The following is a 60,948-nucleotide window of genomic DNA, read 5'->3' on the forward strand; positions in this document are numbered from 1 at the left end:
TTTAAACATCTTTTAAATTCACAAACCACTCCTAAGAGCCTTTCTCTTCTAAAAGGAAATTACTTGGAACAAATATGACATCGATTTTCCATCTCCCTTGATTAGTCTCATTTGGTCTGATTTTTATTATTTAAGGCTTACCGACAACGAGAATATACAGTTAGAGATGGTTCTAATTAGATTTTGTGACCTTTAAGAAAAGAGAAGGAGGGTCTGGGCCTGACGATGTCTGAAACTGCCAAAGAACAGAGCGGGGATTTATGACTCTCTCCCTCCAGCTCGCATATGATGCTTGGACAAATAGCTGCGAGTCGGCACGAGGAGGCAGCATGAAGGCACGATGGGGAGAGGCGCTGCGGGGGGAGGTGGGGGAGCCCCGGCGTCGCTGCGGAGGTGCTGGCGACGGCGAAGTGCGATTTGTGTGGTAACTTTGATCAACAGATGGTCAAGGAAGGAACATTGGCGTCAAACAGTTCTGGCTTGTGACTTGGTCCATTAACAGCAAGTGGACTGTGTCGGAAAGATGAGGTCATGAGCACATATAGGAAGCATAGGGGCTCTTTTATAAGCCCTAATGAAGGGGGCGTATTATGAAGGTGACCCACATGGCTTGGACAATGGGATATTTGCTGAAGGGGCAACTTGTTAGCCTGAGATATTGGGGGGAGAATATGCACTTTTCCATGCCTGCCTCCCATAAGAGTTTCAGCTTTGGAATGCTTCGACCAGACGCAGAGAGAGATAAACATGTGGTCTGTCCAGTATCCAATCTTTCCTGAGCAAGGCGTTCAGTGGAGTCCAGCCCTGGGCCCTGACAAACAGTAAACAGGAGCCAACACAAATTTGAAAGGCTTTACTCTTTAGACGGACCTGCTTTTTCTAGCGTCTGGAAAGAAGACCAGGTGATTCCACATTAATGCCTGTAGTGTACCATGGGCCCCAAAAATAGTGTCCGCAAACTTATGTATGTTTAAAATGGGCCATCATTTCCGTGGCCCCATCCACACTCCCACCTTTGACACACAGACACCCCGATGGCGATGGAACGGACATTTATAAAAATGTAAATGGAAAACAGACAGGGCTTTCCGGCGGACGTTTTTTTAATTTTTCTTTGGTGTGATTCAGGAGGTGAGAAGCCGGCAACGCATGAGGCTGAAGCTGAGGCCAAAGCAACGATTTTAGGGGAACCTGATACATATGGTGATTCCGCTATATTGGAAACAGGAAAGAAGTCTGTCAAAGAGACCATGTTATTGAACCAGTGCAGACGCTCTGACAAGCCACACAGGGTTGCAAACGGGTAGCTGTACTTCAGAGATGCGATAACAAAGAAGACCCAACTCTAAATAACAAAGAAGACCCAACTCCAAAGAAGACTGTGCTGAACTTTTTGCATTTGGGAAAGATAGACACGCATCACCCCGAATGGCAATAATTACCCCCAAGGCTGGCACCTACCAGCCGTGTGCCGGGCATAAGCCCGCAGAGCCCAACACCGAGTCCCAGTTAAAGATGGCAACAGGGAAGCTGTGCACCCTGCCCAAGACCCCTCAGCTGGAATGTGCCAGAGCCCAGGGCTGAGCATGATGATCTGGGAGGCTCCAAGCCACCCCCGATGGCAATTCCTGCTCTGCAGAGCACGTTGCTGGCAACTTCTTCATCCGTCATCTCAAAAGTGGCCCTGGCTGCAGAACCAGGTCATTGGAAGGCAAAGTGGCTGGGGCTGAGGTCTGTTGCCACTCTCACCGGCTGGGGTGATTTGGGGCAAGTTATTTAAATTTAACCTCTCTGAGACTGTTTCTCCATCTGCAGGTAGGATGAGGAACGAGAACGAGTGAGAGGTCTGCTGTGAAGATGAAGGGCTTAGCATATCCGAGCCTGTGGGTGCAGGGCACAAAGGAAGTTGTCACGAAACGTTCGCTGCTTAGAGCCAGTCTGCGCACTGTCCCGTCTCCCCTCTCCTCATGTAGGAGGCTGGGTCAGGGCCTCACCCACAAAAGGGTCTCTCCCAATTCCACCTGGTGTCTGTCTGCTTACCTTGCGGTTCCCACTTCCAACAGGCACCCGTTGAACTGGGGGAAATTCTTTCTAGCACAGCACCGGCCACCTGCAGTCCCCCAGTCTTTATTTGATGGACTCCTTTTACCACCACATGGCAAGCTAACAAAGAGAGACACTGGCGGTTCAAGGAGGGTTGGGTCAGTTCTTGCTCAGTTGTTGCCTGGGCCTGTTTGGTTGATTCTCCAATGGTGGGAAGAGATGAGAGGGCAAATCAGGGGTCCCACGAGGCCCCCAGAGTGTCCTTGCTTTCTCCCTGCAGAAAGCACAACCCAGAGCTAATCGGCCCCGTTGGGTTCTCTTGGGTCTTGGAAGAGGTGCTGCTGGATGACGTCAGCAAGGAGCTGGGCGAGCTGAGCCACGAGGCTGCCCCTGTCACCATGGCACCGCAAGCGGAGCACGGCAGGTGGTGGCAGATCATCAGTAAAGCAAGTCTTGCCCGCAGCTGCAATGACTTTCTTTTATGCTATCACTTTCTTTTAATTATTCTGTCCTGACAACTTCAAAAGTTGCTCCATAAGCTGGCGGACAATTTACGCCTCGTGCTAGCTCCTGGCAATGGCTGGCGAAGGCCTCTAGCGCCCCCCACCCCTGCCATCTGTGAGTGTAGATGGGAGTGCGGAAACTGCTGTGCCCTGCCCCCAGCTCCCAAAGATGTATTTGGGATGACTACAGGAGACCACCTTGTTGACCCTGCCTCATGTCATGAGATGCAAATGGCAAAGAATTGTGTCCACTCGCTTTCCGGTCATGAAAGTGGACCTCAAAACATGGAAAGACCTCACTGGCTCTTTCCCTTCGTCCCCTCCTCCTTTTTTGTTCCCTTCCTTTTCCTCTTAATATAATCAAGATCTGAAAATTCTCTGTTGTGGAAAAAGGCAAGCACCCAGAACATTCTGAGATGCTGCTGCTCCCTGCCATGTGACAGCCCCGAGCATCCCCGGCCAGGAGAGAAGAGAGGCGGGAGCAGGCTCCAGATGGCAAAGGGGTACCTGTGTCTCTGCAGCCACTCCAGGAAGACGCCAACCGCCTGATGAGATGGCAAGAAAAATGGCTATGGAACGTCGGCGTGGAAACACACACAACTGCAGTATGGACTCGCCACGGGGGAGCTGGAGGACCCCCTGACCATGGGAGCCAGTTGCCCTTGGCCCCAAGAAGCCCCTCTGCCCACAGAAGATCTCAGGTGAAAGGGTGCCCTGGGAAATCTCAGTCTACCTTAAGGTCACACTAGCTCCATGGGACCAGGACATTTATAGAGCTGTAAAAGGGACCATTTTTGCTAATGCCATGAAATTATACTCCAAGTTGAATCACAGTGGCCCACGGCAGGCACAGAAGTAATTTTCTTCGAATGCGAAGTCTGGCTTTTAGCAGAGTTGGAGGTGGCCTTGGTTAATGTTGATGGGGCCCCTTTTTGTGTATAATTTAAGTGATCCAAACGGGAGCAGCAACTTTGTAAATGTGTACCTCTAAAGAAGTCACCCCGGAGGAATAAATGAAGCAGGTGCCACACAAGCATCTAATGGGAATGAGAGCATAGGAGGAGTACTGGACAAGGAGCTCTAAGAAAGCCAGGCCTGGGACCATCCATTGCTTCACACGTGGCCGCTGTGTTTCTTGGGCATTGCCAGGTCCTATGCTGGGCACTGAGGAATAAAGAGGAGGAGACTGTTGTCCAGGAGTCCACAACATCGGGGCAGATGGGGCCATGAGCAGGTCCTTCCAGTTGCGTGGTGACAGTGGTGTTGAGCACTTTCTCCCTGCTGGGCATGGTCTTGAGTGGTTTTCCTGGTATCACCTCCTTTATCTACCTCAATTGCTCTGGAAGGAAAGTAATCCTTTATCCCTACTTTACAGAAGGGAAGCTAGAAAGTAAATATGGCTTGCCCGAGGCTTCACATCCATGAAGTCCTGAGCTAACCCAGATAGATGCCATCATGTCACTGCAGGAGTAGATGTCATGGACCCAATCCCGAGCTAATCCTCCGCCCCAGATCAGTCCACCACTGGCTGCTGAAGAAACCCCCATATGCCTGTCAGTTGGCACTGCTGCAGAGTTTAAGTCTCAGCCTTGCTCTTTGCCTGGACCTGAGCAACTCCTTCTTGGCCATTCCTCAGTCCCCTACTCTCAGTTCCCCAACTTGAGTTCCCCACTCTTAGCCTCTGCCACCCCCACCCCACCACCACCACCCTCTCAGCCAACTGCCTCATCTCTTCCAACCCAGAAGGAGCAGAGAAGCACAGAGGATGGCAACTCCCCATCTTTCTTTCGTCAAATCTGCCATCTTGACTCCTACCCTCTGTCTCCAGTGGCTGGTGGTTTCCCACCTTGAAGCTTAGCCCTCCTCTCCTGGTTTCAGCTTTCACTCCTTCTCTCTTCCCGAAGGAGCTTTTCCTTCTCTGTATCATTTCTATTTCCTAGTCACCCCCACCTACTCCATTCCTTCCAGGGTCCCAGCAGGCTGGTGTCTCCCCTACTTCCAGAAAGGCATAGCTTTTCTCTCTTCTTCCCTTCATGATATGACTTCTTGGAAGGGTAGAAAGGCCTTTGAGGCTTCAGGCTTTGTGTACAACACAGCCATTCCTTATTTGATCCACTGCATAGTTTCAGTGGAACCACCCTAGTAAACAATGGCCAAGCACACTGCCCCCCTTCAGACCTGATTCCCTCAGCTTTATGTGAACTTTCCAGCGGGTCCCCTGCAACCTAGGTACCACTTTCTCTTCCTTCTTACTCAGTGTGTGTCCTGAGCTTCTGGACAGTGTTTCTATCTGCTCAGGTGCTTTCTCACCTTGGGAAAACTCCTATTCTTAGGAGCTGGCTCCCTCTGTATTCCCAGTGTGTCTTTGCTGGAGAAGGCCCTTAATCCCAACCTGTCAGGAAGTCTTGGCTGCCCATCAAGCTCCTGGTGGAGAATTCTAGAGTTGTCATTAGCATCTTTCTTTTCCTTGTCCATCACATCCAGGTGGGTACTTGATCCTATTGACACTATTTAGGAAAAGTCTCTGGATTCCATCCCCATGTCTCTGAGCCTGTGCCCACTGCCTTGGGCCAGACCTTCATTACTTCTCATTTGGTCCATCAGTATATCCTCCCTGCTGCCAAGCTTTCCTCAATCCAGTGCACTCTTTGCTTTGGCCCCAATTTGTCCCCAAAGTGCCCTTGCCACTTCCATCCCCCTTTTATAATCATTGATGACTTTCCTGTCTCCCACACCATGAAATCCAAACCCTCAGCCTGGCTTACAGAGACCTTCATGATTTATTCTCCCGAACCCTGTGGCCTTTAAATACCTCATGCCTTTGCATGGGACATAATTTGGGCCTGGAACTCCTGTGCTCTAGCCTTCACTTCCTGGAGAAACTTCCATTCATCCTTCAAGACTCAACATAAGTTTGCCATCCTCCTCTGGCTGTGACTCTGTGAGGGCAGGAGCTGCCTTCCTCATCTTTGTGTCTCTGCAGGCCACTTCAAGATCTGGAGCACAATAGGCTTTCAGTGCCCATTGACAGACTTGTTAATCAATTCCATCTTCACTGATGATGTAGGAATAAATCTCAGTGCATCCCAAGTGATTGCATATTCCAGATGAGAGGAGTCTGGAGTCAGAATTCATGAGGCTTTTTTTTTTTTTTTAAGAATGCTGTCTGATGCAAATGTAATTGATCGGTGATCAGAGGTTTTAAGAAATGATGTCTTTGAGGTATAGGAAGGTCACAGAGATCAGTAATGCACAATGCTACAGACCAGGAGAAGGGGGAAGGCATGCGTGGGGAGACAAGTAGACCCCACCCCAGTAGGCTGCTTGGAATGGGCAGCGCAGTCCAAGTGGCCCCTTGATAGATGCCAACCTTCCTGCTGCATCCCACCCATTCAGAGAATCAAAAAGACAAAAGCAACCCCAGCCGAAAAGCTCCTTTCAAGACCTTGCCAGCTAGTGATAGGTACCTTAAAAGGCAAGAATTATCTGTAATCCAAATTAGGAGCCAACACATTTTCTCATTGTTCAATCTGGCAGTTCACATTGTTGTACTTGGGTTAGCAAGTTAAGTTAAAAGGTGTTATGCTCGACACTCTAGGAAGCAAAGCAGTTGGTTCTTTGAATTGGATTACTTGTTTGAAAATACTCGATAGAGAAATTGTGAGCAATTGAGCCTTTTTGCAAATCACTTATATATTTTTAAATGCATCTGGGGAGTGCCTGTTGAACATAAAACCTTGTGGTTGTATGCTCCAGGAAAGTGAAAAACTGCTCCCTGTGTAGATTTTGGAAAAATCAAAAAAAAAATTTTTTTTTGCCTATTGGGGTTTCTTAAGACAGGGCCTCACTGGCCCCATCTGGGAATGTGGCCCTGGGGTCCCCAGACTTACAGCTGGGTCCCTTCATCCCTCCAGGATGTCCTGAAATGAGCTGGAACAGTCAGGTTTTACAGGAGCCTGTCATGCCTGGTGACGCTGGCTTTCGCCTTAAACCAACTGGCCATGTCCAATTCTGAGATGCAATGCTACTTTGTGATGGTTCTGAACCACATGCTCTTGGTTTCAATCCTCTTGATGGTTCTCCCCATCCTTTCCTTCTTGTAGACCATGCTTTCAGTCCCCAGACTCTCAAAACATCTTTGGACAGCAATAATCTACCATACAGAGGTAGGTGCCAAGGGGAAGTCCACTCACAGACCCAACTCCTGCCACCATCCCAACCACCCCACACATTATGACAATATGTTAAGTGCTATCATCATGTTACTAAAGTAGCGGGCTGTGTCCAGTGAGTGGAATCACTAGCATTTTCCCCTCTAGCACCAATTCTCTCCCAAGAGTGCATTAGCTTTCAAGAGTCAAATGCAGTGACGAATGGGTTCTCCTAAACAGAACTGACTGTGTGTTGCATGTAGTAGATAAGCATTCCCACCAACAATGAATGAGTATTCCTATTTCTCCACCTCCTTTTCAACACTTATTTTAGTTTTTTAAAAATAGTAGCAATTCTAGTGGGTATGAAATGGTATCTTATTATGGTTTTGTTTTGTATTTCCCTATTGGCTAATGATGTTGAACATCTTTTCATGTGCTTTTTGGCTATTTGTTAATATTCTTTGGAGAAAAGTTCATTCAAGACTTTTGCCCATGTCTAAATTGGGTTGTTCATCTTGTTGTTATTGAGTTGTAGGATTTCTTTCTATTTTCTGTATATTAAACACTGATCAGATATGTATTTTCCAAATATTTTCTCCCATTAAGTAAGTTGTCTTTTTACTTTTGTGATGAAGTTCTTTGATGTACAAATTTTTAATGTTGGATAAGGTCCCATTTATCTATTTTTTCTTTTGTTGTTTATTCTTTTAGTGTAAAGTTTAAGAAACTAATGCCTAACACAAGTCCTGAAGATGCTTTCCTATGTTTTCTTCTAGGAATTTTACATTTTTGGTTTTTATCTTAGGCCTTTGATCCATTTTGAAATCATTATTGTGTATGGTGTGAGGTAGGGTCCACCTTCATTCTTTTGCTTACAGATATCCAGTTTTCCCAGCACCATGAAGAATGGTTGAATAGACCATTCATTCTCCACCAAGGAAACTTGGCACCCTTGTCAAAAATCAACTGGCCACATGGGACTCAGCATCGAAGGATTGAGGAAACCTTCTCGACCAAAAGGGGGAAGAGAGAAATGTGACAAAATAAAGTGTCAGTGGCTGAGAGATTTCAAACAGAGTTGAGAGATTATCCTGAAGCTTGTTCTTACGCATTATATATAAATATCCCTTTTTTAGTTTTTGGTGTATTGAAGTGGCTAGAGGGAGTACCTGAAACTGCAGAGCTGTGTTCCAATAGCCATGTTTCTTGAAGATGATTATATAATGATATAGCTTTTTTAATGTGGCTGTGTGATTGTGCAAACCTGGTGTCTGGTGCTCCTTTTATCTATGGTATGGACAGATGAGTGAAAAATATGGATTAAAAAAATAAATAATAGGGGAACAAAGGTTAAAATAAATTGAGTAGATTGAAATATTAGTGGTCAATGAGAGGGAGGAGTAAGGGGTATGATATGTATGAGATTTTTCTTTTTTATTTCTTTTGCTGGAGAGGTGCAAATGTTCAAAAAAATGATCATGGTGATGAATATACAACTATGTAATGATATTGTGAAGCCTTCATTGTACACCATGCAAAGGATGTTTGTATGTCAAAAATGTTTGTGTATTTGTTTGTTAAAGTTGACAATAAAAACATTTACTAAAAAAAAAATCAACTGGCCATAGATGAGCAGGTTTAATTTTGAACTCTCTATTTGACTCCATTGGTCTCTAGGTCTGTCCTTGTGCCAGTAACATGGTGTTTTAATTACTGTAGTTTTATAATCAATTTTAAAATTGGGAAGTGTAAGTTCTCCAACTTCGTTCTTCTTTTTAAAGACAGTTTTGGCTATTCAGGGCCCCTTACCTTCCCATATAAATTTGATGATCTTTCCATTTCTGCAAAGAAGGTTATTGGAATTTTGATTGGGGTTGCATTTAATCTGTGAATCACTGTGTACAGAATTGACATCTTAACAATATTTAGTCTTCCGATCCATATCTTTCCATCTTTAGGTCTTTGATTTATTTCAGCAGTTTTATAGTTTTCTAGGTATAAATCCTTTTTATCCTAGTTGTATGTATTCTCAGATATTTGATTCTTTCTGTTGTTATTGTAAATGGAATTTTTAAATTGATTTCCTCTTCAGATTGTTCATTACTAGTGTATAGAAAAACTACTGTTCTTTTTGTTTGTTTGTTGTCAGTTGACCTTGTACTTTGCTGATTTCATTTATTATCATTTTTTCTTATCTCAAACAGATCTAGGGTTTGTTTATGAATGAATAAATGAATTAATGAATGAATGGGAAATGTGATGCAAAGACTTTTACAAAAGACCACAGTTTGCAAGTCAGACAAAGTTTTTCATAAAGATTGTGAGAAGGTAACATAGGTCTTTAATGCCTGGCAGATCTGGCTGCAAATTCTACCTTTGCTGTGTACTTAGGAGCCTGACTGCAGACACTGAGCCTCAGTTTCCTGGCCTATTAAAGGGGAATATATTATCAGGCTCGTTTGGGGGATATATTGGATTATCTACATAAAATAGCACAGTACTTGGAAAGGAGTAATGACTCAATAAATCATCATCATCATTATTATTGGAAGGAAATATAAACTTCGTATGGAGACTGGAGAGCCATCATTTTGGTTCAGTGCCTATCAGGTGCTTGACACCGGCTGAGTAGGCACTTCACATACATTATCAAATTTAATCTCCACAGAAGACACGTGAGGAAGGTATTCTGATTGTCATTATTAGAGATGAGGAAATTGAGGCTCAAGGAGGTTAAGTAGCCCCAGTGAGGTTGATTTGAACTTTGGTGATTTCAGAATCTTGCTCATTTCCCCTTTGGGGACAGATCGAAGGCTGCCGGCAGGGAGTTGTCAGGAAAATTTCAAGCCGGCGTCCTACATCATAGACTTTCTGTTCAGATGCTTAGAAAGGAACCAGGAGTGAGGATGAGAATGGATGCAAGGTGGACATTGTTGGGGTTTGACCCAGTGGAGATGGATGCTCAAGACAATTCAGGTAAGTGGCCTTTTCCTGAAGCAAGAAATTGCTCCAAGCTTCCAATGATCTTGCCCTGGACTGAAAAGAGAGCTGGTGTTCCTGAGAACCCGGGGAGCTTTGCTAAGCGAGTGCAAACTTTCCCTTCTCATTTATAAATGAGAAGGAAAATCATTTATAAATCATTTATAAATGAAATAGATGATTTCATTTATTATCTCTAGTAGCTTTGCTCTGAATTTTTTACGATTTTCTATCTATAGGATCATGTCATCTGTAACTAGGGTAAGTTTTCTTTCTTCTTTTCCAATTTGGATGCCTTTTATTTCTTTATCTTCCGTAATTGCTTTGGCTATAACTTCCAGGACAATGTTGACTACCAGTGGTGATAGAGGTTCCTTGTCCTGTTCCTGTTCTTAGAGGGAAAGCTTTCAGTTTCACTGTTGTGTATGATATCAATGGTGGGAGTTTCATTTATGGCCTATCATGTTGAGGAAGTTTTCCTTCTATTCTTAGATTTCCGAGTGTTTTTATAAAGAAGCGGTGCTGGAGTTTTTCAAATGCCTATTCTGAGTCAATTGAAATTATCATGGGTTTTTGTTTCCCCTTCATTCTGTTCATGGGGCTTACTACATTAATGGATTTTTATATGTTGGACTGCTCTTGCACACTTGGGATAAAAGTCTTTGATCATGGTGTACAATTCCTCTAAAGTGCTTTTGATCTAGCTTGTTAGTATTTTGATGAAGATTTTTACATCGGTGTTCAGAAAGGATATGGTCTGTAATTTTCTTTTCTTGTGGTATCTTTGTCTGCCTTTGGTATGGGGGGGACATTGGCCTCTTAAAATGAGTTAGGAAGTGTTGCCTCCACTTCAATTAAAAAAATTTTTTTTTTTTTGTATTAAGTTAAAAACCATTTATATCACCAGAAGGAAAAAAGTGATCCAACTCTTTAGGTCTACCTGCCAACAAGCCTTTGGGCCAAAAAAAGAGACCCAGGAGCAGTGATTCTCTCCCCAAGGTTATTCCCCCAATCCAGCAGCCAGTGGAGAAGGAGGAGGAAAGGAGGATACAGCCCTGTTCCCACCTCAGTGTTTGCACACAATGAGGTGGGCTGGGAGAACAGGAAAATGGGCAGGAGAGAGGAAAGGAAAGAAATTCACGTCAATTTTTTCAAAGAGTTTGAAAAGGTTTAGTGTTAATGTTTGGCAACATTCACCAGTGAAGCCTGGGCTTTGCTTTCTTGGGAGGTTTTTGATAACTGATTCAATCTCTTTACTTGGTATGGCTCTGTTGAAGTCGTCTATATCTCCTTGAGTCTGTGTAGGTAGTTTGTGTGTGTTTCTAGGAATTTGTCCGTTTCATGCAGGCTATCTAATTTATTGACATACTTTGTTCATAGTATCTTCTTTATTTCCTTTTTTTTTTTTTGAAAATAAATTGATTGTAATGAAAACGCAGCAGCACCCAGAGGTGAGTATAGCCTACTTTCAAACAGACTGTTTTATGTTAGAAATTGCCACTTTAAGGGACTTTTGCACAGAGTAGGAATTTCTGTGCTGTATTAATAGTTCCTATAGAACAAAAAGCTTATGTTTTCTTCCTAGGTTACCAAAGTTGATGTGGAAACTGAACTTCAAACACATAAGCATTCTCGGCAGGGGCTAGATGAAATGCACAATGAAGCCAGAAGACAACTTCGAGATGAATCTCAGTTATGACAGGTGGGTTATATTAAATTTATATTAGTAATATTCTGAGAATAATTTACCCTCAAGCAGACACCATTTAAAATCTTTAAAAAAATTTTCTTAGTTGTATCTTCTCTGGCAAGGGATATCAAATCCATGCCCTTTAATCTCCTCAAATTCTTTAAGCTCCCACTATAACAGTGATTTTAAACTGTAACAGTGATTTTTAAACTATGGATGTCAAATGAATGGGTTATGACCAGCATTTCATTAAAAAAAAAGAAATAGAATAGTTTAGAATGAAATACTCATGTATCAGTAATATCATATTAAAATTAATTTTTAACCTTTTAAATTATGAAGTATAATACCTGCAGGAAAATATGAATGTATAGCTTAATGAAGTAAGGCAACTATCTACGTAACCACCACCTAGGCCAAGAAGAGAATATTGCCAGTTTTTCCATCTATCTTGCTGTTTGTTTGTAATGCTAAGAAACTTACTTTTCCGATGTAAAATTCTTTGAGAAGAAATTAAAATTTTTGAAGTTGGACTTTGAGTTCTCTTTTAGGCTTCACTTGTACATTCTACTCATTTCCTTTTGTTTTGGTTCCCTTTAGTATTTCTTGCAGAGCTGGTCTCTTGGTCACAAATTCTCTCAGTGATTTTTTGTCTGAAAATGTTTTAATTTCTCCCTCATTTTTGAAGGACAGTTTTGCTGGATATAGAATTCCTGGTTGGCAGTTTTTCTCTTTTAATAATTTAAATATATTATCCCACTGTCTTCTTGCCTCCATGGTTTCTGCTGAGAGATCTGCGCATAGTCTTATTGGGCTTCCCTTGTATGGTATGGATTGCTTTTCTCTTGCTGCTTTCAAGATCCTCTTTTTCTCTTTGACCTCTGACATTCTGATTATTAATTGTATTGGAGTATGTCTATTTGGATCTATTCCCTTTGGGGTATGCTGCACTTCTTGGATCTGTAATTTTAAGTCATTCATAAGAGTTGGGAAATTTTCAGTGATAATTTCCTCCATTAGTTTTTCTCCTCCTTTTCCCTTCTCTTCTCCTTCTGGGACACCCACAACATGTATATTCATGCGCTTCATATTGTCTTTCAATTCCCTGAGTCCCTGCTCATATTTTTCCATTTTTTTCCTCTAGTTTCTGTTTCTTGTCAGATTTCAGATGTTCTGTCCTCCAGTTCCGAAATCCTATGTTCTGTCTCTTGAAATCTACCATTGTAGGTTTCCATTGTTTTTTTCATCTCTTCTACTGTGTCTTTCATTCCCATAAATTCTGTGATTTGTTTTTTCAGACTTTCAGTTTCTTCTTTTTGTTCTTTCCTTGCCTTCTTTATATCCTCCCTCAATTCACTGATTTGGTTTTTGATGAGGTTTTCCATGTCTGTTCGTACATTCTGAATTAATTGTTTCAGCTCCTGTATGTCATTTAAATTGTTGGTTTGTTCCTTTGACTGGGCCATATCTTCAATTTTCCTAGTGTGATTTGTTATTTTTTGCTGGTGTCTAGGCATTTAATTACCTTAATTAGTTTATTCTGGAGATCGCTTTCACTTCTTTTATCTAGGGTTTTCTTGCTGGATGAATTTGTTGTCTATCTGTTCTTTGACATTCCGTTCAGCTTTTTTTTTTTTTTATTAATTAACGGAAAAAAAGAAATTAACCCAACATTTAGAAATCATACCATTCTACATATGCAATCAGTAATTCTTAACATCATCACATAGATGCATGATCATCGTTTCTTAGTACATTTGCATCGGTTTAGAAGAACTAGCAACACAACCGAAAAAGATATAGAATGTTAATATAGAGAAAAAAATAAAAGTAATAATAGTAAAAAAAAACAAAAACAAAACAAAACAAAAACCTATAGCTCAGATGCAGCTTCATTCAGTGTTTTAACATGATTACTTTACAATTAGGTATTATTGTGCTGTCCATTTTTGAGTTTTTGTATCTAGTCCTGTTGCACAGTCTATATCCCTTCAGCTCCAATTACCCATTATCTTACCCTGTTTCTAACTCCTGCTGGACTCTGTTACCAATGACATATTCCAAGTTTATTCTCGAGTGTCGATTCACATCATTGGGACCATACAGTATTTGTCTTTTAGATTTTGGCTAGACTCACTCAGCATAATGTTCTCTAGGTCCATCCATGTTATTACATGCTTCATAAGTTTATCCTGTCTTAAAGCTGCATAATATTCCATCGTATGTATATACCCCAGTTTGTTTAGCCACTTGTCATGGTTAGGGACAGGTGTCAACTTGGCCAAGTTGTGGTACCTGTTCATCTGATTGAGCAAGCACTGGCCTGTCTGTTGCAATGAGGACATTTCATAGGATTAGGTCATGATCACGTCGGCTACATCCACAGCTGATTCCATTTGTAATCGGCCAAGGGGGAGTGTCTTCTGCAATTAGTGATGCTAAATGCAATCATGGGAAGCCTTTTAAGGAGGACTCAGAGGAGACAGGTTCCATTCCTGCTTTGGCTGGTGAGCCTCTCCTGTGGAGTTCATCCAGGCCATCCATTGGAGTTATCGGCTTCGCAGCCTGCCCTGTGGATTTGGGCTCTGCATTACTATGGTCACGTGAGACACTTTCATAAATTTTATATTTGCAAGTGTTCCCTGTTGATTCTGTTTCTCTAGAGAACCCTAACTAATACACCACTCGTCTGTTGATGGGCATTTTGGCTGTTTCCATCTCTTTGCAATTGTAAATAACGCTGCTATAAATATTGGTGTGCAAATGTCCGTTTGAGTTTTTGCCCTTAATTCCTTTGAGTAGATTCCCAGCAATGGTATTGCTGGGTCGTATGGCAATTCTATATTCAGCTTTTTGAGGAACCGCCAAACTGCCTTCCACAGTGGTTGCACCATTTGACATTCCCACCAACAGTGGATAAGTGTGCCTCTTTCACCGCATCCTCTCCAGCACTTGTCATTTTCTGTTTTGTTGATAATGGCCATTCTGGTGGGTGTGAGATGATATCTCATTGTGGTTTTGATTTGCATTTCTCTAATGGCCAGGGTCCGTTCAGCTTTATCTGGACCTTTAGCTTAAGTTTTGTTTAACAGAGGAGAATTTTTCAGTTCTTGTTTTCTTGTTTCTTGCCCTGCTTGTGTGGTGCCTTTCCCCCACACACACTTAGGAGGGTCTACTTAGATATTATAGACCCCAGCCAGATTTTCCCAGACCAAACTGGCCTCCTATCAGGAGGAAAGAGTCCCCTGCGTCGGTTTTCCTTGAGGGTGAGACCCAGCAGGTTGAAAGACTTTCCTGTGAAGTCTCTGGACTCTGTTTTTCTTATCCTGCCCTGTGTGTGGCGCTTGTCTGACTGCAGGTCCCACCAGCATAAGATGATGCGGTACCTTTAACTTTGGCAGACTCTCCCTGCTAGGGGCGTGGTGGAGACAGAGGAGAGGTTGTAGGCTGGTCTTAATGGCTTCAAATTACCAAGCCCTGGTGTCTGAATTCCTTGATGGAGGGATTCCACCTGGGTGGGGCTTCACCCCTCCCCTGGGGAAGGCACAAGCTCCAGATAAGCCCCCCAAAGAGCTCACTTCTGCATATGCCTGGGGCAGTTGCAGCCTGAAAAGTCCTTCCACTGTATCCAGAGGCAGTCAGGCCTTTGTAGATACACAGCCACAAAAATCTCTGTTTCCTTTTTTTTTTTTTTTTTTCCTCCTTTTTCTGTCAGTCCTGCCCCCTTGGTGCCAGGACAAAAATGAGCAACTTCTGCTTTGATCAGGTTCACCTAAGCAGGGGGCCTATTTTTAGTAGTCAGAATTTGTTAATTAGTTCCACAATTGGCGTTTGATTGTGCCCATTCCCTGCTGCTGGTAAAGTCCTTTCCTTTCCCCTCTGGGAAGCAGCCTGTGGGGGAGGGGCGCTGGCCGCCACAGCTTTGGGAACTCACAGTTCTGGGGGGGTGCTCGCAGCCAGTCCAGCTGGTCCAGACTGGGGTACGCTGTGTGTCTGGTCACTATCGTGGCTCTGGAAGCTGTTCTGTACTGTTTCTGGTTATTTAGTAGTTGTTCTGGAGGACGAACTAAAATGCGCACGTTGTTAAGCCACCATCTTGACCCGGAAGTCTATATTTCCTTTTAATTCTGTGGAGTTGGTAGTAATGTTCTCCCTTTCCTTTCTGATTTTATTTATTTGCAACCTCTCCCTTTTTTATCCTTTTCAGTCTAGCTAAAGGTTTTTCAATTTTATAGGTATTCTCAAAGAACCAATTTTTTGTTTCATTGATTCTCTGTTGTTATTTTATTATCTATTTCATTTATCTCTTCTCTAATCTTTGTTATTTTCTTCCTTCTGCCTGCTTTGGGTTTAGTTTGCCTTTTTTGTTTGTTTTTTTACTAGATCCTTCCATTGTAAGGTTAGGTTTCTGATTTGAGATCTTTTTTTCTAATGCAAACACTTAAAGCTACACATTTCCCTCTTAGCACTGCCTTTGCAATATCTCTTAATTTCGGTATGTTTTATTTTGCTCTAATTAGCCTCAAGATTTCCTAATTTCTCTTGAGATTTCTTCTTTGACCCATTTGTTGTTTAAGAGTGTGTTGTTTAATTTCCACATATTCGTGTTATTGATTTCTCGCTTTGTTCCATTGTGGTCAGAGAAGATATACTGTATGATTTCAGTATTTTTGAATTTATAGAGACTTGTTTTGTGACCTAACATATGGTCTATCTGGAGAGTGACACATATGCACTGTACTGTACTGCTATTGGGTGAAGTGCTCCCTCTATATCCGTTAGGTCTAGTTGATTTATAGTACCATTCAAGTCTTCTATTTCCTTATTGATCTTCTGTCTAGATGTTGTATGTATTACTGAAAGTGGTGTATTAGACTATCCTACTATTAATCATCAATTTCCCCCTTCAAAGCTGTTAATATTTGCTACATGTATTTTGGGGCTCTGCCATTAGATGCTTATGTATTTATAATTATTAAGTCTTCTTGATGAATTGACACCTTAATCAATATATAGTGACCTTCTTTGTCCCTTATAACAGTTTTGGACTTAAATAGATTTTATCTGATATTAGTATAGCTACCCCAATGCTCTTTTGGTCGCTATTTGCATGCTATATATTTTTTCATCCTTTCACTTTCAACCTACATGTGTCTTTGAATTTTAAGTGAAATTTGAGTGAAGACAATGTACATGTGTTTTTGAATTTTAAGTGAAAAAAAATGCTTTCTTGAAATGCAATTTTATTGAGATACATTCACACAGTATAGAAACTATCTGAAGTATATAATCATTGGTACATGGTAGCATCACATAATTGGGCATACAGCTCCATGGTCAAATTTAGAACATTTTCATTACTCTAGAAAAGAAATAAAAATAAAAAATAAAACCCTAATCCTCCCATGCTCTTAATTCCCCCATATATTGACCCATAATGTTACCTGTTATGAAAGAGTGCTAAAATATTACTGTTAACTATAATCCATAGTTTGCAATAAGTACATTTTTCCCTATACACCCCTCTATTATTAACTCCCTATAATAGTGCATATATCTGCTCTAGTTCATGAAAGAGCTTTTTAAATATTTGTACAGTTAATTATGGACATTATCTGCCACAAGATTCACTGTGTTATACATTCCCATGTTTTAATCTCCCTCTTCCCTTCTGGTGACATACATGACTATAAGCTCCCCATTTCCACCACACTTACCACCATTCAGCACTGCTAATCGTTCTCACAATAATGTGCTACCATCACCTCTGTCCTTTTCCAAATGTTTAAGTTCACTGTAGTTAAACACTCTGCCCATATTAAGCAACCACATCCCATTTTTAACCTCATTCCATATCCTGGTAATCTATACTCTGTATTTTATGTCTATGAGTTTACATATTATAATTAGTTCATATGAGTGAGATCATAAAATATTTGTCCTTTTGTGTCTGACTTATTTCATTTAACATAATGTCCTCAAGGTTCATCCAAGTTGTCACATACTTCAGGACCTCGTCCCTTCTTACTGCTGAACAGTATTCTATCACATGTATGTACCACATTTTGCTTATCCATTCATCTGTTGATGGACACTTGGGTTGTTTCTAACATTTGGCAATTGTGAGTAATGCCACTATGAACATGGGTGTGCAAATGTCTGCTCACGTCCCTACTTTCAGATCTTCTGGGTATATCTTAAGTAACAGGATTGCCAGGTTGTAAGGTAGCTCTATAGTTAACTTCCTGATGACCCATCAAATCGTCCTCCACAGCAGTTATACCATTTTACCTTCTTACCAGCTGTGAACAGTGTTCCAATTTTCCCATAGACTTTCCAACACTTATAGTTTCCTGTTTGTTTAATAGCAGCCAATTCTAGCAGTTGTGAGATATTTTATTGTGCTTTTTGATTTGCATTTCCCTAATAGCTAGTGAGACTGAGCGTCATTTCATGTACCTTTTAAACATCTGTATTTCCTCCTTGGAGAAATATCTATTCATGTCTTTTGCCCATTTTAATTGGGCTGTTTGTCTTTTTATTGCTGGGTTGTAGGATTCCTTTATATATACTGGATATCAAGTCCTTATCAGATATGTGGTTTCCAAATATTTTCTCGTATTGAGTCAGTTGCCTATTCTCCCTTTTGTCACAGTCCTTTGAAGCACTGAAGTATTCCATTTTGAGGAGTTCCCATTTATCTATTTTTTCTTTCATTGCTTGTGCTTTGGGTATAAAGTCTAAGAAACCACTGCCTATCACTAGATCTTGAAGATTTTTCCCTACATTTTCTTCTGGGAGATTTATGGTACTGGGTCTTATATTTTGGCCTTTGTTCCATTTTGAGTTCATTTTTGAACAAGGTATGAGATGGGGCCCTCTTTCTTTCTTTTGGTTATGAATATCAAGTTCTCCAGCACAATTTATTGAAGAGGGCCCAACTGAGTGAGCTCGGGATCCTTATCAAAAATCAATAGAACAGGTCAAATTTCCAAGATGGCGGCTTAGTGAGGAGTGGGATTTATTTCGTCCTCCCGAGCAGCTAGTAAATAGCCAGGAACAGTACAGAACAACTGCTGGGGCCACATCAGTGACCAGACACACAGCATACCCCAGTCTGGATAAGTTGGACCAGCTGCAATCCCACCCAGAACCATGAGTACCCCAAGATGCGGAGGCTGGTTCCCCTGCTCCACAGGCTGGCTCCCAGAGGGGAAAGGAAAGAAACTTTACTAGCAACAAGGGGCTGAGCTCAACCAACCTCCAATTGTGGAATTAATTAACAAATTCTGACTACTAAAAATAAGCCCCCCAGCTGAGCCAAACCTCAAGTAAAACTTGAGGAAAAAGGAAAAACAAAATAAAACAAAGCAGAGGTTTTTTTTGGATTGGCAGAACAAAATATTTGAAAGAGTCTGGGCCCTGAAGGAAAGGAGGGGGTACATAGGACCTGGAAATACACAGAGCAATATACCAACTTAAGCTGTTGATTGGCAAAGCCGAGGAATAGGGGTCCTACTCTGAAAAGGATTTTATTTTTCTTTTATGTGGCTGTGTTTCTACAGCTTGATTGCTCTTTGGATACAACTGCAAGGCTTCTCAGGCTCCAACTGCCCCAGGCAAGTGTGGAATTAAGCTTGTCTGAGAGCTTGTCTGGAGGCTGTGCCTTCCCCTGGAGAGGGGTTCCTCAAAGATTTCAGATCCCAGGGTCTAGAAAACTGAACTGATTAAAGCCAGCCTATAAGAAGGCACCATACAGGCAGGGAAAGAAACAAGAAAGCAAGAACTGAAAAATTCTGATCTGTTAAGCAAAACCTAAGCTAGAGGTCTAGAATAAGCTGACCTGAATGTCAAAGAACAGATGGACAAAAACGTCATCCAGCAAGAAGATCCTAGTAAAAAAAGTGAAAACAGTCTCCATAATAAACTAATTAAGGAAATTAAATGCCTAGATGCCAGCAAAAAATAATGAATCATACTAGGAAAACTGAAGATATGGCCCAGTCAAAGGAACAAATCAACAATTCAAATGAGATACAGGAGTTGAAACAATTAATTCAGGATGTTCAAACAGACATGGAAAACTTCATCAAAAAGCAAATCAGTGAATTGAGGGAGGATATAAAGAAGGCAATGGATGAACAAAAATAAGAAATTGAAAGTCTGAAAAAACCACAGAACTTATGGGAATGAAAGCACAGTAGAAGAGATGGAAAAAAAATGGAAACCTACAATGTCAGATTTCAAGAGGAAGAAGATAGGATTAGTGAACTGGAGGATGGGACATCTGAAATCCAACAAGCAAAACAAAATATAGAATAAGGAATGGAAAAATATGAGCAGGGATTCAGGGAACTAAATGAAAACATGAAGTGCACAAATATGCATGTTGTGGGTGTCCCAGAAGGAGAAGAGAAGGGAAAAGAAGGAGAAAAACTAATGGAGGAAATTGTCACTGAAAATTCCCCAACTATTAAGAAAGACTTAAAATTATAGTTCCAAAAAGTGCAGCGCACCCCAAACAGAGTAGATCCAAATAGACATACTCCAAGACACTTACTAATCAAAATGTCAGATGTCAAAGAGAAGCAGAGAATCTTGAAAGCAGCAAGAGAAAAACAATCCATCACATATAAGGGAAGCCCAAAAAGACTATGCGTAGATTTCTCAGAAGAAACCATGGAGTATAGAAGACAGTGGTATGATACATTTACGATACTAAAAGAGAAAAACTGCTGACCAAGAATTCTATATCCAGCAAAATTGTCCTTCAAAACTGAGGGGGAAATTAAAACATTTTCAGGCAAAAAAAATCACTGAGAGAATTTCTAACTGTGCTGGTTTAAAAGGATGTATGTACCCTGGAAAAGCCATGTTTTAATCCTAATCCCATTTTGTAAAGGCAGCCGTTTCTTCTAATCCCTATTCAGTACTGTATGTTTGAAACTGTAATTAGATCATCTCCCTGGAGATGTGATTTGATCAAGAGTGTTTGTTAAACTGGATTAGGGGAGATGTGTCTCCACCCATTTGGGTGGGTCTTGATTGGTTTTCTGAAGTTTCTGTAAAAGAGAAAACATTTTGGAGAATGAAAGAGATTCAGAGAGAGCAGAGAAGAATGACATAGCCACAAGAAGCAGAGAGCCCACAAGCCAGTGATCTTTGGAGATGAAGAAGGAAAATGCCTCCCGGGGAGCTTCATGAAACAGGAAGCCAGGAGAGAAAGCTAGCAGATGACACCTTGCTCGCCATGTGCCCTTCCATCTGAGAGAGACACTGTGACTGTGTTCACCATGTGCCTTCTCACTGGAGAGAGAAACCCTGAATTTCATCGGCCTTCTTGAACCAAGGTTTCTTTCCCTGTATGCCTTTGCTATAGATTTGTTGTAATTGGGACATTTTCTCGGCCTTAGAACTATAAACTAGCAACTTATTAAATTCCCCTTTATAAAACCCATTCCATTTCTGGTATATTGCATTATGGCAGCTAGCAAACTAGAATACTGACCAAGAGACTGGTTCTGCAAGAAATGCTAAAGGGAGCACTAGAGACAGATAGGAAAAGGCAGGAGAGAGAGATGTGGAGAATAGTATAGAAATGAAGACTATCAGTAAAGGTAAAAAGAAGAAAAATTAGATACGGCACATAAAATCCAAAAAGCAAAATGGTAGAAGAAAGTACTGTCCTTACGGTAATAACTAACTGTTAATGGATTAAACTTCCCAATCAAAAGACATAGACTGGCAGAATGGTTTAAAAAACAGGGCCCATCTATATGCCGTCTATAGGAGACACATTTTAGACCCAAGGATAAACATAGGTTGAAAGTGAAAGGTTGAGAAAAGATATTTAATGCAAAGATCCATCAGAAAAGAGCAGGATAAGCTATACAAATATCCAACAAATTAGACTTCAAATGTAAAACAATTAAAAGAGACAAAGAAGGACACTATTTATTAATAAAAGGAACAATTCGACAAGAAGACATAACAATCATAAATATTTATGCACTGAGCCAGAGTGCTCCAAAATACTTAAGGCAAACACTGAAAAGAGAAATAGACACATCTACCATAATAGTAGTAGACTTCAATTCCCCACTCTCATCAATGGACAGAACATCTAGGCAGAGGATCAATAAAGAAACAGAGAATTTGAATAATACAATAAATGAACTAGACTTAACAGACATTTATAGAACATTATACCCCACAACAGCAGTATACACATTTTTCTCAAGTGCTCATGGATCATTCTCAAGGATAGACCATATGCTGGGTCACAAAGTAAGTCTTAATAAATTAAAAAAGATTGAAATCGCACAAAACACTTTCTCAGATCATAAAGGAATGAAGTTGGAAATCAATAATAAGCAGAGGGGCCATAAAATTAACAAATAAATGGAGGCTAAACAACACATTCTTAAACAACCAGTGTTTAAGTGGTCAAGGAAGAAATTACAAGGGAAATCAGCAAATATCTCGAGGCAAATGAAAATACAACATATCAAAACTCAAGGGACGCAGCAAAGGCAGTGCTAAGAGGGAAATTTATTGCCCTAAATGCTATGTCAAAAACAAAATAAGAAGAGCAAACATTGAGGAGTTAACTGTTCACTTGGAAGAACTAGAGAAAGAAAAGCAAACTAATCTCAAAGCAAGCAAAAGGAAAGAAATAAAAATGAAGATTAGAGCAGAAATAAATGAAATTGAGAACATGGAAACAATTGAGAAAATCAACAAAACTAGAAGTTGGTTCTATGAGAAAATCAATAAGATTGATGGACCCTTAGTGAGATTGACAAAAAGAAGAAGAGAGGATGCAAATAAATAAAATCAGAAATGGAAGAGGAGACATAACCACTGACTCCGCAGAAATAAAGGAGGTGATGAGAGGATACTATGAACAGCTTTATGCTAATAAACGAGACAATGTAGATGAAATGGACAACTTCCTAGAAAAGCATGAAAAACCAACATTGACTTGAGAAGAAATAGACAACCTCAACAAACCAACCATAAATAAATTGCATTAGTCATTAAGGAGCTCCCAAAATAGAAAAATCCAGGACCAGGTGGCTTCACATGTGAATTCTACCAAACATTCAAGAAAGAATTAGATTGGTATCTTTGTCCAGAGTGGTGCCTCAATAAATCCCAGAGTGATTTGAACAGTGAATAAAAAAGTATTTGCAAAGCCCCCTTGGGGGAATGACAAGAAAGGAGGAAGACTCAACTTTTCCCAGTGGAGAATTCTTGATATTCTCACAAGCAATGGGGACAACCAAAGCAACAGGCAGAGCCCTCAATCTGGGGGTTGAAACTTAACCCCAGAAAACATAGGCTAAGTCTAACTAAAATTAAGCCTAACAGACACCCCCAGAGAACCTCTTTTGTTGCTCAGATGTGGCCTCTCTCTCTCTCAGCCAACATGACAAGCAAACTCACTGCCCCCCACCCCCTTCGTATGAGACATGATTCCTAAGGGTGTGGACCTTCCTTGCAACATGGGACAGAAATCCTAGTATGAGCTGGAACTCAGCATCAAGGGATTGAGAAAACCTTCTTGACTGAGAGAAATAAGACAAAATAAAGTGTGGCTGAGCAATTTCAAATAGAGTTGAGGGGTTATCCTGGAGGTTATTCTCATGCATTCTATAGATTACCCCGTTTTAGTTGAAGGTGTATTAGAGAGGCTAGAAGGAAGTGCGTGAAATTATAGAGCTGTGTTCCAATAGCCGTGTTTCTGGATGATTATATAATGATACAGCTTTCGCAAAGTGACTGTGTGATTGTGAAAACCTTGTTCTGATGCTCCTATTATCTACAGTATGGACAGATGAGTAAAAAATATGGATTAAAAATGAATAAATAATAGGGGGAACAAATGTTAAAATGAATTGAGTAGAGGGAAATACTAGTGGTCAAAGAGAGGGAGGGGTAAGGAGTATGGCATGTATGAGTTTTTTTCTTTTTTCTTTTTAATCCTTTTCTGGAGTGATGTAAATGTTCTGAGAAATGATCATGGTGATGAATATACAGCTATGTGATGATATTGTGAGCCATTGATTGCACATCAAGTATGGAATGTTCATATGTTAAGAATGTTTATGTTGTATGTTGATTGGTTTTATTAATAAAAATTTTTTAAAAATCAACTGAACAGAGATCAGAGGGTCTACTTCAAGTCATGATTTTTTATACATTCTGCCAATCTCTACTTTTTGACTGGAGAGTTTAATACATTCACATTTAAAGTAATTACTGATAATGTAGAACTTTCTTCTGCCATTTTGCTATTTATAAGATGTACCTTTTTTTCCCTCAATTTTTCCACTTATAAGTTCTCTTATCTTTAAACTATACCATTTTGAATCCCTTCTCATTTCCTTCTTTACATATTTTTCAGATTTTATTTGTCTGTGTGGTTACCATGGGACTTAAATTTAACATCCTAAATCTATCACAACCACATTTGATTTTATACCAACTTAACTTCAATAGAATACACAGACATTGTTACTATAATCCTCTGTCTCCTCCCCCACCTTTTTGTTGTAGTTGTACAAATTCTTTATACATTGACTAAACCCATAGATTTATCATTACTTAATATGCATTTGCATTTTAGAAACTGTAAAAAGTAAAAAGCGGTGTCACATACCAAAATATCACAATACAATACTACTACTTTTTTAATTACCCCTATGGCTACTTTTACTGGAGTTCTTTATTTTTTTATGCCACTTTGATTTGTTATTTGTGTCCTTTCCTTTAGTCTGAAGAACTACCTTTGGAATTGCTTGTAGGGCTGGTCTAGCCATGACGAACTCCTTCAGCTTTTGTTTATCTAGGAATGTCTTAATCTCTCCCTCCTTTTGAAAGACAGTCTCAATGGATATAAAATTCTTGCGAGGTAATTTTTTTCCCCAGCACTCCAAACATTTCATAGCACTGCCTTCTTGCCTCCAGGGTTTTTGATGAAAAGTCAGCACTTACGCTTATTGGGACTTCCTTGTAGATTACATGTTGCTTTTTTCTTCCAGCTTTCAGAACTGTCTCCTTGTCCTTGGCATTGGACAGCTTAATTACCATGTGTCAGGTGTGGCTCTCTTCAAGTTTATCCTGTTTGGGGTTTGTTGGGATTCTTGGATGTGCATATTCATATCTTTCATAAAATTTGGGAAATCTTCTGTCCTTATTTCTTTGAATTTTCCTTCTGCCCCTTCCTCTTTCTTCTCCTTCTAGGACTCCCATAATGCATATTTTGGCATGCTTGATGGTGTCCCACATGTCCCTCAGACTTTGTTATTTTTTCTTCCATTCTTTTTGCTTTCTGCTCCTTATCCTGAATCATTTCAATTGTCTTGTCTTTGATTCACTCATTCTCCTGCCAGCTCCAATCTGCTGTTGGAACCCTCCTGGGAATTTTTTATTTCAGTTTTTGTGGTCTTCAGTGCCAATATTTCTGTTTGGTTCTTGTTTAAAAATTTTTGTCTCTTTATTAAGATTCTCATGTTGTTCATTATTTTCTTGATATCCTTTAACTCTTTCTCTGTGTTTTCCTTTAACACTTTGGGCATATTGAGGGTATGTCCAAAGTCTGGTATTCTTCATTGATAGTTTCATGATTTTTATCTTGTTCCTCTGAAGGGGCTTTCATTTCCTATTTTTTCATCTTGTAATATTTTGTTACACAATGTACATTTAACATTTTAATATGTTAACTCTGGGATTTAATCCCAGATCTGTCTGTTCCTTAAATTTATATCCAACTAGTGATATGACACAGATTTCCTCGAGTGCCAGGAGCTAACAAAAACAAAGAAACTAACAAAAACAAAGAAACTAACACACACGCACACAAAAACTTTCACCATTGTATTAATTAAGGCTCTCTAGAGAAATAGAACCAACAGGAAATATTCATAAATATAAAATTTATTAAAGTGTCTCATGTGACCATGGGAATGTAGAGTCCAAAATCTGTAGGACAGGCTGAGAAGTTGATGATTCTGATGTAGGGTCTGGACAGACTCCACAGGAAAGGCTCACTGGCTGAAGCAGGAAGAGAACCTATCTCTTCTGAATCCTCCTTAAAGGGCTTCCAGTGATTAAGCACCAATCATTAAAGAAGACACTCCCCTTAGCTGATTACAAATGGAATCAGCTATGGGTGTAACCAGAGTGATCATGATTTAATTCTGTGAAATGTCCTCATAGCAAAAAACAAACCAGCACTTGCCCAACCAGACAAACAGGTAACACCACCTGACCAAGTTGACATATGAACCTGACCATAACAGTCCACCCCTTGTCAACTTGGCAGCTATACTCATCACCTTAAACCATATCTAATTTCTAAATAGAAAACAATAAAATACACTTTTTTTTTCTCCTAACAATACTCAACTGTCCTACATATAGCCGGAAACACATTAAATCTCTCCAGAATAGGGTGCAAGTCCTTGGGTAATATTCATTCTTAAACTTGATATTTTAATCATAGGGTATGGAAGTACTAAAAGACACCCTAGGGGATCTCCTATATTCCAGGAAAACTCTTCTTTACCTCCATTGTGTAGTTGCATTCATATTTCCCCCTGATAGTCAGGGTCAATCACCCCAACCAGTAAAGTAATATCCTTCTTGGCTTGTTGATCCAGGGGCATGAGTAGCCCAAAGTGACCAGGTGGCAGTCCTAGATTCCAGTTCAATGGAATCATTGTTGTTTCTCCTGGTGGAAGCACTACCTATTTTGGAACTAAAACCTGTAGACCAGCAGAGCTCAGGGTTGCAGGGATAGGAAGCAACAATTTTCTTAGAGTATCACTACAGGTAATAGTGAGTGGTGCCACTCCCATTTCCACCTCTTGGTTCCTAGACCCATGGATCCTGGCTATGGGAGAAACAGCACCATACAGCAGACACTGATTCAGAGCATACATGGCTTCTTGGAGAACATTATCCCAGCCCTGCAAGGGATTGCCACCTAGTTGGCACCGTACTTGAGTTTTCAAAAGGGTATTCCACTGTTCTATCAATCCAGCTGCTTCTGGATGATGGGGAACATGGTAAGACCAGAGAATTCTAAGAGCATGTGCCCATTCCTGCACTTTATTTGCTGTGAAGTGTGTTCCCTGATCAGAAGCAATGCTGTGTGGAATACCATGACGATGGATAAGGCATTCTGTAAGCCCAAGAATGGTAGTTTTGACAGAAGCATTGCATGCAGGGAAAGCAAACCCATATCCAGAGTATGTGTCTATTCCAGTTAGAACAAATCATTGCCCCTTCCTATGAAGGGAGTGGTCCAATGTAATCAACCTGCCACCATGTAGCCAGCTGGGCACCTCAGGAAATGGTACTATATAGGGGGCTGAGTATGGGTCTTTGCTGCTGGCAGATTGGGCACTCAGCTGTGGCTGTAGCCAGGTCAGCCTTGGTGAGTGGAAGTCCATATTGCTGAGCCCATGCATAACCTCCATCCCTACCACCATGATCACTTTGTTCATGAGCCCATTGGACAATGACAGGAGTTGCTGGGGAAAGAGGCTGACTGGTATCCACAGAACGGGTCATCTTATCCACTTCATTATTAAAACCTTACTCTGCTGAAGTCACCCTCTGGTGTGCATTCACATGGAACACAAATATCTTCATGTTTTTAGTCCATTCAAAAAGGTCTATCCACATACTTCCTCCCCAGACCTCTTTGTCACCAATTTTCCAATTATGGTCTTTCCAAGTCCCTGACCATCCAGCCAAGCCATTACCAACAGCTCATGAGTCAGTATACAAACGCACCTCTGGCTGTTTCTCCTTCCAAGCAAAATGAACAGCCAGGTGCTTGAAGTTCTGAAGTTCTGGATTCCCCTCACCACTGTCCTTCAAGGACACCCCAGAAAGGGGTTGTAGTGCTACAGCTGTCCACTCCCAGGTGATACCTACATATTGTGTTGAACCATCTGTAAACCAGGCCCGAGTTTTCTCTTCCTCAGTCAATTTACTGTAAGGAATTCCCCAAGAGGCCTTAGCTCTGGTCTGGGAAAGAGAAGGTAATGTGGCAGGAGTGGAGACCATGGGCATTTGGGCCACTTCTTCATGTAACTTACTTGTGCCTTCAGGACCTGTTCTGGCACTATCTTGTATATCCAGTTCCATTTTATGATGTAGTCCTGCTGCACATGCCCAACTTTTTGACTTGGTGAGTAAGACAACACTCAGTTCATGATAGGTAATTCAGGTCTCATGGTAACTTGGTGGCCCAAGGTTAACCGTTCAGTCTCTACTAAGGCCCAGTAGCATGCCAAAAGCTTTTTCTCAAAAGGAGAGTAGTTATCTGAAGCAGATGGTAAGGCTTTGCTCCAAAATCCTAAGGGTCTGTGTTGTGATTCTCCTATAGGGCCTGCCAAAGGCTCCAAACAGCATCTCTATTTACCACTGACACTTTCAGCACCTCTGGATCTGCTAGATCATATGGTCCAAGTGACAGAGCAGCTTGTACAGCAGCCTGGACTTGTCACAGAGCCTCCTCTTGTTCAGATCCCCACTCAAAATTAGCAGCTTTTCTGGTCACTCAATCAATGGGAGAGAGTAGCACACCCAAAAGAGGAATATATTGTCACCAAAATCCGAAGAGACTAACTAGGCATTGTGCCTCTTTTTTGGTCGTAGGAGGAGCTAGATGCAGCAACCTATCCTTTACCTTAGGAGGGATATCTCAACATGCCCCACATCACTGGACACCTAGAAATTTCACTGAGATGGAAGGCCCCTGTATTTTTGTTGGATTTATTTCTCATCCTCTGACATACAAATACCTTACCAGTAAGACTAGAGTAGTTGCTACTTCTTGCTCACTAGTTCCAATCAACATGATATTATCAATATACTGGACCAGTGTGATGTCTTGTAGGAGGGAGAAATGATCATGTCCCTGTGGACAAGATTATGACATAGGGCTGGAGAGTTGATATACCCTTGAGGTAGGACAGTGAAAGTATATTGCTGACCTTGCCAGCTGAAAGCAAACTATTTCTGGTGGTCCTTACTAACAGCTATTGAGACAAAAGCATTTGCCAGATCAATAGCTGCATACCAGGTACCAGGGGATGTATTGATTTGCTCAAGCAATGATGCCACATCTGGAACAGCAGCTGCAATTGGAGTTATCACTTGGTTGAGCTTATGATAATCCACTGTCATCTGTTTTCTACACAGGCCAAATAGGAGAGTTGAATGGGGAGGTGTTGGGAATCACCACCCCTGCAACCTTCAAGTCTTTAAGAGTGGCAGTAATCTCTGCAATCCCTCCAGGAATCCGGTATTGCTTCTGATTTACTATTTTGCTAGGCAGGGGCAGTTCTAGTGGCTTCCACTTGGCCTTTCCCACCATAATAGCCCTCACTGCACAAGTTAGAGAGCCAATGTAGAGATTCTTCCAGTTGCTCAGTATGTCTACACCAATTATACATTCTGGAACTGGGGAAATAACTAAAGAATGGGTCTGGGGCTCCATTGGACCCACTGTGAGATGGACCTGAGCTAAAACTCCATTGATCACCTGGCCTCCATAAGCCCCCACTCTGATTGGTGGACCAGAGTGATGTTTTGGGTCCCCTGGAATTAATGTCACTTCTGAGCCAGTGTCTAATAATCCCCAAAATATCTGATCATTTCCTTTTCCCCAATGCACAGTTACCCTGACAAAAGGCCATCAGTCTCCTTGGGGAAGGCTTGGAGGAAGATCAACAGTATAAATTTGTAGCAGTGTAACAGGGTTCTCCCCCAAAGGGACCTGGCCTCCCCTTCATTCAAGGGGCTCTGGGTCTGTAAACCATCTCACGTCTGGAAATTGATTAAGGGGCCATGACTGTGTTTTTGTAATTCAGGTTAGACTTCTGTTCACTTGACCTAGAACTCTTTTGTTTATACAGCTCAAAGAAGAATTTAGTAAACTGTCCTTCTATTTTATTTCTAGGTACCCCATGATTTACTAGCCAATGCCACAAATCTCTGCGAGTCATATAATTTTGGATCCTGCTTTGATTTTGCTGTCTATTATAATAGCCACATCTACCCTGTCTTTGGCAATTAAGTGCTGCCACCTGGCTTCTGCCAACTCGGGATCCCATCATCCCCATCGTGTTTAAGGATTCCAGCTCAGTGACAGCAGTTCCCATGGTAATATCTGACCTACAGAGAAGTGCAATTACAGAGCTCTTCAGGGATGATGGTGCTAGTCTCACAAATTTATTTCTCACTGTTGTGGTAAAAGGTGCATCCTCTGGACATTCCTGTGTGGTGTAATAGCAGGCTTTGCATGATAAATCCACTCTAACATTCCAATTTCTCTAAGCCTCTGGATCCCCTCATCTACATTATACCAGGGCAGTTCTGACATTTCAACCTCAGGTAATGTCAGTCACCTTTTGACCCATGTTTCAGCCAACCATCCAAACAAACTGTTGATGCCTTTTCTAACCCCTCAAGCTATAACACTGAATGCAGAATCTCTGCTTAGTGGGCCCATATCAATAAATTCAGCCTGACCTAGCCTTATATTCCTCCCACCATAATCCCACACCCTTAAAATCCATTGCCACACATATTCCCCTGATTTCTGTGTATATTAATTGGAAAACTCACACAGTTCTTTTGGAGTATAACATACCTCCTCATGTGTGATACTTTGTACCTCACCTTTAGGGGCCTGTTGGGACTTTAGTCTAGTAATAGGTCTGGAAGAAATGAGGGGTGGTGGGGGTGGGTCATGAAAAGAATTAGAAGTATCTTCCAAGCCATTTACTTCAGGGCATTCATTTGCAGTTTCATCTGGTGAAACAGGATTAATTACTCTAGGGCTAATCCCTTCAGGTGGAGGTTGGTTGGCCAACTCCTCAAGCCAGACTGGAGGTGGGGCAGCTATGTCCTCAGGGCAGATTATTAAAGGGTTATCTAGAGAAGCCTCAGCATGACCTAGGGTTTCAACCTCTCCACCAACATCATTATCAATCCATATGTCACCATCCCACTTTTCAGGATCCCACTCCTTTCCAATCAATGCCCTCACTTTAATGGCAGACACTGTGCAAAATTGAGATTTCAGTTTATGTTGTAAAATTGCTACTCTAACAATAAGATTCTAAGTCTTATTTTTGGAGATCTCAAGTCTATGGCTACAGAAAATAAGATTTTCCTTCAGTACACTCACAGAAACGTCTACATCTGTCAAATGGTGCTTAAGCTTCTCATTTGAAGCCTTAAGCCCATCCCTTTCACTCATTAATGTATACAGTGTATCTAACAACAACCAGCTAACATCTCTATACTTCCTATTTCCACAAAACTCTGTTAAGGTGTCAAAAACATTATCCCCCAGAGCCTGGCTTCATACAAGTGAAGCATCAGAAGAATTGAATGGTGATATTTTGGCTATCTCTTTTGCCAGCTCACTCCATGGATTGGCAATGTCATTCTGATTATCGGAGTCAGAGTCCTTAGTGCCTTTGCATCCAGTCAGCATAGAAAACCATTCATAAAAACCCATTTTTAAGATTCTGTTTCTTAAGAACCATTCCTGGTACCAAGTTGTATTAGTTAGGGTTCTATAGAGAAATAGAATCAACAGGAAATATCCGTAAACATAAAATTCATAAAAGTGTCTCATGTGACCATGGGAACGTAGAGTCCAAAATCTGTAGGTCAGACTGTGAAGCTGACAATTCTGATGGATGGTCTGGACGAACTCCTCAAGAGAGGCTTGCTGGCCAAAGCAGGAAGAGAACCTGTCTCTTCTGAATCTCCTTAAAAGGCTTCCAGTGATTAGATTAAGCATCAATCATTAAAGAAGACACTCCCCTTGGCTGATTACAAATGGAATTGGCTGTGGACGTAGCCAATGTGATCATGATTTAATTCTGTGAAATGTCCTCATAGCAAAAGGCAAGTCAGTACTTGCCCAACCAGACAAACAGGTACTACCACCTGGCCAAGTTGACACATGAACCTGACCATGACAACCATCTTTGCAAATTGGCTTTGTATTGTCTGACGCGCTACTTCAGAGTTTAGCTTCCTATCAAGATCAGCCGAAGGTGAATGTGAAGTGCATGGTCTTCTCCTTCTTTTTATGAGCTTTTGTCTTGTCTTGGGCTTATGCTTGCTAATGGTCAGAAATTGGCCTTAGGAATTCTCCCATTAACAGGAATTCATATGCATCCTCTACTTCCCATGAAATAGACTTTCTCCTCCTGTGTGCTCTATTATATGTCTTATTGCAGGCAATCCTTTGCTCCAGGCTGCTTTGACTTAACTATATTACACTGCTTTAGATGTCCATAAGCTGCTTTTGCCTGAAGGGCAAGTTCTTGAAGGTGAGCCAGAGGTGTGTTTCCCGGGTTAGTCTCTCAGGCTACAGGATAGATTAGCACTGACATACAGGCAACCCAGTATGCACATTGATGTTACTCTGTTTCCTTCAGAACAGGGCCAGGGCCCCACCGTTGGCTAGCTTCACACTAGGCAGAGAGAGGGTGGGCAAGAGTCAGCAAGGACACCGCAAGCTACTCCCACCACTTTTTAAAGTTGTGTTTCCTTGATTTGGCACTTGCCCAGTTACTGCAACCTTTTAATTGCTCTCTGTTGTTTTGAGGAAGATGGTTCTTTCAGTTCAGTTTTTGCTAGTTGTTCAAATATTCTGTGAGGGAATCGCACCCTGGAGTGCCTTATGCTGCCATCTTGGTCGACCAGAAGCCAATATTCCTGAATGAACTCAGACAGCCCCTACTTCCCAAGAGTTCTAGTCAGAGAGAGAGTGAGGTCTCCTGAACTCAGTCTTCTCCTTCAGAATCATTAACAATACCTCTGGTGGAAAAGAACTCCACCTCAGCACTTTTCAGTCAGGCTCCTTTTAAGTTCTGATCCTATCATTGTATGAGCCACAAAGAAAGATCATGTTCATGTTAAACAAACTGATAAACCCAACTCTAATGAATATTTTAATCAACTGAAGTCCATGCTGCCTATTTCTCTATACAAGTAGATCAGATTTCCCTATTTATAAATGAAACCAGCTTAATTTGGTCAGCTGCTTATATCTGAGTCCAGTAAAATTGGATTCCCTGGAAAGTGTTTGTGCTAGTTTGAAAGGATTTGTACCCTAAAAAGCCATTTTTTAATCCTGACCCATCTCCTGGAGGCAGCCATTTCTTTTAATTCCTATTCAGTACTATAGGTTGGAAACTTGATTAGATTATCTCCAGAGTTATTAACCTTTGATTAGAGGGAGATGCAACTCCACCCATTCCAGATGGGTCTTGATTAGTTTACTGGAATCCTTTAAAAGACTAATTATTTTGTAGAAAGCTTGAGAGCCTTGAGAATCACGAGAGCCTTAGTAGCCAGAGACCTTTGGAAATGAAGAAGGAATATGCCTCCAGGGGAGCTTCATGGAACAAGAAGCCTGGAGGGAAAGCTAGCAGAGTGCCACCATGTTCACCATATGCCTTTCCAGTTGAAAGAGAAACCCTGAATGTCATTGGCCTTCTTGAACCAAAGTATCTTTCCCTGTATGCCTTAGATTGGACATTTCTATAGCCTTATTTTAATTTGGACATTTTTCACAACCTCAGAACTGTAAACTTGCAACTTAATAAATTCCCCTTTTTAAAAGCCATTTTAATACTGGTATACCACATTCTGGCAGCTAGCAAACTAGTAAACAAATGCTAGCAAATATTTTAATCAACTGAAGCCCATACTACTTTTTCTATATACAAGTAGATCAGATTCCCCTACTTATAAATGAAACCAGCCTAACTTGGTTAACTGCTTGTAATTGAGTCCAATAAAATTGGATTCCTTGTAAAGTGTTCCCATAATTTTGACATTTGGTTAATAGCAACTCGTGTTTGAAGGGCTTGGCCTCAGTGGTCTACCTGATTCCATCTCATTTTATATCATCTTCCCATCAGAGACTCAGGATAGCTCCGAGTGGGCCTAGAATGACATGCCTCAGATCCTAGCCTAGTGTCCACGAGGTATCCTCTCTCTGTGTTCGTTGACATTCCTCCATTCTAGGAAAGAAAAATACTCTTTAACGTGATGTGGGCTTTTCCCAGTCCAGTGCCCATGGCAGAGATGATGAATCCACCTAAATCTTCTTTCCCATAGGGCCTGGTCACACACACTCAACTCTTACTGAATCAGAGTTAGCTTGAGATAAAACTTACCTGTATTCTTGCCAGGTCCCCCTTCCATCTGCAGGGTAAGGTTTTCCAATGATATGTCACCTGCAGTGTGCGGCTCTGCCCGTCTAACTGGTCACCACCAAATGAGTTGTTTGGTGTCATGAAGTCATAGTGGGCCTTCAACTGTATGGAGACGGTCACAGCTTCTACATGAGTAAACTTTTACCTAGAGGGATGATTTTCTTTCTTCTTCTGACTGACTAGCAAAAGTATGCTTTTCTGCTTCAGGAATTACAGAGAGTCAAGTCAGAAAGTGCCTTTAAGGTTATCCAGTCCAACCTCTCACTTTACAGACAAGGACACTGAGATGGTATTGAGTCCAAGGCAGAGTTTAAGATGAGAATTGACACCAGATCCCTTCTTCCCCACTGAGCCTCAGGATTCCCCATCAGTCAGTTCTGAGTCCCGAGCTGCCAATATTTCTGACATTTATGAGACCACCAGATGTGAGGTCTATGTGTGCTGCCCCCTACCAGGGGCTAGAGGCACCTCTTCACTTCCTCTTCCAAACAAATGCATCAACAGCCAACCTCTGAGGGGCCCCCTAGGCTTGGGGGAGCTTATCTGGCTTAGAAGCCTGTACCTTTAGAAGTTTGTGAGAGAGAAACAGTTCTTTCTTTGCTTGTAGCACCCAAAACAGCATTAAAGAAACTGTCTAACATGACGTAGCCATTCACTTCCTTTGCTTGGGCTAATCACTTTTCTCCCTGATGCCCAATCATCTATCAGCATTTAAAGGATGGGAACTTTGGGTGACCTTTTCCTCTTGCCAAAGGAAACAAAGCCATTTTTGAGCATTTTCAACATAAAAAACCAATCTCTTAAAATCACTACCCTCTTGACTGGCCAGTGAGAGGAGGCTGAGAGAGCCATCTTTATCTGCCTGTCATGCATCAAATTGATTTAGCAGGCAACAACCATCAGAAGAAATTAGAAAGGGAATAATAGCTCAAAGAAATTAAAAAAGGTTGAACGGCCTTCAGGGGTGTCAGATGTGGCCAGCTTCGTTAGTCACCATAGTTTGTAGTCTTTTATTTTTTTGTGATCTCCAGCATCTGCTGATGACCAGTGCAACCCCTTACATTTGTGGAGTCTGTTAGAATATACAAAGCACTCTCTTGAGCTTCTGCTTGTTTTAGGTGTGTGCATATGTGCATGTGTATGTGCATGCATGTATGCACATGTGTGCACGTGTGTATGTATGTGTATGTTCTGTGTGTGTGTGTGTCTGCGTGTGTGTGTCCATTTGGCTGTTTGCAGTGACTACCTCTCTTTTTCTTTCCCTTCTTTAGGCAACTGTTGTGGTCAAATATTTTTCACGGTTTGGATTTTTTCCCTAGACTACAAAGCGACAGGCTGGCATCAATAGGGAAAAACCATTTTCTCTGCCAAATATAATTGGGATTGAGAAGAAGGATGGCTTCGCCCTCTGTGACCTTCTGTTGCTTGTTCTGTTCTCCCATCACTCCTTCGTGAAGGTACCTCAAGCCTCAAAGCGGGTGGATTGTAAAATTCGGTTTCATTCCCCATGAGGCATCCTTTTCTAGTTCCCTGTCCTTTTTAATTAAAGTGAGAGGTGGACTGGCCAAGGCCAGAGTAACTGTCCCCATGTTCCAGGTGAGAAAACCAAGTCTTTGCAATGCTGGCATCTCTCCCTTGTCCAAGGGTGTCGGGGAGGAGACCCACGTTGAAGTCCTGGCTCCTGATTCCATCTCCAGTCGTTGTTGCGCTGTTCCCTATTTGGGTGTGTTTTATTTTTAATGAGGTTTTGAGCCATTTGGTTTGGGACTTTTTGTTCCCAGGTAGACTCTCCTGTGGCCTAAGACAGACTTACTTCTCTAGCCCTCTTTAGTGGGGACCCCCCCCCCCATGGCCAGCACCCAAAGGGTGCCATTTCATCTTGGCTGTGATTCCCAGCAGCCCCCTCGAGCCTCGGGGAGCCCCTCATTTCCTTCCCATCCTCGTTCTCATCTTGCCCCACACTGCCGAAGTTTTGTCCAGGTCACCCTGGCTTTCCTTCCTGGAAGCCTTTCTTTCCATCTTCCTGCCACTGACTCTTTCTCACCCCTTGCTTCTCTCTCCTGCTTTCTCCCCCAGAAGCTGAGGGCAGGGCACAGCCGGGACTCTACACCCCCCAGGGGGATGCACTTCCTTCTGCTTTTCTGAAACAGCCTCCTGGGTCTTCCTTCTTTCTTTCTTCTTTGCTTTCGCATTTTGTCTTCTTGTCCTTACTGAGCCTCCCTGGACAAGCTCTTATGTGCAGGTGCTGTTCTGGGGGCTGGGAAGACAGGTGTGTGTGCACCCACCCCTCTGCTCCCAGGGCCTGAGATGCTAACGTCAGACCTGAGGCCTGAAAGGAACCATTTTGAGGCTAGGAGTGGAGAACAGTCCTGTTCATCCTCCTGGGCCCTTCTTGGGGCCAGGCCTGTCCTCTGTTTGATTTTATTGTGGCCCCAGACCAATATTATTTGAAGAAAACTGCTGGAGCCTTTGCTGACCCATGTCTGGTTCTGCAGGTGACCTGAGAGGAGGAGGTGGGCTTGGCCCCAGGGTCCCCCTCTCCCAAGCTGAGGCCCCCATGGCTGCCTCAGCAAGGATGTCAGGCCCTGGTCCTCCTGCTGGCTTTGGGGCAAGGGGACTTTTGGGGGACCTGGTGGTGGAGGCTGGAAGCCTCTGGGCAGTCCCCACTGCTTGCTTCCCTCCAAGGCTTGGGGCTGTGGGACCAGCTGCCATCTGATGGGGCTCATTGCAAGGGCAAGGAGGAGAGCTGGAAGCCTAGAAGAAAAGCAAGCAATGAGGCCCTGGACTGTGGCCACCTCATGAGACAGGCTGAGCCAAACCCCTACTCCCAGCAGCTGCCACTGCAGCAGTCAGCTCACCACTGGGCCTTCTGGAGGGTAATAGGGGACAGAGGTAGGCTACATCCCACCTGGCCTGGGCCTGGGATTCCAAGATCTGACTCAATGGTGAGCCTCCCTTGTGTCTCAAACAAGCTGCAGAGTCCAGGAATGTCTGGGGTCCCCAAATCCCTGGGGCTTGGAGGGGGTGGTACTTTGGTCATTGTTTGCAGTTCCATCTCGCATTTCCTTCTCGCCCCTGTTCCCAGGCTGCTCTGCCTGCTCCCCTGCCCTCTAGGCTTTCCTTTCTCCAGCCCATGGTCCAGGTCTGGTCCCTGGGGATCAGGGGAGGCGACAGAGCAAGCCCCCAGCCTAGGCCTAGACGGTGGCGGAAACCACGGGGCGCCGGTTCCCTCCCTCCCAGCCTAGACTGGGGGGTGGGGGTGTGCAACCAGCTGGCATAGAAGGAGTGTCCCAGCTAAAACAGCTTCTGCAAGAAAAGGTCAAGGGGAGGGTCGGTGGCATTGTGTCTCGCCAGGGGGTCCCCAAGACCCAGGATCCAGGAAGAGAGGGAGCCTATTCAGGAAATTCCCATTCAGCCAAAAGCAACTCAGCAAAAGGATGCTGAAGAAACAACTGGAGAAAGCCAGGAAGCTGGTCATTAAAAGGTAATTAAAGGAACCTCATTCGGAAGCTACGAGAGAGGGGAGCCTGAGAGGAAGTCACAGAGGTGGGACCTTTTCCCCCTCCCTCACAGAGAAACTCCTGGCTGCAGGTAGAGCTGGCATGGACAAGTAGAGACCCGTGGTTCCTAAAGAGACTTGTGCTCCCAGGGTGGAAGACATGGGACCACATATCATGGAGGATGGAGCCAGCCACAGGGAGAGAACCCACCTGCATTTCCAAAAGAATAATTGCATCCATTCTTTCCCTCACACTGATCTGCCTAGAGGACTATAGGAGACCCTGTATTCAACCTTGCCTCCCTCCAGGTGTTTGTCAATTCATTCTTCTGCTTATTCTTTTGTCTATGGGTCAAATCATTCAACCATCTATCTTTGCTTCTACCCAATCTTCTTTCCATCTTTCCAACCTTCCATGATTCCCTTCTTCCATCCATCCCTTAATCCAACCACCCTCCATCCATCCACCCACTTATCCATCCTTCCATTTTCCTTTCTTCCTTCCTCCCTCCTTCCCTCTCCTCCTCCCTTCCTTTTATTTATCCATCTTTCCACCCGTCCATCTCCCTACCTGCCCATCCACTTGCTTACCTATAGGATTTCCTGTGGATTACAGAGAATCAAACATATGCACTAAGAGTTCTCATCCCCAGTGCTGCTTCACATCTCCTCCAGCACTTTATCCCACAGTCACCCCATGGTGCCATCAGGCCAGGGCTCCTCTCCTCCATTTGCCTCCTAGGAAAACTGAGATTCAGAAACAGAGTGATTTGCTTAGTGCCAAATTGTGAGGACTGGAGCCTGGTGCTTATTTGGCCACAACATGCTCTTTTCTAGTCTTTATCTGGCTCACCTTCCATGGGACCCTCCAGAATTTATGGTTGGGCTGGATTTCTGAGGGGTGGCCATGAACAGTCAGTCCTCATGGCTGCAGAAATTAAGGGTTCAGGAGAGAGAAGCTTGGCACTCACTTGAAGGTTGGTTCCCGGACAATAGAGTAGCTTCCCTCTGGGCTCTTTGCTGTTCAGGTTTCTGGAAAATGGATGTGTGTTGTCTTCACTCGCCTGTCAGTCAGACCAGAGAGTGAGCTCTGACGTCCTTCCAGAACCTTTCAGTTGGAGCTGAGGTATGGTGCAGTTGAGAGGGGTGGCCCCCAGCATCACCATTTCCCCCACGGGACCCTCAAGACCTACCACCCCCACCCCCCACCAGTTCTTCTACAACCTCACCCACCCAGAGGCTCTGCTGGTGTGTGACATGTACATCCTCACGTTCCTGGTGGAAATGCTCAACTTTGCCATCACCCTGTTTGGGTACTGGGACTTTGGGGTAAGTGAGCACGTCCTCAGCCCACTTGTCCCCTATCCCCTGCCCCAGACTGCCGAGCTCAGCACTTAGGCTTTCTTAGGAACCACTGCCCAGGACTCCCTGGATTCGTGGAACTGCAATTTCCCTCTGTTGTTGGGGGTAGGGGGTGGGTCGGCCATCAGTTATCCTTAATAACTGGGCAGATGACAGGATAGGATTGCCCTTGGCTTTCTTAATAGCAGAGAGTGGTCTCTCTCTCTCTTTTTAGAATAGCAATTCCACTGATTCCATTACTGAAATGGCTATTGCCTTCCGTGCCCTGTCCAAGTGTGCTGTGTCGTTGTTTTATTGCTTCTGTGAAAAGCTCCTACTAATTAAGGTGAAAGCTGGGATACAAATAGGGCTGTGGCTATAGTTCAATGGACAAGACCTTCGATAAGCTGTTGGGGTGGGCTCCTCCCGGGGTTCCTGTAAGCTGCCATCTCCTCTCTGTCCCAGGCTTCCAGCCTCCTTTTATCAAGAACTGGGGACATTGGTCAGCCAGGGCAGGGCTGGAAGGAGCCCAGACCATCACCCCACCACCTCTCAGTGCCTTGGTTCTGGACTGGTTGGCCAGTGGGGAGGAGGGGCAGTGACAATGGGGGCATCTAGCCATTTATTGGGGGAGAATCCTGTTCTGTGTCTTGGGGGCACAGAAGTTATCAAAGTCAGCCCCAGCCCTCAGGTACAGGGAATACAAGGGAGAAATGGGACACACCTCTGGGAAAAGCAAACTGCAATCTAGCTGGAGGATGCCCAGTGTCCCAGGGTCATGCGGCCATTTGGGGTCCTGGGATGCTAAATGACAAGCCTCTGGCTGAGGGTGGGGAGGGAAGGTCAGGAAGGCTATGGGGTCAGGAGACATTAGAAGTAGGCTTTGAAGGTCAAGTCAAAGAGAAAAAGAGAGATTAAGGATGAGCCTGGGATGCTCATGTGGGGAAGCAGGAGCAGGCATAGGGCAGGGCCCTGTGTGCAGAGAGGTAAATAGTGAAGCAGCTGGGCTGAAGGAGAACTTCTCCAAAAGGCCTCAGGGGGGTTGGGAAAGGGTAGTACCATGTTGGTTTGAGGGTGGGAGTGGATGGGACCCTCCTCCCCTTGAGCCGAGGCCCCTGGCCTGGGCCTCCTCTCCGGCCTTGGTAGAAATACCTGGCGGCTGCCCTGGCGGAGTCTGTCTGAGAACAAGGTGCCGAAGCCTACCTGGCCGTGGCGCTCCTCCAGTTTGGCCCTGTGGTTGTGGACCGGGCCCTGGGTCTGCGCAGAGCCCAGCTGGGGATGTGTGCATTCTGGGCAGCGCTTGTTCTGGGCGTCCAGTTGTGGTTCTTCTCCACCCTGCCGGAGGCCACTGAGTGGGGATAACAGGCTGCCCTGTTACCCCTACTTCCCCCTGCCTCCCCAGTCAGAAACAAGAGAATAGCCACCTGCAGGGCGCATCTCCCAGTTCCAAAGGAGGGTAGAGCAGGAGGCTTGGCAGCCGATGTGCCAGCGCAGCCCCCAGCAGCCTTGTAAATAAGCCCGAGGAGTAGTCACCAGGCCTCGGAAACTCCCCCCCTCAAGGCCCCCTGGGACCACCCTGACTGCGCCAGCTGGACTTTGGCTCGCTGCTTTCAGAACAGGCCAGTGGCCAGGCCCATGGGGGAGGCTCCAGGCTGTCAGAGTCCCGGCTTAGAAATGATGGGGGGACTCACGGTACCTGGACCTGCTGCCCCTCCCCTGGGGCCTCAGGTCCCAATAAAGGGCAGCAGGGACATAAACCCTGCCTGTGCCCCCGGGTCACTGCAGGGCCTCAGCCCAAACTTCCTGTGAGGAGATATTTGCAGTGGCCTTGCTAGGGCCTCATCTCTCTCGGTTCTGCCAGGAAGCAAGGGCAGAGCTTCCCAAGACCCCTCTGATTAGATGGTCTCCATTGGCCCAGTGAAGAAGATTTAAGGATTATCTTAACAATAAATCAGCAGCCAAGCAGCAGGCAGCCCAGAGAGGGTTGAGATTTTAACACCTGCAGCTGTGGCTTTTGGCTCTTTTGTCAAGAATAGATGAAGGAATAATAAAAACTCTCCTTTTTCAGGAAAGCAAAGGGAGTCCAGGTGCCCCCAGGGGCCACCTGCAAATCCCATTGTTTGGGAAAATGGATTTCCTCCCTCCCCTTCCTCCCCTTCCTCCTTCTGTACCCCCTTCCCTCTTTCCCTCCCTCCTCCTCCTTCCTTCCCCCCTCCCCCAGCTGACAGCTATTCTTAAAGTAACCCCAGTTTTCATCTTGGCTGCCAAGTCTGGGGAGCTGTGGGGGGTTCCTGAGGGTCCCTGAGAGCTGAGCACGGAAGCCCCTTCCCCACACCCTGGGTGGGACAAGGAGGACAGTTATGCCTGGAATAATCAGCTTTTCTGAGCATTTGCAGGAGGTTCCATCTAAATTACATGGCTCAGATCTGGTACGTGTTGAAATGCATCTGTTTTGGCCAGTCCGCTTACCAGATCAAGTGCGGCTACCTGAACCGGATCCATGGCACTTTAACCTTTAACCTTCTGAACTTTAACCTTAACCTCATCTTGTACAAAGGGTGAGTGAACAGCAGACCTCAGATGGCCCTGGCTGGAGCCGCCGGGCCTTGTACACAGCGTCCAGGGCCAACACTGGAAAGGGGTCTCCAAATGGGGCCCGAGGGCAGGACAGAGCCCATTCCTCCTCCATCACCCACCAGGGCTGCCTGGACTCTGTTTTCACACCTGTTCTCACCCCTCAATGCATGAAAAATTATCCCTTGAGGAAGACCTTTTTCTCTTCTGCACAGATGTTCCCCAGTGCTTGGGACAAGAGTAGAGTGGTTGGTTCTGCAGTGGGTAGTGAACCCCAAGGTTCACTCAGCAATGCCTTGGGGGTGAGTGAGTGTGTTATTCAGGGTTCTCTAGAGAAACAGAACCAACAGGAGATATCTGTAAACGTGAGATTTATAAAGGTGTCTCATGCAACTGTGGGAACGGAAGAGTCCCAAATCCACAGGGCAGGCTGTGAAGTTGGCAGCTCTGATGAAGGGTCTGGACGAACTCCACAGGAGAGGCTCACTGGCTGAAGAAGCAGTGGAAGTCTCTCCTTTCTCTTAAGAGCCTCCAACTGATTGGATTATCTCCTTGTGGAGATGTAATCAGCCACAGAGGCAATCCACTGACTGATGACTTAATACACTAGCCTTCTGGCTTATCAACCAGCCAGGTCATACTCTTGCAGCTTTGGTCAGGCCTAATACTTGCTTGACCAGACAACTGGGCGTATCATTTAGTCAAGTTGACACCAGAACCTAACCATCAAATGAAGGACCAGAATGAAACATCCCATGCGGCAAAAAGCCAAACACGCACCATGGCCCATGAAAGCCTCATGGTCTGACCTCTCCTGCATCTCTACCTTACCCTGTGCCCCTCTGCCTTCCTCAGGGTAGAAGCATAGATTGGATGGATGGGCTGAACCATTGGATGGACCAAGAGCCTCTCCTCATCTGGTAGTCTTCTTTGCCCCCAGTTTCCACTCCATGTCATTCCTTTTGGAGCTGAGGGCTGGCATCGATTGGGTGTAAAAAGACACTGCCCTTGGCCTGTCCAACTGGATCTGCCAGCAAGACCTATACACAAACATCTTCATTCTGAAATGCTAGCAGAAGTCTGAGAAGGTGGGCTGCTCAAGAGGCCTGGAGGGGGCAGCTTTCCTTGTCCCAAATCCCATCCCTCTAGAGCAGGGAGATTCTTGATCTGCCCAGTTGGCCAGGTATTCACCCAAGAGCTCAGCCTCAGCTCTGGGTCCTTCAATAAGTGGCAGCTGCTATTTATTGTTATAAATGGCAGATCCTGTGCTGTGTCCTGTTACCTCTCTCCTTGTGAGACCTCACTGCCACCCAATGGAGCAGGTACCACTTTCATCCTGGTTTACAGATAAGGAAACAGAAGCTCAGAGTGGGTGTATGCCCAGTGTCACAAGTCTTGTACGTGGAGGGGTTGAGCCTTGGATCCAACTCTCCCTGGCCCCAGTGCACCTCCCAAAATAACCACCTTCTGCAACTCCCAAGGGAGCCATGAGACCAGCCTTCAAGTGGCTTCAGCTCAGACCAGCCTCTGAACCTTTGCTGATGCTTTTCCTTTTCCCAGGCTTGCCCCCCCCCCCCCTTCCTGCCACTTTTGAAACTCCTGTCATGGCAGCTTGCAAGATTATTTCCAAGACATTTTGCCCTAGAGAGACTGGAAGCTTCTTGAGGGCAAGAAACCATGTCCTGCACCTCTGCCTCCCCATCTCCAGCATGCACCCAGCTTTCTGAAGTGCACCCATTCTCCTTTCCCCCCAGAGACTGTTTTGTATGGTGTCTCCTTCTCAGATGCAGCAGCCTACAACCAGCTGACCCTGCAATATGCCCTCCATCCGGTGAGTGTCCCCAAGCCCAGAGAAGCCCCAGGCACTGGTTGCTGTCTGCCCTTTTCCTTCTCCTCGATCCCTACCAGATATTACAATGGAACAAAAGTAAAAGATGTACCCAACAGGTGATAAGAGGTGGCTGTGTGCTCTGATGCCATGTTTCTCATATGGTCTGCCCCCAGCCTGCCATGCGATTCCTGGGGAGCTACAGACCAGAGGACATTGTTCTCACCAGGATCAAAAGCCACACGGGGCTACTGTCGGGCACCAGCCCAGCCACTGGGGCTGCAGTGGTCAAGGAGCTGGCGAATGCCACCACCGTCTGCATTACCGTCTCCTGGACCATTGAGGTAACTGGGCATCGTTCAAACCCACATCTTGTCTTGACTCTGCAGCTGTTGGGAGCTCCCAGGTGCACAATAGGAAGGAAGTTCTAAGCCCACGTTTCAAAACTAATCATAAAGCAGACCTTTAATGAGGACCAAGAAGCTGCCTGGCACTGTGTAGCTCCTTCTGGTCTCCCCTCCCCCCCCACCTCCCTCCCTCTCCTCTTCACTCCTTGCCTGCCTGCCTCCCTTCCCTCCTCTCTTCCTCTCTTCTCTTTTTGGTTGTCTGTTGTTTGCCACTCTTTTTACTAGAGTTATATTTTTAGTATTAAGTTGATCTTATTTTTAATTTTATTGAAGAAAAGCTGAGAAACATTGAAGAAAGTATTCATGTCTTGAGTGCAAAATTTGATTAATTTTCACAAACTGAGCACACACATGTAACTACCACTCAGATCAAGAAACTGACGCAGCAGCCCCTCGGGAGCCCCCCTCAGATGACCCCTGTTCCTGACTGGGTGAAACCGCTCTCCTGACTTCTAATAGCGTACATTACCTTGGCCTGATATTTTGTTGTTGTTGTTTGTTTGTTTGTTTTAACCAATCAGTTGTGTCTTGTTTTGTTTTGAGAGACAGAATACCAGTGCATTTGTTTTATCTCTAATTATGTGGTTAGAAGGAATATGTTTTAAAATGGTCTCTTTAAAGAGAGAAACAATATGTTGCTTTCCACCAAATGTTTTGGCATTATGTTAACAGACTTTTTGTTTATTATTTCTTTAAATATACCTTATGATCTATTTTGCTTTCTGTTATGGATTTTTTTTTGATGGGCAAATTTAGAGCATTAAGTGGGGTATATCAGGGTGTCATGGTGTTGACTAAAGGCTGACCAGTAATATGTACATCATGATGTATTTTTTTTATTGAGGAAAATTTACATATAGTGAAATTCAGAGATAAGTGCACAGGTTGATGGGTTTTGACAAATGCAAATACCTGCAGAGCCACCACTACAATCGAAACAGGTAATATTTCTACCGCCCCAGAAAGTTCCCTCATGATGTTTCCAGCTTCTGCCCCAGCAACCACTGGTCTGATTTTGATCCCCAGAGATCAATCTTCTGTGCTCTTGAACTTCATATAAATGCAAGCAGAGGATATGCACTTGTTTGTGCAACAATGTTTTTGAGATTCATTTATATCGCTGCATGTATCAGGTGTTTATTTCTTTTTAGGTTAAATAGTATCCCATTGTATGAATATGTGCTACGATTTGTTTATTCATTCTGTTAATGAACGTTTGTGTTGTTACAGTTTTTGTGGATGCACTTCTCTTTTCTCTTGGAGTAAACATCCAAGAGTGGAACGGCTTAATGATGGGGTGGTTGCACATTTAACATTGTAAGAAACTTAGTAACAATTTTCCACATTGGTGTAACCACTCACACTCCTACCAGCAATGAATGGGAGTTCCAGTTGTTTCACACCCACAATAGGTACGTCTGAATAATTTTTACCATTCTCTAATGAGTGTGCTTTTAATTTGCATTTCCATGATGGCTAATGATAGTGAGTAACTTTACATGAGCTTATTGGCTATTTGCCTATATTCTGTGAAGGGTCTGTTCACTTGTTCGTACTTTTTTTTGCTTGCTGGTTTTATTATTAAATTGTAGGAGTTCTATAAATGTAAGTCCCTTGTCAGATATACATAATGCAAATATTTTCTCCTAATCTGTGGCTTGTCTTTTCATTTTCTTAATGTTGTCTTTTGATGAGCAGAAGTTTTAATTTTGATGAAGTCCAGCTTGTCAATATATATTTTTTTATTACTCGTGCTTTTTGGGTCCTCTCTGAGGGATCGTTGCTTACCTGATTCCTGAAGATATTCTCCTATGCATTCTACTAGAAGCTTTATAGCTTTAGCTTTTATGTTTAGTCAATGATTCATCTCAAACTAAGTTTTGTATATGATGTGAAGTAGGGGATGAGTTTCCTTTTTTCCTTTACATTGTCCTAGTTCTTCCCACATGATTTTTGAAAAAAAATTTTTTCCTTAATGAATTGACATGATATCTTTGTAAAAAATCAATTGGCTGAATATTCCTAGATTCCCCATATGGTTCATTGATCTGTTTGTCTATGGTTCCACCAGTATTACAGCATCTTGATTACTGTGGCTTTTAATAAATTTTGAAATCAGTAATGAGAGATCTCCAACTCCATTGTCTGTTTTCAAGATTATTTTGGCTAAGCTAGGTCCTTCACATTTCCATTTGAATTTTAGAAACAAATTGTCATAGTTTCTACCGAAAAAAAAAAAAGAACCCTGTTGATACTTACATTGGAATTCTGTTGAAAATATAGGAACCTATAGTTCAATTTGGGAAGAACTGGCATCTTAAAAGTACTGAGTCTTCCAAGCCATGCACGTTTAATTAGGTCTTTCAATTGTTTCCTCAGTATTTTGTAAATTTTAGCATATAGATCTTGACCTGTTTTGTTAAGTTTATCCTAAGCATTTAATTTTCTTTGGAACAACTGTAAATGGTGTTTTTTTTTAACTCTAATTTCTATATGTTCATTGTTGGAACATAGAAATATGATTTGTGGGGGGGGGGGGGGATGTTGATTTTGTGTCCTGTGACCTTCCTGAATTCATTACTTTTAGGAGGTCTTTGTTTGTTTGTTTCAAAGATTCTTTTGGATTTTCTAATTAGATAATCATATAATCTGCAAAAAGAGACAGTTTTATTTTCTCCTTTTTAAACTATATTCCTACTATATATTTCTCTTGTCTTATTGCAGTGGCTGGAACTTCGAGCACTATGCTGAATAAGAGCCGTGAGGGTAACATCTTAATCTCAATCTTGAGAGAAAAGCATTCAATCTTTCACCATTAATTATGATGTTAACTGAAGATTTTGTATTTGGTAATTATTAGGTTAAGGAAGTTCCCTTCAATTCCTAGTTTCCTGAGAGTTTTTATTGTGAATGGATGTTGAATTTTGTCAAAGGTCTTTTCTGTGTCTGGTGAAAGGATCATGTGATTTTTCTTTTCTAGCCTGTAGATATGATGAGTTTCATTCACTAATTTTTCTAACATTAAACCAGCCTTGAATTTCCAGAATAAACTACATATGATCATGAAGTATTACCATATAGAAAATTGAAATATATATATATTTTATTATATATATTTTATATATAAATAATATATAAATAAATACACTATATATAAAAATATATTTTTGGACTCAATTTGTGAGCATTTTGTTGAGGATTTTTGCATCTCTGTTCATGAGGGATATTGTTCTGCAGTTTTGTCTTCTTGTAATATATTCCTCTGGTTTTGATCTCCCAGTAATACTGTCCTTATAGACTGAATTTAGAAATACACCCTCATCTTTTATTTTCTGGGAGAGTTTGTATGGAATTGGTACTATTTCTTCCTTGGATGTGTGGGAGAATTCATCAGCAAAGTTGTGAGAGACTTAAGATGCAAATTCAATTTCTTCAATAGGTACAGAGCTATTCAAGTTATCTATCTTTTCATGAGTGAGCTTTTGTAGTTTGTGTTTTTTAAATGAATTTGTCCATTTTATAAGTTATTGAATTTATTGTTGAAAAGTTGTTATATATTATCCCTAAGATTTATAGTGAAGTTCCCTTTCTAATTTCTGGTATCAGTAATTTGTCTCTTCTTTCTCCCCCCTCCCCTATCAATTTGACTAAAGGTTTGTCAACTTTTATCAATATTCTTAAAGAAAAAGCTTTTGCTTCTATTGATTTTCTATGCTGTTTATTATCTATTATTTACTGTGGGTTTAATTTACTCTTCTTTTTCTGGTTTCTTAAGATGCAAGCTTAGGTCATTGATTTTAATTCTTCATAATTTCTAATATAAACATTTAATATTTGACAGTTCCCTCTAAGTTTTCGCTCATTACACAACTTTTGGCAGTCATGTTTTCATTTGTACTCAGGTCAACTATGTGCTTCTTTCTCTCATGATTTCTTCCTTAGCTTATGGATTTGAAAATAGGTTTGTTAGTTTCCAAATATTTTGGGACTTTTCCAGATGTCATTTTACTATTGATTTCTAATTAATTCCATTGTGGCCCACAGAATATTAGCCATATGGTTTCAATCCTTTTTAGATTTGTTGAGAATTGCTTTATGGTCCAGTATTTGACCTGTCTTGATGAACATTTCATGTACTTTTGAAAAGAATTTGCATTCTGCTGTTATTGGTGATGATGTTATTCATGTTTTCTCTATCTTTATTGACTTTGCATCTTCCTGTTTTATCAGTTATGAAGAGAAGGGTGTTGAAAATTCCAACTAATTATAGATTTGGGTATTTCTTCCTTGAAATTTATCAGTTCTTGCTTTGTGTATTTTGAAACTCTATTATTTGGGGCATTGATATGTAGGATTATTATTATTACTTTTGATGAAGTTTCCCTTTTATCATTATGAAATGTCTCTTTTTATCTTTTATAATATTCTTGAAACCACTTTATCTTTTATTAATATAGCAGCTCCACCTTTTTTTTTATTTTAGTAGCAACTATCTTTTTCTGTCCTTTTACTTTTAACTTCTGAAGTGGATTTCTTGTAGGCAGCATAGAGTTGGGTATTTTTTATATCCAATCTGACCACTGCTTCTCTTTAGTTGGTGTGTTAAGACTATTTACATTTTATGTGATAATTGACATGGTTGTGTTTAAATCTATTATCTTCTTTCACATTTTTATATGTTCCGCTTGTTTTTCATTTCCTTCTTCCTCTTTTTGTACCTGGAGAGAGTGTCCAGGCCATAGCACAGGGAGGGAGAATGCAAATAGAGTCCATGAGTTGAGCATACAGAAGTTGGAGTTTAGGGAGGCCAAGATGGTGAGAACTTTTGAGACAGAATATGAAGAAGAAAACACTGAACACAGAAAACTCTAGAGATCTGTAGAGGGTCCTCCTTGGGTCCTAAGCTGAGTACTGATCAACACATTTGTGTGAGGGGACTACTGTACAGAACTCATAACACTTAGGGCAAATAGTATAGTGGTCAGGAATCACTGTCTTGTACTGCTTCTTGTCCAATGTTGGAAAATCATCATTTATATCAAATATTGCTCATTTTTTTCAGTTGCTAAAAGCAGAAGATGTATCTAGTCCTTATTACTAAATCATGGCTAGAAGCCAAGTTACTTGCTAGGATTGTACCAATTTTATTAAAATTTTCAAAGAACCAACTTTTGACTTTGTTAATTTCATCTGTTGTTTGTTCTTTATTTCAGTGAATTCTCTGATCTTTGTTTCCTTTATTCTCTTACTTGGGCTTCATTTGCACTCTTTTTTCTACTTCTTAAAGTGGTAACTTATATGATCAAATTTTAAGTCTTCCTTTCTTCTCCAATATAAATTTAAGTCTATAAATATAGCTCCAAGCAGTGCTTCAACTCCATTGTACAAATTTTGATATATTGAATTTTCATGCTGGCACATTCCACCCTCTGGGCCCTAAAAAAGACATGTTTTTTCCATATACAGTATACATTAATTCCATCACAATATCAGAAATCCTTAAATCATTTCAGTAACAATACAAATACAATACAAGGTTAAAACCAGTACAAAGTCCATCAAAGTTAGTTACAGGCATGGACAATCCTAAGGCAAAATTCTCCTCTGGCTCTGGACCTGTAAAACTCATAGCAGGCTATTTGCTTCCAACATACAACAGAGGAACAGTTGTAGGATATATTGTTCTAGTTTGCTAGCTGCCGGAATGCAATATACCAAAATGGAATGGCTTTTAAAAGGGGTAATTTAATGAGTTGCTAGTTTACAGTTCTAAGGTCGAGAAAATGTCCCAATTAATACAAGGCTATAGAAATGTCCAATCTAAGGCATCAAGGGAAAGCTACCTTGGTTCAAGAAGGCCGATGAAGTTCAGGGTTTCTCTCTCAAGTGAGAAGGCACATGGCGAACACAGTCAGGGCTTCTCTCTCAGCTGGAAGGGCACATGGTGAATACAGCATCATCTGATAGATTTCTCTCCTGGCTTCCTATTTCATGAAGCTCCTCTGGAGGCATTTTCCTTCATCTCCAAAGGTCACTGACTGGTGGACTCTCTGCTTTGTGGTGCTGCAACATTCTCTGCTCTCTCTGAGTCTCTCATTTTCCAAAATATTTCCTCTTTTATAGGACTCCAATAAACCAATCAAGACCCACCCAAATGAGTGAAGACATGTCATCACCTAATTCAATTTAACAACCACTCTTGACTAAATCACATCATCCAGGGAGATAATTGCATTACAGTTTCAAACATACAGTATTGAATAGAGATTATTCTACCTTTATTAAATGGGATTTATATTAAAACATGGCTTTTCTTAGAGGGCATATATCCTTTCAAACCAGCACATACATGTACCCATTTCCAGAGGGAGAAATTGGAAGGAACACAAGGGTCACCGGACCCAAGCAGCTTTGAAAACCTGAAGGGCAAAGTTCATTAGATTTCAAAGTCTGAGAGTCATTTATCTTTGGGGCTTCAGAAATTGGCAGTCCCATCCTTTCCAAAGGTCCACAGGGCCTGCCTATCTCTGAATGCAACCTTGAGGGACATTGGGGAGACCACCTTTTTCTTGGCTCCACCTCTCCCATCATTGGAGACACAGCTGGGCTCTCTGCCATCTCTGGGACACATGCTCAATCCCTCCATGTGCTGGCCTGTCTTTTGCTATGAGGACATTTCATAGAATTAAATCATGATCGCATCGGCTACATCCACAGATGATTCCATTTGTAATCAGCCAAGGGGAGCGTCTTCTTTAATGAATGATGCTTAATCTAATCACTAGAAGCCTTTTAAGAAGGATCAGAAGAGACAGTCTCTCTTCCTGCTTTGGCTGGCGAGCTTTTCCTGTGGAGTTCGTCCAGATCCTCCATCAAAATTGTCGGCTTCACAGCCTGCCCTATAGATTTTGGACTCTATGTTCCCACGGTTATGTGAGATGCTTTTATAAATTTTATATTTATGAATGTTTCCTGTTGATTCTGTTTCTCTAGAGAAACATAACTAATACAATATCCAAGTTCATGGCCTTTAAAATCTGCCTTCTAGCCAAAGCCACTAGTCAATTTTGACAGATTATTTGCCATTTTAAAACAAAGATTGCTTTCCTTCCTTTTGTTTGTTTTAAAACAAAAATTGCAATTACACACACCTCATTTCTGTCTAGTGCCTCACTAAAGGCATCCTGGAGTCCATGTTTCTACCAACAGTCTCTTCAGAGCATTTTTAGGCCTTCGCTATCAGGCTCCTCACAATTCCCCCACAATCTTCCCTTTATCCATTTAAAAAGCTGTTCCAACAGGTTTGGTGTTTGCAAACTACAGTAGCACCCCATTTCTCGTGTACTGTTCTAGTTTGCTAGCTTCTGGGATGCAATATACCAGAAACAGAAGGCTTTAAAAAAGGGAAGTTTAATAAGTTGCTAGTTTGCTGCTCTAAGGTCAAGAAAATGTCCCAATTAAAACAAGTCTATAGAAATGTCCAACCTAAGGCATCCAGGGAAGCATACCTTGGTTCAAGAAACCTTGGTTCAGGGTTTCTCTCTCAAGTGAGAAGGCACATGGAGAACATGATCAGGGTTTCTTGCTCATTTGAAAAGGTATGTGGTGAACATGGTGTCATCTGCTAGTTTCCTCTCCTTGTTCTCTCCCTCCCCAGGAGGCATTTTCCTTCTTCATCTCCCAAGGTCGCTGGCTGGTAGACTCTCTGCTTCTCGTGGCTATGTCATTCTCTGCTCTCTCAGAAATCTCCTGACTTTCTCTCTTGTTCTCCTTTATAGGATTCCAGTAAACTAATCAAGACCCACCCGAATGAATGGAGACACATCTCTACCTAATCCAGTTTAACAACCACTCTTGATTAAATCACATCTCCGGGGGGGATGATCTAAGTATAGTTTCAAACATACAGTACTAAATAGGGATTAGAGGAAACGGTTGATGCTAGTGATCAATGAAAGGGAGTGGTAAGGGGTACGGTATGAATGATTTTTTTTCTGTTTTTATTTCTTTTTCTGAATTGATGCAAATGTTCTAAGAAATGATCATGATGATGAATATACAACTATGTGATGGTATTGTGAGTTACTGATTATATATGTAGAATGGAATGATCATATGGTAAGAATGTTTGTGTTTGTATGTTGGTATATTTAATAAAGAAAAGAATAAAAAGAAAAAAGAAATGGCTGCCTTTACAAAATGGGATTAGGATTAAAACATGGCCTTTCTAGGGTACATACATCATTTCAAACCAGCACAGCTACCAAAATCTGTTCTAGTTTGCTAGATGCCAGAAGACAATATACTAGAAACAGAATGGCTTTTAAGAGGGGAGAATTTATTACATTGCAAGTCCACAGTTCTAAGGCCATGAAAATGTCCCAACTAAAGCAAGACTATAGAAATGTCCAATCTAAGGCATCCAAGGCAACATTCCTTTGTTCAAGAAGGCTGATGATGTTCAGGGTTTCTCTCTCAACTGGAAAGGCATATGGCAAACGTGGCAGTGTCTGCTAGCTTTCTTTTCCAGCTTCTTTCATGAAGCTCCCCGGGGTGGGGAGGGGTGTTCCTTCTTTATCTCTAAATGTCTCTGGCTGCATGGGCTCTGTCTCTCTTAGAAACTCCAGCTTTTTCCAAAATGCTTCATCTTTTAAAGGGTTCCAATAAAGTAATCAAGAACCATGTAGAAACACATCTCTGCTAAGATAATCTGATCAAGTTTCCAACATGCAGTATTGAATAGGGTTTAGAAGAAACGGCTGCCTCCCTGTGATGGATCAGGATTAAAATATGGCTTTTCTAGGGTACATGATCCTTTTAAACTGGCACACATGCTTCATGACTTTATTCTGTCTTACAGCTGCTTGATATTCCATCGTATTTATATACCACAACTTGTTTAGCCACTTATTTGTTGATGGACATTTGGGCTGTTTCCATCTCTTGGCAATTTAAATAATGCTACTATAAACATTGGTGTGCAAATGTCCATTTGCGTCCTTGCCCTTAAGTCTTCTGAATAGATACCTATCAATGGGATTGCTGGATCATATGGCAATTCTATACTTGGCTTCCTGAGGAACCGCTAAACTGCCTACCAGAGCAATTATAACATTTTACTTTCACACCCACAGTGGATAAGTGTGCCTCTTTCTCCACATCCTCTCCAGCACTTGTTATTTTCTGATTTTTTGATAATGGTCATTTGAGTGGGTGTGAAATGATATCTCATTGTGTTTTTGATTTGCATTTCCCTATCAGCCAATGAAGTTGAACATCTTTTCATGTGCCTTTTAGCCATTTGTATTTCCTCTTTTTAGAAGTGTCTGTTCATGTCTTTTTCCCATTTTTTAATTGGGCTATTTGTCCTTTTGTTGTTGAGTTGAAGAATCTTTTTATATATTCTGAATACTAAACTTTTATCTGATATGTGGTTTCCAAATATTGTCTCCCATTGCATAGGCTGCCTTTTTACTTTCTTGACAAAGGTGTTTAATTTTGAGGAGATCCCATTTATCTGTTTTTTCATTTTTGATATCTGCATTTAAGGCAATAAATTTTCCTCTTAGCACTGCCTTTGCTGCATCCCATAAGTTTTAATTTATTGTGTTTTCATTTTCATTTGCTTTGAGATATATACTGATTTATCTTGCAATTTCTTCCTTGACCCACTGGTTGTTTAAGAGTGTGTTGTTGAGCCTCCATATATTTGTGAATTTTCTGGCCCTCTGCCTGTTATTGATTTCCAACTTCATTCCTTTATGATCCAAGAAAGTGTTTTGTATGATTTCAATCTTTTTAAATTTATTGAGATTTGCTTTGTTACCCAGCATAGGCATATGGGTTATCCTTGAGAATAATCCATGAGCACTTGAGAAAAATGTGTATCCTGCTGTTGTACGGTGTAGTGTTCAGTAAATGTCTATTAAGTCTAGTTTGTTTATTGTATTATTCAAATTCTCTGTTTTTTTATTGAACCTCTGTATAGATGTTCTATCCATTGATGAGAGTGGAGAATTGAAGTCTCCAACTATTATGGTAGAAGTCTATTTCTCCCTTCAGTGTTTTCAGTTTTTGCCTCATATATTTTGGAGTACTGTGGCTCAGGGCATAAATACTTATAATTGTTATGTCTTCTTGTTGAATTGCTCAGTTTATTAATACATAGTGTCCTTCTTTGTCTCTTTTAATTGTTTTACATTATATATATATTTTTTCAGATATTATTATAGCTACTGCTGCTCTTTTCTAGCTGTTGTTTGCATGAAGTATCTTTTCCCAATCTTTTACTTTCAACCTATCTTTTTCCTTGGGTCTAAAATTAATCTCCTGTAGACAGCATACAGATAGGTCCTGTTTTTTTAATCCATTCTGCCTGTGTATGTCTTTTGATTGGGGAGTTTAATCCATTAACATTTAGTGTTATTACTGTAAAGGCAGTACTTTCTTTTACCATTTTGTCTTTTGGACTTTATATGTCACATATAATTTTTTTCTTTTTACCTTTACTGATAGTCTTCATTTCTACACTCTTCTCCAGACGTCTCTCTCCTGTCTTTTCCTATCTGTCTGTAGTGCTCCCTTTAGTATTTCTTGCAGAACCAGTCTCTTAGCCACAAATTCTCTTAGTGATTGTCTAAAAATGTTTTAATCTCCCCCTAATTTTTCTTTTCTGCAAACATTTTATTACATGCAGGTAGGGGGTGCTCAGTCTTTCTTGGCTGCTGCTTTCCTCTTGGCAGCGAGGACATTGCTCAGGTGCTCTCTTTTCCACTTGGCACAGATGTGTGTCCCCACCCTTTTCTTGATGAATTTGAGGACCCACTTGTCCTTGGAGACCTTGAGCAGTTCCACTCATTGGGGGCAAAGCCACACACCTCCCAGATCATGTCCCACATGAACTTGGTGTGCTTGGTGTGGCACCTGTGGCGGTGACTGTGCCTCGGCTTGCTCATGACCTTGGTCACCTTATGGCCCTTGTTGAGGCCCATGGCCATGGGGTAGCACAGAGCCATGGTTTTTGCCTTGCAATGGCTGCCATGGCAGAGGGCTAATCTCCCCCTCATTTTTTTTTTTTTTTTGGTAGGGGCAGGCACTGGGAATCGAACCTGGCTCTCCAGCATGACAGGTGAGAACTCTGCCTGCTGAGCCACCATGGCCTGCCCTCCCCCTCATTTTTGAAGGACAATTTTGCTGGGTATAAAATTCCTGGTTGGCAGTTTTTCTCTTTTAGAATCCTAACTATATCATGCCTTCTTGCCTCCATGGTTTCTGCTGAAAAATCCACACAATCTTATTGGGCTTCCCTTGTGTGGGGATTGCTTTTTCCTCTTTCTGCTTTCGAAATTATTTCTCTTTGACATCTGACAGTCTGATTAGTAAGTGTCTTGGAATATGTGTATTTGGATCTATTCTATTTGGGGTATGCTGCATTTCTTGGATCTGTAATTTTATGTTTTTCATAAGATATGGCAAATTTTCAGTGATTATTTTCTCCATTACTCTTTCTCCTCCTTTTCCCTTCTTTTTTCCTTCTGGGACACCCACACATGTATATTTATGTGCTTCATGTTGTCATTCAGTTCCCTGTGATGTTTGATGTTGCTCTTATTTTTCCATTTTTTTTTCCTGTATCTTCTTTTGTGGGTCAGATTTCAGATGTTCAGTCCTCTAGTTCACTAATTCTTTTTGCCTCTTCAAATCTATTGTAGGTTTCCATATTTTAAAAATCTGTTCTACTGTGCCTTTCATTCCCATAAGTTCTGTGATTTGTTTTTTCAAACTTTCAATTTCTTCTTTTTCTTTGTCTAATGTCTTCTTTTTATCCTCCCTCAACTTGTTGATTTGATTTTTTATGTGATTTTCCATGTCTGTTTGAACATCCTGAATTAGTTATCTCAACTCCTGTATCTCATTTAAATTGTTGGTTTGTTCCTCTGCCTGGGCCATATCTTTGATATTCCTAACTTGACTCATTCTTTTTTGCTGGTGTCTAGGCATTTGATTTCCTTAATTAGTTTATTCTGGAGGTTGTTTTCACTCTTTTACCTAGGATTTTCTGGCTGGATGGCTTTGTTCTCTATTGGTTCTTGGACATTCCATTCAACTTATTCTAGACCTCTAGCATAGATCTAGAATAGGTTCCATTTACCTGATTGGAATTTTTCAGTTCTTGTTTTTCTGTTTCTTGCCCTGCCTATATGGAGCCCTTTTTTTTTTTTTCTCTTGAGGAGGGTCTACTCAGGTATTATAGATCCCAGACTGATTTTCCCAGACTAGACTGGCCTCCTCTCAGGAGGAAAGAGTCACCCGCATCAGTTTTCTCTGAGGGTGAGACCCAGCAGGCTGAAAGACCTTCCTATGAAGTCTCTAGACTCTGCGCTTTTCCTATCCTGCCAAGAATGTGGCATTTGTCTGCCCGTGGCTTCCCACCAGCATAAAGTGATATGGTGCCTTTAGTTTTAGCAGGCTCTTCCTGCTGGGGGTGTGGTTTAGACAGAGGTAGGTTGTAGGTTGGCATTAATTGCTTCAATTTTCCAGTCCCTGGAGGCTGAATTCCTTGAGGGAGGGGATTCCATTTGAGCTGGGCCCCACCTTTTTCTTGGGGAAGATACAACCTTTAGGGGATTATCTCCTTTCACCTGACTAGTTACTTTGTCTCTCAGACAAGTTTAATTCCACCCTTTCCTGGGGCAGTTGGAGCCTGAGAAGCCTTGCAGTTCTATCCAATGAGCTATTAAGTAGTAGAAACAAAGAAAAAAAAATCCTTCTCAGAGCAGGACCCCTGTTCCTTGGGTTTGTCAATCAAGAGCTTAACTTGGTATGTTGCTCAATGTATCTCCAAGCTCTGCATTTTGGGATCCAGCCTTTTTTCAAGTATTTTGCTGTTGTACTCAAGAAGGCTTCCCCCCCCCCATCAACCCTGCCCCCTTTCTGCTGGGGCAAAACTTCTAGTACCTTTAACCCTTAATCCAGGTTTATCTGAGCTGGTGGCCTATTTTCAGTAATCAGAATTTGTTAATTAATTCTACAATTGGGGCTTGGTTGAGGTGAGTCCTTGTGGCTACTAAAATCTGTTCCCTTTCCCCTCAGGGAACCAGACTCCATGGCTTGTGGGACTTACAATTCTGTGTGGGGTCCCAGCCGGTCCAGCTTGTCCAGACTCGTGTATAGTCTGTGCCTGGTCACTGATGTGGCCAGCAGTTGTTCCGTACTGTTCCTGGCTATTTACTAGCTGCTCTGGAGGACAAACTGAATTCCAGTACCTCACTAAGCCACCATATTGTCTTAACTCCCCCTTTGTTAACTTTTTAACTATTTGTCTTTGCACTTCTTTTTAGTATTTGCTTTAAGGGTTACAATATGTATTCTTAACTCAGCACAGTTTCTTTAGCATTAATACTGTATCTTCCTATAAACTATAGGAATCTTAGGACAGTATAATTTCACTTATCCCCTCCACCACTGTCCTTTAGAAATGTTCCATTATCTTTTTGTCTCCACTGTTCTTCAAAGGAAGTCAGTGTCATTTGTACTGTTATCCCACACCTCCCACTTCCCATCATATTATATCTTTTATCTCTGGCTGCTTTCAAAATTATCTTGATCTTGAGTTTCAGCAACATGACTGATTTTTTCATATATGGTTTTATCTTTGTCTTGCTTGGGATTTGTAAGAACTGAGACTGTTCTTTTTCTTTCAATTTTCTTTTCTCTCTGTTCTGCTATTTGACAATCTTCAAATCTATTGATGCTTTTTTCTCTAGTTTTCATTATGCTTTTAAGTCCATTCAATGAATTTTTCATTTGAGACTAAACTTTTCGGGTCTAGAATTTCCATTGGGTTCTTTTTTTCTTCTTCTTTTTTTCTTTTTGGCATGGGAAGTCTCTGGTAATTGAAGCTGGGTCTCTCCAGCTTGGCGGGCGAGCATCCTTGTCTTGTATCTAGGAATTGAAGTAGTTACCTTTGATTCCTATCTTTTGGAGTGTTTTTATCAGAAAAAGATGCTGAATCTTGTCGAATGCTTTTTCAGTATCAATCGAGATGATCATGTGATTTTTCCCTTTCGATTTGTTAATGTGCTGTATTACATTAATTGGTTTTCTTATGTTGAACCATCCTTGCATTCCCCACCTGGTCATGATGTATAATTCTTTTAAAGTGCTGTTGGATTAGAATTGCTAGTATTTTATTGAGAATTTTTGCATATATGTTCATTAGGGAGATTGGCCTGTAGTTTTCCTTTCTTATAGCATCTTTACCCGGCTGTAGTATTAAAATGATATTAACTTCATAAAATGAGTTAGGTAGAGTTTCTTTTTCCTCAATTTTTTTGGAAAAGTTTGAGCTGGATTGGTATTAGTTCTTTCTGGAATGTTTAATAAAATTCCCCTGTGAAGCCATCTGGCTCTGGGCTTTTTTAGAGGAAGATTTTTGATGACTAATTGAATCTCTTTACTTGTGATTGGTTTGTTGAGATCTTCTGTTTCTTCCTGAGTCAGTGTAGTTTGTTTGTGTATCTCCAGGAATTTTTCCATTTCACCTAAGTTGTCTAGTTAGTTGGCATATGGTTGTTAATAGTATCCACGTATGATTTCTTTTATTTCTTCAGGGTCTGTGGTAACACACCCCTTCTCATTCCTGATTTTGTTTATTTGCATACTCTCTCTTTTTTCTTTGTCAGTCTTGCTAGTGGCTCATCAATTTTTATTGATATTCTCAAAGAATCAACTTTTGGTTTTATTGACTCTTTCTATTGTTCTTTAGTTCTCCCATTCATTTATCTCTGCTTTAATCTTTGTTTTTTCTCTTCTCCTATTTGCTTTGGGGTTAGTTTGCTGTTCTTTCTCAAGTCCCTCCAGGTTTGCTATTAAGTCCTTGATTTGTGTTCTTGTTTTTTAATACAGGCATTTGAGGCAATAAATTTCCCTCTCAGCACAGGCTTTGCCACATCCCATAAGTTCTGATAAGTTGTATTCTCATTTTCATTCCCCTCCAAATAGCTACTGATTACTCTAGCAATTTCTTCTTTGATCCACTGGTTGTTTAAGAGTGTATTATTTAATCTGCATATATTTGTGAATGCTCTCATTCTTTGGTAGTTGCTTGAGATCCAGCTTCCTCCCATTGTGATCAGAGAAAGTGCTTTGAATAATTTCAATATTTTTAAATTTATAAAGACCTGTTTTGTGCCCCCAGTATATGATCTATCCTGGAGCATGTTCCATGAGCACTAGAGAAGAATGTATAACCTTGTGCTTTGGAATGCAATGACCTATATATGTTTGTTAGGTCTATATATGTTTGTTAGGCAGGTTGGAGATGTTACACTGGTGCTTGTAAACGTGGTTGCCCAGTGGCCAGGGAGGATGTAGCTGTGCGGGTGCACTAGCCTAGGGAGCATAACCCTGGTGTGCGCTGCCCCCTTTTACACATGCGTAGAGCTGTGGCAGCAGGTTGGCATTATGCCTTCATGGATTGGGGGCAGATGTGACCTGGCTGTGCAAGTTGGCACTTTCTCAGTGCTGGGATGTGAGGCTGAGGGATGTGCACATGCACCATTCTAGGACTGCTGTAACGTGCAGTTCCCAGAGGTGAATGACATGATTGGGGGCCCGTGCACATACATGGGCCTGGAAGTGCCATAAACGGATGCACTGGGCTCAGGGAGGGCGGGGTGAGGCTGTGCAACACTATGGGCGGGGGTAGCCTAGGTATGGAGGTTAGTGCCCACAACATTTATGTGCTGGTAACAGCCTACAGGGAAGAGGGAGGGGGAGGTAGTTCTCGGTAGGGGTGCAGGAGAGGTGGGTTAGGTTGCACTTGGGGTGGGGGTGTGGGGCAGGTACATGCATGGGGGGCTGGTGGGGTGGGGGTGCTGGAGCACGGGGAATGGGAGCAGGTGACTGGGTTCAGGAGCGTGGGGTGTGGGGTGAGTTGCTAGTCACAGGGCTGTGCTGGTGAGGGTAGCGCGTCCAAGGAACACAGCCTGGTTTACTTCCTAGTCCCATGTTCCTGTCTGTGCACTCCTGTGGGCTCCACGACCCCACGCCTCAGCGCCAGGCTCCAACCTGCCGCCTCTCAGTTCCTCGGCCTCTGCAACCAGGGCTGCTGGGTGTGCTGCAGAAGGCTCTCCCAGTTTAGCCACCTCAGTTGCCCTCCTGTCCCTTCTCTAACTTTTCTGTGGAGCAGGGCTAGTCTCGAGCTACTCTAGTCGGCCATCTTCCTGGAGGTCTCTGCTTCATTTTTCAAACAATAATTTCCCTTTCTCTACTGAGATTCCTCCATGCAAGCCCTTATTATGGTTACCTACTCCTTTAAAGCCTTGATCATGTTCTAAGAGTCACTCTGAAGTTCTTGTCCTTTGGATCATCTTGGGGTCCATTTCTATGGAACATTTTGTTTTGTTGTCATTGGGTCCAATTCTCCTGCTTCTTTGTTTTCATATTTAGTAATTTTTAATCGAATAGTAGACATTGTGGTGACACATTTTAAAGACTCTGGACTCTGTTATCTCCCATCGAAAGTGTTTACTTTTTAAAAAATTTTTATTAATACAACCAATCAACATACAATATGAACATTCTTTTCTTTCATCACATAGTTGTATATTCATCATCATGACCATTTCTTAGAACATTTGCATCAATTCAGGAAAAGAAATAAAAGGAAAACAGAAAAAATTTCATAATACTGTACCCCTTACCCCTCCCTTTCATTGAGCACTAGCATTTCAATCAACTAAATTTATTTTAACATTTGTTTCCCCTATTATTTATTTATTTTTAATCCATATGTTTAACTCATGTGTCCATAAGGTAGATAAAAGGAGCATCAGACAGAAAGTTTTCACACCCACACAGTCACATTGTGAAAGCTATATCATTATACAATCATCTTCAAGAAACATGGCTACTGCAACACAGCGCCACATTTTCAGGCACTTCCCTCCAGCCTCTCTGGTACACCTTAACTAAAAAGGTGATATCTATTTAATGTGTAGGAATAACCTCCCAGGATAACCTCTCGACTCTGTTTGGAATCTCTCAGCCATTGACCCTTTATTTTGTCTCATTTCACTCTTCTCCCTTTTGGTCAAGAAGGTTTTCTCAATCCCTTGATGCTGAGTCCCAGCTCATTCTAGGATTTCTGTCCCACATTGCCAGGAAGGTTTACATCCTTGGGAGTCATGTCCCATGTACAGAGGGGGAGGGCAGTGAGTTTGCTTGTCATGCTGTCTGAGAGAGAGAGAGGCCACATCTGAGCAACAAAAGAGGTTGTCTTGGGGGTGACTCTTAGGCCTAATTTTAACTAGGCTTAGCCTATTCTTTGTGGGTTTAAGTTTCATGTGAACACACCCCAAGATTGGGGGCTCAGCCTATTGCTTTGGTTGTCCCCACCGCTTGTGAGAAAGTGTTTACTTTTTAACTTGTAGGGTGTTGTTCTAGTTTGCTAGCTGCTGGAATGCAATATATCAGAAACGAATGGCTTTTAACAAGGGGAATTTAATGAGTTGCTACTTTACAGTTCTAAGGCCGAGAAAATGTCCCAATTAAAACAAGTCTATAGAAATGTCCAATCAAAGGTATTCATCCAGGAAAAGATACCTTGGTTCAAGAAGGCTGATGAAGTTCAGGGTTTCTCTCTCAAGTGAGA

At 42.0% G+C, this 60,948-nt stretch overlaps 1 long non-coding RNA gene and 1 pseudogene across 1 annotated transcript; both read right to left on the reverse strand.

Moving 5' to 3' along the window:
- Nucleotides 1–16,595: 16,595 nt before the first annotated feature.
- On the reverse strand, nt 16,596–33,680 carry LOC143683883 (uncharacterized). Its single transcript, XR_013175696.1, has 2 exons — nt 33,605–33,680; nt 16,596–16,731 (listed from the first exon to the last, which is right to left on the reverse strand). It is a non-coding gene; the product is annotated as an uncharacterized LOC143683883 (long non-coding RNA).
- Nucleotides 33,681–53,999: 20,319 nt separating this feature from the next.
- Nucleotides 54,000–54,307, reverse strand: LOC143683896 (large ribosomal subunit protein eL36 pseudogene; annotated as a pseudogene).
- Between the last annotated feature and the right edge of the window lie 6,641 nt (nt 54,308–60,948).

Source organism: Tamandua tetradactyla, chromosome 1, assembly GCF_023851605.1.
Source record: "Tamandua tetradactyla isolate mTamTet1 chromosome 1, mTamTet1.pri, whole genome shotgun sequence".
Lineage (NCBI taxonomy): Eukaryota > Metazoa > Chordata > Mammalia > Pilosa > Myrmecophagidae > Tamandua > Tamandua tetradactyla.